The 69,435-nt window shown below is 37.1% G+C and overlaps 9 protein-coding genes across 18 annotated transcripts in view; 2 read left to right on the top strand and 7 right to left on the bottom strand.

Annotated features, from left to right (window-relative positions):
- The window catches only part of LOC122299882 (probable serine/threonine-protein kinase At1g54610), a 3,380-nt gene extending 57 nt beyond the window's left edge, over positions 1-3,323 (bottom strand). The window contains exons 1-5 of the mRNA XM_043110361.1: positions 3,213-3,323; positions 2,921-3,139; positions 2,477-2,571; positions 1,585-1,690; positions 1-552 (exon numbers count right to left, since the gene is read on the bottom strand). The exon at positions 1-552 is cut by the window's left edge and continues 57 nt beyond it. Of these exons, the coding sequence (XP_042966295.1) occupies positions 154-552; positions 1,585-1,690; positions 2,477-2,571; positions 2,921-3,139; positions 3,213-3,230 (837 nt within the window). The 5' untranslated portion in view covers positions 3,231-3,323 and the 3' untranslated portion in view covers positions 1-153. The remainder of the gene's footprint in view (positions 553-1,584; positions 1,691-2,476; positions 2,572-2,920; positions 3,140-3,212) is intronic.
- Positions 3,324-20,927: 17,604 nt separating this feature from the next.
- On the bottom strand, positions 20,928-22,488 carry LOC122299581 (probable serine/threonine-protein kinase At1g54610). The gene is made up of 2 exons (XM_043109960.1): positions 22,057-22,488; positions 20,928-21,515 (listed from the first exon to the last, which is right to left on the bottom strand). Exons 1-2 carry the CDS (start codon positions 22,486-22,488, stop codon positions 20,928-20,930), a joined length of 1,020 nt encoding a protein of 339 aa, XP_042965894.1.
- Positions 22,489-23,224: 736 nt separating this feature from the next.
- LOC122299851 lies at positions 23,225-25,158 on the top strand. The gene is made up of 2 exons (XM_043110314.1): positions 23,225-23,436; positions 24,744-25,158. Exons 1-2 carry the CDS (start codon positions 23,231-23,233, stop codon positions 25,003-25,005), a joined length of 468 nt encoding a protein of 155 aa, XP_042966248.1. The 5' UTR covers positions 23,225-23,230; the 3' UTR covers positions 25,006-25,158.
- A 1,620-nt stretch (positions 25,159-26,778) lies between these two features.
- Positions 26,779-28,903, bottom strand: LOC122299849 (light-harvesting complex-like protein OHP2, chloroplastic). The gene is made up of 2 exons (XM_043110313.1): positions 28,312-28,903; positions 26,779-27,094 (listed from the first exon to the last, which is right to left on the bottom strand). The coding sequence occupies exons 1-2, from the start codon at positions 28,749-28,751 to the stop codon at positions 26,980-26,982; spliced, it is 555 nt and encodes a 184-aa protein (XP_042966247.1). The 5' UTR covers positions 28,752-28,903; the 3' UTR covers positions 26,779-26,979.
- Positions 28,904-29,785: 882 nt separating this feature from the next.
- On the bottom strand, positions 29,786-33,618 carry LOC122299537. Of its 5 annotated transcripts, none has more exons than XM_043109899.1 (3): positions 33,397-33,618; positions 31,531-32,137; positions 29,786-30,233 (listed from the first exon to the last, which is right to left on the bottom strand). In XM_043109899.1, exons 2-3 carry the CDS (start codon positions 32,055-32,057, stop codon positions 30,164-30,166), a joined length of 597 nt encoding a protein of 198 aa, XP_042965833.1. In that variant the 5' UTR covers positions 32,058-32,137; positions 33,397-33,618; the 3' UTR covers positions 29,786-30,163. The 5 variants fall into 5 exon arrangements, with proteins under 5 accessions (XP_042965833.1, XP_042965832.1, XP_042965831.1 ...); XM_043109898.1 differs by having other exon boundaries at positions 31,531-32,131; XM_043109897.1 differs by having other exon boundaries at positions 31,531-32,128; positions 33,397-33,617.
- A 4,498-nt stretch (positions 33,619-38,116) lies between these two features.
- LOC122299436 lies at positions 38,117-42,647 on the bottom strand. Of its 2 annotated transcripts, XM_043109722.1 has the most exons (4): positions 42,342-42,478; positions 40,409-40,469; positions 39,677-39,757; positions 38,117-38,825 (listed from the first exon to the last, which is right to left on the bottom strand). In XM_043109722.1, the coding sequence occupies exons 1-4, from the start codon at positions 42,347-42,349 to the stop codon at positions 38,424-38,426; spliced, it is 552 nt and encodes a 183-aa protein (XP_042965656.1). In that variant the 5' UTR covers positions 42,350-42,478; the 3' UTR covers positions 38,117-38,423. The 2 variants fall into 2 exon arrangements, with proteins under 2 accessions (XP_042965656.1, XP_042965655.1); XM_043109721.1 differs by lacking the exon at positions 40,409-40,469 and having other exon boundaries at positions 42,342-42,647.
- Positions 42,648-44,582: 1,935 nt separating this feature from the next.
- On the top strand, positions 44,583-48,841 carry LOC122299466 (UDP-rhamnose/UDP-galactose transporter 6). 2 transcript variants are annotated; one of them, XM_043109792.1, is made up of 6 exons: positions 44,583-44,898; positions 45,522-45,726; positions 46,467-46,651; positions 46,735-46,935; positions 47,318-47,479; positions 48,176-48,841. In XM_043109792.1, exons 2-6 carry the CDS (start codon positions 45,597-45,599, stop codon positions 48,503-48,505), a joined length of 1,008 nt encoding a protein of 335 aa, XP_042965726.1. In that variant the 5' UTR covers positions 44,583-44,898; positions 45,522-45,596; the 3' UTR covers positions 48,506-48,841. The 2 variants fall into 2 exon arrangements, with proteins under 2 accessions (XP_042965726.1, XP_042965727.1); XM_043109793.1 differs by having other exon boundaries at positions 45,502-45,726.
- A 585-nt stretch (positions 48,842-49,426) lies between these two features.
- On the bottom strand, positions 49,427-51,316 carry LOC122299467 (40S ribosomal protein S18). Its single transcript, XM_043109794.1, has 4 exons — positions 51,155-51,316; positions 50,884-51,044; positions 50,303-50,491; positions 49,427-49,876 (listed from the first exon to the last, which is right to left on the bottom strand). The coding sequence occupies exons 1-4, from the start codon at positions 51,155-51,157 to the stop codon at positions 49,771-49,773; spliced, it is 459 nt and encodes a 152-aa protein (XP_042965728.1). The 5' UTR covers positions 51,158-51,316; the 3' UTR covers positions 49,427-49,770.
- Positions 51,317-52,650: 1,334 nt separating this feature from the next.
- LOC122299465 (protein GIGANTEA-like) lies at positions 52,651-62,799 on the bottom strand. Of its 4 annotated transcripts, none has more exons than XM_043109787.1 (15): positions 62,601-62,799; positions 62,034-62,249; positions 60,415-60,486; positions 60,182-60,236; positions 59,920-60,062; positions 59,435-59,709; positions 58,469-58,524; positions 57,500-57,740; positions 57,214-57,364; positions 56,445-56,654; positions 54,708-56,246; positions 54,195-54,263; positions 53,708-53,926; positions 53,427-53,519; positions 52,651-53,161 (listed from the first exon to the last, which is right to left on the bottom strand). In XM_043109787.1, exons 2-15 carry the CDS (start codon positions 62,118-62,120, stop codon positions 52,862-52,864), a joined length of 3,510 nt encoding a protein of 1,169 aa, XP_042965721.1. In that variant the 5' UTR covers positions 62,121-62,249; positions 62,601-62,799; the 3' UTR covers positions 52,651-52,861. The 4 variants fall into 4 exon arrangements, with proteins under 4 accessions (XP_042965721.1, XP_042965722.1, XP_042965723.1 ...); XM_043109788.1 differs by having other exon boundaries at positions 62,034-62,138; XM_043109789.1 differs by lacking the exon at positions 62,601-62,799 and having other exon boundaries at positions 60,163-60,236; positions 62,034-62,105.
- Between the last annotated feature and the right edge of the window lie 6,636 nt (positions 62,800-69,435).

Here is a 69,435-nt window from a genome sequence, read left to right as displayed (position 1 = left end):
GACCACTTGTTGCATAATGTCTTCTGACTAACAACATGTTTATTCGTTTTCGCCCAAAAAGGAGAAAAAAAAAATGGTTATGAAACTCACAGATAGTCTGTAATAACTTGAGAAAAAATACTTGTCTGAACTACATATAATCACTCAAGTGTCCTAATCATCAATTGCATAGACATGATCAAAATGATTCCTTAGACCTGTTTTTCTGAAATCTCTTGTGGATGCAGACCTATGGACAGGCTTAAACCTGAACATATTATTATCTTTCACTGCAGAGATGGGCAGTGGAGGCAGGTTCCTGGTGTTCTTGCTAGAATTAGGATGAGCCTCATGTGTCTTCGGTAACATTCTTGGATTGAAAGAAACATCTGGGGAGAACGAGAAATGCGGGCTCGCTGTTTGGCTGGAGGGCTTTACACCAGACGAGGTACTACTTGTAGTTAAAATTGGGCTTTCTGTACGGCTTGCTGGCTTTACACCAGAGGAAGCACTGCTGGCAGTGCTATCCGGCTCTTGGAATTGTACATCTGGCTCTGCAGTCTTCTGCTGCTCCTGGAACAACAAATTTTAGACAAGACACATTAATTCTAACATATTTTAATTGCAATTACAACCTGAAATCAACAATGATTTATGCATAATAGCATTGTACAAAAGCAGTGGCAAAGGGAAGGGGAGATGGGATTTGATCTATCTTTTCTCCAAAATCTAGAGATGGCCCCCTTGATTGTTTTCGTGTCCCTTTCGTTGATAAATACTAGATGAGCCTCTGTTGAAACATAGTGCACACTCGGGATATATGCATTAAATATGATTTGTAATTTTGTGAGATGTGTTATCTTTCCACTCGATTGTTGAGTGGTACCAACAAACATCCTTGATCCACCCACGTCCCTTTCCCTTTCAAAAAAATAGAACCGCACTAAGAAAAAGTTTGATGGCTTAAAAAACACTAAGATCACCTTTGCACCCTGTCCCTATCCTCACAAAATTTAGTTGCTCGCTCTTGTGGATTAGGTGTTGACAGAATGCGTTTTTTCATTAACTTTGATGATCTTGATTAATTGGCTGTTATTGGATTTGCACACGACTGGTCCAACATGATCGAAAAAAACAGATTGAAATAGGCACACACTTAATTAAGGAGGAACTGCCTGAAGGCATTATCTGTAAACCTTACGGGAAGACTGGAGAACAGCTTGCAGACATCTTGACTTTCATTATTTTCTTGGCTCTCATTTTTATGTTTTGATTTTCTGGTGTTTGTATAAACAACGGAATACATATTGGGATGTTTTTCTTACATTTTGAGTATTCTGAGCGTAGGATGTTTTTCTTCCTTTGGGATGTGCTGGAGAAGTGAAAGAATATCCAAATGAGCATCAAACAGAATGTTCCTAGGTGCTGTTGACAGTGGGGAAGGATGTATTGTTTTTTCCATCTTTAGACTAGTTTTGTATAGAGGTGTAGCTCCCACCCTAATGTGAGCTGACATATGATAGCTCTACTTTTCTTCATGTGTGTGTGTGTGTTGGGAAGCTGGAAAGGAGGAGAGCGGTTCTGGTTCCAAGGCTTATTTTTTACCTTTGGAGGATATTCTTTATCTTCCTTAGGCTTTTCAGTGACTAGATCTTTTCTCCTGCGCTCACGAACTGTCCTGGACCGATGTTTCATTCGAGAATTCCTGTACCTGAAAAATTAAGCAATTGGATTTCAATTCTGATCACTAGAGCCTGCACTGGTTTATCTTTATGGAGAATTCAGAAGTACTGCATGATAAAGCTACATGAAAGCAACAGCAAGTGCTGATTAATAGGTTGCAGTTGTTACAAGGGGAAGAAGCATAAACTTTCCTGAGGACGGGTGCCTGGTGCCAGCATGCAACTGATTCGAATGCCAAGTTGATTTTGAATTTTGATTGGCAACGTTAACATAATTATAAAATGGTTACTGCTATGTAGTTAGGTCCGTCCGAATACTTTCATGGCCCAAGACTCCCAGATTTTGGGTATCTTTCCATCTAGATATATCAAATCACAGGTTATTGAATTTGTGTTCATAGAAGGATCATCAGTGAGTATGTGTGTGTGGGTTCATGCCTTCCTGAAAATCCACATCAAACAGATTCAAAGTTTACCAACATATAAAACGACAAAGTCTGCTGCTAACTCTCAAACATTTAAGTTTTGAAACAAAAGGGGTGGATAAGCGTTTACAGGGAAGTTCTCTTGGTTACAAACAGCAACGTCCATGCATCTAATCCTTTATTTGATCAAATTGGCATGTGGTAGTTCACTGTTTATTAAAATGCATATAAGTTTACTGTTAGAAAACCGTGAACTTCAGCATAAAATATTCATTGTTGTCACAAATAATAACACAGAGACCTTGACCAATATACAGATACCGTGATGTTAGAAAAGTTTGTTACTCAACAGAAAAGGCACTTTGTTTGGTAAGTAGGAAAGGCACTCACTTTCTCTCTTCATTGGCATCCTTCAGTTCATTATCTTCGCTGTAGATTACAGGCAGATCTGAAAGGTCGCATGCCAATGGACTTGTGTAAAAGAACTGCAAAAGCAGGATGTACTTCCAGTCAGAATGGACTTCTTAATTAGCTTGACATTTCCAGAAATGATCTCTGCATAGTACTTCCTTACAATAAAAATTAACACTGCTCTGAAATCTAGTATGCGGCCTTTTGGGATCCTCAATATTAAAAACTTCAGCAAAATTCTGATAATAAAGTCAAACCGTGCAAGACGGTCAAGAGTTTTTTGGTAGAACTCTTATTGCCAAGCATGTTACTTGTCACAAGAAGAAGCAAATTAAAATCATTAAGCATTAAAAAGGGCTCAGTTAAACATATTTACTTTTAACAAGTTTATATAAAGCAGAAATCTTGTACTTTAGTACTTACTTCATTTTGGAGAGCTAAGGATGCACAGCCCCTATATGCTGGGTCCAGAGCAAGAAAAGTGTTCAACAGACCCAAAGAAGATGCTGGGAACTCGCTGAAAGTCTCTGTAAGGCTAGGTCTGAACGGTGGAATTTTGAATTTCGAAGATAGTTTCAACTTTTTCCAATACTCATCTGAAGGTGTGCCACATAGCTTGAAAATCCGGTGAATTTGCTCGACCTAAAATGCACAGAAAAAACATGATGGTCTGAAAAACTAGCAACCCATGAGTATGATTGGACTGGAATATTACCTCTGTTCTAGCCGGCATTATTGGGCTCCCAGAAAACACTATTGTGCCTTCCGACCTGTTCAAAAATCACACAAAATAATTTTAAAGTGGTTCAACAAATTGCCTACGTCCACTGGAGTCTCTTTTATAGAATTTGAATGAGATTTACAAATAAATCTACAAAATTCTATCTCTCTCTCACGTCCCTCTTTCTCTTTCTTTTTTCATCTCCCCACTGCCTTTCTTCTGCCCACCGCCCCAAATTCTACAACTGAGCTCTCTCCTATTTATAGGAGAGAGCAGCCTACAACTTACAATTTCGGTTGAGGGATTTACGGAAGAAATGGAGGCGTCACCTGCTGCAGACACTGTGGGTGTCCGTGGGAGGCGCCTAATATGCCAAGGGAGAGAACGGTGCTTCTCTCTGTTTTCACACTGCATGTGGTTTTTCAAGAATCACCCCCTCTACCCAAATGTGTCATATTAGGTTGCTTGCAAACTGATTCATTCTTCAAATGAATGCACCTTTTTCTTTGACATGAGAGATTTCTGCTACCAAATGCATCTGTAGGTACGTCTTCAAATGGATATCCAGATGTCTCTCCAAATGCATCTTCAAATGCATTAGCATCGTCTACATCCACGGAACTTGCAAGGGATTTTCTTTAGAGGAGATTTACAAGTACTTTACTGCATAATCTCAACTCTTTAGGATTCTTCTTTCGCTCGAGTCCATGAGTCCGCACTCATGTACATCTTGAGCAAACTGAGCTTCGCTCGAGCCACAACTGAGCGAACAATCTACCTGGTGCCTTTACAACTTTCAAACCAGGCTCCATAATCCTACAATCACACCAATCTCCAACTTGGAGACTGGTTCTCAACATGCTAGCCTCTATCTCCAGCATGATCCCTTATCATCTTTACAATTTTACAGCTCATGTCTTCAAGTCAGAAGACTAATTAAAGTGATGCATAACCTTAGTTCATAACGTACAGTGCCTTTAATCAACACATCTATACAGGGCAACACATCTCTCACTGCATTGGGAATTAATGGTCTCGCATGGACCTTGACACATATCAGAGAACCTGTTGCTGAGGTCTCCATCTCTGATCTGGGTGACTGACCCCTCATCCTGCTGCTAACATATCCTATCTTCAGTCGATATGCCTGTGATGACCCGCTTTTAAGTGTATTTTCGCTGAAATAATTGTTTTTATTTTAATTAATATATTAGTTATTTATTTTAATTTATTTGCGTTTTAAAATTGGTTTTTAATCTAATTTAATTTATTTGATGTTGTGTTTTATTTCTTTAAGTTGTTTTGTGGTTTTTAATCTTTTTGGCGGTTTAGTTTTATTTTCCGGATGAGGATTAGATCTCCTCTTTTCCCTACACTTCTTTTCTTTTTTCTTTTCTTTTTCTTTTTCCTCTTTCTTTTTCCTTCTTCTTTTCTTTTTCCTTTCTTTTTCTTTTTTTTTTCTTTTTTCTTTTCTCTCTTCTCTCTCCCCGCGTTCGGACCCCCCCGAGCTCTCACTCTCTCCTCCCTCTCCCTCACGCCGGTGTCCCCTTCATCAGCTCAGACCGCCGCCGTCCGGTCACCGTTCGGCCCCCCACCGGTCCCATTATTTTCCCCTCCCTCCGGTGAACCACCCCACCCAAGCTCACCCTCAACCAGCCGGCCATTTGGCCGGAAAAAGCCCAACAAAGCCGCACGGTTTTGGTTCCGATCCGCCGCCGTCGCTCCACCTCCGGCCACCACTTCTTCACCACTTCATCACCGACTCTTTGCCATCCTAACCCACCCATTTCCGGCTTCCAACGACCACCGGAACAGCTCCTACGAGCTAGCTTTCCGTTTTGGGTAACCCGGCCATTTTCCGGCGATTCCGCCGCCACCCATGGCCAACCACCACTTCCAATAGCTTCACAACCATCCCTAGACCATTCCCTATCAATTTCGTGTCCTAGTTTGTCCCCGTTCAAAAGTGGGTTTTTCAAACCCACGGCCACAGTGAATTTTCACTGTGACGTTACTGTTTTTCCGCCGTTTGCAACGCCGCTTGTTTTCTAAAATTTCCATATAGCGCTGTAAGTATTTTCCAAACCCTATTTTCAGATTTTGATATATATTGCTCATTCAATTATTTACTGTTGTTGGTTGTTGATTCCGGACTGAGTCCGAGGAGTTTCGGGGGTCGGATGGATGGAGGACGGAGTTTCCTGTTTATTTGATTTATGATTGTTGGATTATTTTATTATGCATTGTTATGGCATTACATGGTGCATGCACGTGTGTTTGAGGATTTATGTGGAAAGCCTGTGTTTTGGCGTAAGTGTATTGCGGGTGCGTGTGTATCACGAGCCCAAGCCGGGATGGGTTATTATCTCGGTGGAGCTCCTCTGGTCACTCGGGAGCGGAATAAACTGAGTGATGTCCACTGAGTTGTCGAGAGCGATGACGGGAGCGGGGCTAGGGGATGCTTGGCTACGAACGCGCCGGGCGCGGAACCGGGCATCGCCCTACTCACCGACTCCGTGGCCCTTCGCTGGCAAGGGCTAGAGGATGCTTGGCTACGCACGCGCGGGGCGCGGAACTGGGCATCGCTCATTAGGTGTCACATGCGTGGTGGTACTCTACGGTGTGACACTGGAGCCAGGGTGTGCGGATGACCCTAGGGGAGGTCATGATGCATACGGTTAAAATTGGATAATGGTTTATGAGGCCGAATGAGACTTTTGGCGTGGGCCAGATGGACTTCTGGCGAGATATTGGGCCAGATGGACTTCTGGTGAGATATTGGGCCAAATGGACTTTTGGCGGCCAAATGTGACTTTTGGCGTGTTTTTCGGAAAGGATGTGTTTTTGGGCCAAAAGGGTTTTTGGCGTGTGTGGAAAACTGGTGTTTTTGGGCTTTGTGCATTGGGCATGGTTCATGCATCTTGTTTGAGTTTTATGTGTTTTTATCTGGTAGTGTTTGGGTTTTACTTACCTGCGGTACCATTCGTGGTTCCGTAGCTTTTGGTGCAGAGTTAGAGGACGATGAGGAGGAGGCTGAGCCCGAGGATGCGGCTCCGCCGGGTTGCTGATGCTATCTTTTATATTTGTTAAAACTGTATTTGTGTTTTGTAATATTTTATCTATGTACGTTTTAAACAGCTTGTATTACGTTAAGAAAAATTCTGGTACTTAGTTATGACTTTCGTTATCCGCTGCGTGTTTCTCTGTACACATCTGTTGCCTTGCACACACTCGGCACCCGTCGATGGGATGGTGACTCGGGTTGTCACCATCCGGACGTCTCAATTTCCCCGTGTTCGGGCGTGGGGATTTGGGGGCGTCACAGGTGGTATCAGAGCGGTTTGGCTCTGGGTAAAACCACATGTCCCGTAGGTAGTACCAGAATATTTTTAAAGTTGTGTTTTGAAAATTATGTTGAGTATAGTTGTTTTATTTGTGTGAGCTTGTTTGTTTGTTTTTATTTATTTAGTTATGTTTTGGCATGCTGGTTTCTTTTGTTTCTTACTGTGTAGTGCTGTTTTTGTTTTTGTTGGTTTTATGATGGTTTTATTTGTTTTCGTAAAGGAGGGTCAAGAGTGGTGTTGTGGCAAGAGTATGGGGAGACCAAGGAGACCAAGGAAAAATACTCAGGAACCACAGGACAATACCTCCAGGGATGACTCCATAGCCGAAGCAATTCGGCAGATGACGGAGTTTATGCAACAGAGTGCGAGGTCTCAACAGGCAGGGCCTTGGCCACCACAAGGACCTTGGCCACCACAAGGGGGTCCTTGGCCACCATCAGGAGGGCTTTATCCACCGTCAGGAGAGCCTTGTCCGCAACAAAGAGGGTATTGGCCACAACCAGGAGGTCCCTGGCCATATCAGGGAGGGCCTTGGATGTATCCAGGAGGGTCCAGTAGCATGGTGCAAGCCGGATGCACTTATGAGCGCTTCCTAGCGCATCGGACTCCACACTTCACTGGAAATGAGGATCCACTTCAGGCTGGGAAATGGATCAAAGATCTGGAGAAGACTTTTGAGGTGTGTGGGTGCACTGAGGCACAGCAAGTACTTTACGCCAGCTACCTCTTGCAAGGTACCGCTTCTGATTGGTGAGATACCAAGAGGGTGCTGTTGGAATCTGAACTGGGATCTTTCGCTGCGGTGACCTGGAAGCGTTTCAAGAAGGAGTTCAATGACCGCTTCTTTCCTGCATCGGTAAGGAAGCAAAAGGCAAGAGAGTTCTCCAATCTGGTCCAAGGGAGCGCGACAGTGGAGCTGTACGCCCGGAGGTTCATAGAACTTGAGCGGTTTGCTCCTCACCTTGTCGCCACTGAGGAGATGCGAGCAGATCGTTTCCAGGAGGGGCTGCGTCATGACATACGCCGTATGGTGGTCAGCCATCGGATATCCACTTTTCAGCAGTTAGTGGATGTGGCCACCCTTATAGAGCGGGAGAATAATCTGAGTATGGGCTCCCCTCCAGGGCAAAAGAGGCGGAGTTTTTCTGGTGAAGGAAGCAGCTCGGGTTCGCCTCAGAAATTTGTTCAGCGGACCGGAACTCGACCTCAAGCATCCTCAAGTGTTCGCATGGGAGGACGTATGCCTGTTTGTGGAGCTTGTAATAGAGCTCATGAGGGCGAGTGTCGGACGAGTAGCGGACCCCAGTGTTATCGGTGCGGCCAAGTGGGACATATTGCTCGGGATTGCCCCATCAGAGTTCAAGGAAGCCGTGGAGGTAGACACGGTGGAAGAACCAACCCGAAACAAGCAGTGTAAGCCCGGGTTTATGCTGTCACACCCGGAGAGGTGGATGATGAGGCACCAGCGACCCATGATGCTGGAGTAATCACAGGTATGGATTAATTTAATTTTTTTTAAGTTGGATTTATTTTTGGTGCATTTGGTTTCTTCGTTGTTTTTTTTTGGATTTCATGGGTTGTGTGTTTGGTTCAGGAAGAGTCCGTTTGTATGAGTTTTATGCTTGTACTTTGTTTGATTCCGGTGCTTCACGATCGTTTGTGTCTTCCACGTTTGCTCGGGTGTGTACTTTGGTCACGGAACCGTTACCGAAGGCTATGGTAGTGGCTCTACCCGATGGCGAGATGGTGTGGTGTTCCAAGGTTGCTTTGGGATGCCCGTTAAATTTTGAGGAAAGATTCTTGGATGCGGATTTGGTGGTGTTCAAGCTGTTGGGTTTTGATATTATCCTCGGAATGGATTGGCTATACCGATATTCTGCGAGTATTAATTGCAGAAGTCGGATAATTAGCTTTCAGCTTCCAGATGGTGATTGTCTGGAATTTGTGGGGAGTAGATTAAAAGAGAAACCGATAATTATATCGGCGATTCAGGCAAGACGAGAGATTGCATGGGGAGCGGATGCATTCTTGGTGCAGATGGTGTCCACGCCGTCTGAGAAGAAGTCTTTGGCAGACATTCCAGTTGTGGAAGAGTTCCCCGATGTATTTGTGGATGACTTGCCCGGACTACCTCCTGTTCGGGAGATGGAGTTTGTTATAGACTTGGAACCTGTAGCGGCTCCTATGCATAAAGCTCCTTATCGCATGGCACCGGCTGAATTGAAAGAGTTGAAGACTCAGTTGCAAGAACTGGTAGAGAAGGGATTTATTCAACCTAGTACGTCGTCGTGGGGTGCACCAGTTTTATTTGTTAAGAAGAAAGATGGAACCCTCCGTATGTGCATTGACTATCGGGAATTGAATAAGGTGACCATCAAAAATAAATACCCTCTCCCGCGGATTGATGATTTGTTTGACCAGCTTCAAGGAGCAGTCGTGTTCTCTAAGATTGATATGAGGTCGGGATACTACCAGCTGAGAATCAGAGACCAGGATGTGCCTAAAACTGCTTTCAGGTCGAGGTATGGGCATTATGAATTTAAGGTGATGCCGTTTGGGTTAGCTAATGCCCCTGCAGCGTTCATGGATTTGATGAATAGGGTGTTTCAACCTTACCTGGATTCCTTTGTGGTAGTATTTATTGATGATATACTGATTTATTCTCGAGATGTTGAAGAGCATGTGTATCATCTTAGTCTGGTACTTGAGAGATTGAGAGAACACCAGCTATACGCCAAGCTCAGCAAGTGTGAGTTCTGGTTGGAAGAAGTTAAATTTCTTGGGCATGTAATTTCCCGGGCGGAGTGGCAGTTGATCCTAGTAAGGTAGAAGTCATTTTGTCATGGCCACGCCCAACTACAGTACGTGGGATCAGGAGTTTCTTGGGGCTCGCCGGATACTACCGAAGGTTTGTAGAGGGTTTTGCTTGCCTATACGGACCTCTCACAGCTTTGACTCGGAAGAATACAGAATTTGTTTGGTCAGAGAAATGTGAGAGAAGCTTCCAGGAATTGAAGAACAGGTTGACAACGGCACCAGTGTTAGCACTCCCAGAACCGCATAAGCCATTCGTAATCTTCAGTGATGCGTCTAAGTTTGGTTTGGGTTGTGTCCTTATGCAGGAAGGACGGGTTGTAGCCTATGCATCTCGTCAGCTTAAGGACCATGAGAAGAATTATCCGACGCATGATCTAGAATTGGCCGCGATTGTCTTTGCCCTTAAGATCTGGCGGCACTTCTTGTATGGGGAAGCTTGCGAGGTATTTACCGATCACAAGAGCTTGAAGCATTTGTTTTCCCAGAAAAATCTGAATATGAGGCAGAGGCGTTGGCTGGAGCTAATCAGTGACTATCAGTGTGAGATCAAGTACCACCCGGGGAAGGCTAATATAGTTGCTGATGCTTTGAGCCGGAAGTCTCATTTGGAAGATGAAGCCGAGCCGTCAGAATTGGAATCGTTGCTTTGTGGGATGAGAAGGCTCCTTATAGAGAGTTCGCAGCAAGTAGAGATTTTGTCTTCAGTTCTTGATATTCGGGTAACTGATTTTGAAGAATTGAAAGCTCTCCAAAGAAAGGATCCGAAGCTGCTGAACATCAGGAAAAGAGTCCAAAAATCTCGAGGGCCGTTGCACTATAGCATGGATAGTGATGGGGTACTTCGGTTCCGAGATCGCAGAGTGGTCCCAAAGGACTCAGATTTCAAAGAACGGATCATGGCGGAAGCTCATGCGGCCCCGTATTCAGTTCATCCCGGCAGTACAAAGATGTATCGAGACTTGAAGAAAACTTACTGGTGGGATGGAATGAAGAAGGACGTTGCCTTATATGTGGAGAAATGCCACACGTGCCGTCAGGTGAAGGCCGAGCATCAGAGACCTGCAGGTATACTCCAACCCCTCCCTATTCCTGAGTGGAAATGGGATGATATCACGATGGACTTCGTAGTGGGTTTGCCGAGAACACCTAGTGGGAAGAATTTTGTTTGGGTGATTGTGGATCGGTTAACGAAGAGCGCTCATTTTCTGCCTGTTAATAACACCGACTCTTTGGGTAAGTTGACCCGTTTGTATGTCAAGGAGATAGTGCGGCTACATGGCATACCAAAGAGTATAGTGTCGGATCGAGACCCGAGGTTCACATCGCAGTTCTGGAAGAGTTTGCAGGCAGCCTTGGGTACTAAGTTGAAGTTCAGTACTGCTTATCACCCGCAGACAGACGGCCAGTCAGAGCGCACCATACAGACCCTGGAAGACATGTTGCGAGCATGTGTCCTGGAATTCCAAGGGAGTTGGGAAAATCATTTGCCGCTCATTGAGTTTGCCTACAATAACAGCTTCCATGCGACCATTCAGATGGCTCCCTATGAAGCTCTTTATGGGAGAAAGTGTAGGTCGCCCTTGTGTTGGGATGAAGTTGGGGAGAGTAGGGTAATTGGACCCGAAATAATTCAAGAAATGCAAAGCCAAGTCCGGATCATTAGAGATAAAATGGCGGCAGCTCAGAGTCGCCAGAAAAGCTACGCTGATACCAGGAGGAGAGAATTGTCATTTGAAGTTGGTGACTGGGTTTATCTTAAAGTGTGACACCCCCAAATTCCGTTTGGGATCGGACGGACATTTGAAGCGTCGAGACATGCAACACAAGGTTACCTGCCCCCGTTCATGACATATAAGATGCAATAATCCTAACATGCATCTAACATTATGCAATATTCGCAGCGGATAATTTTTTTCTTTAGCAATACTATGCACCAAACTGAAAATATCCCAATACTTAAAACATACTTCATACATAAAGATCCATTGAATAACTAAGATCACAACACTATTCCAAAATAGTTATGATCCAAAAGTACTGGAGATGCAACTCCATCGTACAAGTAGTAATTTAACTACTATATTAACATTAACGACGCACCGTCGTTCAGTCGACTGTGTCTAGTTGGTCAGCTCCTGATCCTCCTTCAGGTCCTGTAACAAGATCTACCATTCGGGAGGAATGGTAGTTGGGACTACCACAGTGAGATTTGATTACAAATCTCAGCAAGTTAACAAAAAACTTCCACACAGACTAATGATGCATGGATGACAGTAAAAGTATAAATGCATAATCAAATTCATAAGTAATTAAAGAATAACTTAGCGTACAACATAGCATAATTGACATAACTTAAATTGAAACATGAACTGAACTTGACTTGACATGAATTTGATCTGAAACTTGACTTAGCATGAACTTGCTCTGAAACTTGAATTAACATGAAAAATACATACTCCACAGTTGTTGTGGCCCCATGTATTATACGTGTAAATACATACTCCACAGTTGTTGTGGCCCCATGTATTCTACACAAACTTGACTTAACATTAAAAATACATACTCCACAGTTGTTGTGGCCCCATGTATTCGACATAAACTTGACTTAACATGAAAAATACATACTCCACAGTTGTTGTGGCCCCATGTATTCTACGTGTAAATACATACTCCACAGTTGTTGTGGCCCCATGTATTCTACACAAACTTGACTTAACATGAAAAATACATACTCCACAGTTGTTGTGGCCCCATGTATTTTACGTGTAAATACATACTCCACAGTTGTTGTGGCCCCATGTATTCTACACAAACTTGACTTAACATGAAAAATACATACTCCACAGTTGTTGTGGCCCCATGTATTCTACGTGTAAATACATACTCCACAGTTGTTGTGGCCCCATGTATTCTACACAAACTTGACTTAACATTAAAAATACATACTCCATAGTTGTTGTGGCCCCATGTATTCTACACAAACTTGACTTAACATGAAAAATACATACTCCACAGTTGTTGTGGCCCCATGTATTTTACGCATCACAATTGTAGTTAAATACATACTCCACAGTTGTTGTGGCCCCATGTATTCTACACATCATAATGTACTCAAGATGAAATGTGACTGGAATACGAAAGGACTGAAGTCCTGACGTAACATAACGTGACTTGAACATAACTTAGAATACATGACCAACTTGAGATAGAAACATTTCGTAACATGGCATAACATATAATAGACAACATATTTAACATGACATACTTGCAACAGTGAATATTACATGACTTGACTTACATGTAATAGATGACATACTTAGCATGACGTACTTGTAATGTACAGTAATACATAACAGAATATATTATGTAACAGATAAAAATTTATGACAGAATAAATTCTGTATAATAGACAATTACATGATAACTTGACATGGCATGACACATACATACATACACTGTAATTCTTTTACTTAGCACACATACACAGTAGACTGCTAGTAAGTTAAAAGCTAACTTACCTTGATCTTCGCGTTTCTTATAAAACTTCAAGTGCGATCACGAGGAACTGTAATTAGTGATTCTAAAAATTAGAACTAAATCACTAATAATTTGAAATATGAAAAATACTAACTTAAAGAGTAAAAGTTTCATTTTACTCTCTACATGTGGGAAAATGACCGTTTTACTCATAACTTAAGGATTTTGCATACTAACTCCAAAAGTTTTCAAAATTTACATTCCTCATGTAAATTTTGTCCTAAACTTAAATATCAACTCAGAAAAATTTAAAACAAAACACAACTATGAAGAACACACTATGGCCGAAACATCCATAGGCCATTTCCCTTGATTTTTGTTGCAATTCCTTCCAATTTCAAAACTCATGCTTAAACCAAAATTTTGCAACAAATATCTTCCAATCCTAAGTTCAAAACCATACTTAAAACATCCATTTAGAAAAAACTAATAATTAACACCAAACTTTTTTGTAAAAAGATCCAAGCACTTGAATCACAAGTTTTGACCTTAAATCAAAACATCTCCAAGAGTTTTAAAAGTCAAATCTTACTTCTAACATATTCATAATATCATCCTAACATCAACCATGCTTTAAATCATCAAACCAAAGTCACCAAAATCACAAAATAACATTTGGAGTTTTTGGTTTTACACTTAGTCCAAAAACAGAAACTTTTTTCTCAACTAGTTTTGATAAATCTCTTGATCTATGACTTATAAATATATGATCTTCAAACCAAACCATCACATGGTTTAAAAAGATGTCCTAAAACATATATAAGCTTCTAATTCAAGATCACATGGTTAGAAATTAACCAAAACATAAATTTAGCCAAGAATATCCACACTTTGGCTTATTTGAATATCTCTTTGCATAAAATTTCATATCTTTGAAACTAACATCAAATATCTTCAAAATAATAATATAACATGTATATAATATGTTTAGGATCCTCCAATAAAATTATCAAAGTCATTAGAATAGGTTTAGACCACCAAAGAGTTAAACTTTCTCAAAACAGAAACTGTTTTTCCTCTTCCAGTTTCTAAGTTTCTAAATCTAAGAAAATCTTTCATCAAAACCTTTAATCATGCAAAAATCCGCAACCAATAGTCATATATACATGTTAACAATACTCCATAAAAATTTCGGACCAATATCTATCCATTAGCTTGGTCAAAAACTCCAAACTATAACATATTCTCCAGTTTATCTCCCAGAATGATCTTTCTATAGTTTACACAATATTTGACTAACCAAATGATCTTCAAATGGGGTAAATAAGATATACATGTAAACTAGACTCAAAAAGTAACAACTTATATGAATGAGACTTTATGATAAAATACTTACAAAAGCTTCGAAATGGGTGTACAAATGACCTCCTAAAAGCTGTCCGAGAGAGAGTGTTTGATATTCTTTTAATGGAAAGTGTAAATGAAGATAATTTCGTGGGGAGAGGTGGCTAGAGATACTTATGGATGACATATGGAAGAGATGAGGCTGGACTTGAGAGTTGAGTGTAGTTTTCTCCTACCCAAAAAAAATCTATAAATGATTATCTTATAATATTCTATCCAATAATATCTAAAAAAAAAATCAACTTAAGATATTTTTATCTAATAATATCTATGAAAATTACCTCAAGATATTTCTTTTTATCCAATAATATCTACAGTTTTAAACAGACGTTTTGACCGAAAATATGAAAAAATGTTATTGCGCCATAAGACTTTAAATAACCCTCCGAGTCTAATGGCACAAACCATAATACATTTTGTCACTTCTAACTATCTCCAATAATCAAAAACACACTTCTGATACCATAGTAAATAATAACACTAACTATGTAGTTAGACAAAAACCTATATGATTAATGGATTCGTGAAAACTTATGGGGTTTTCACGAGGTTCTTAAAGTTAATAGAAATTTCACAATTGAATTTCTAGCGGGCTGTTACATAAAGTCTCTCCCATGAGAGGTGTTAAGCGTTTTGGTAAGAAGAGGAAACTAGATCCGAGGTACGTCGGCCCTTTTCAGATTCTGGAGAGAGTAGGGTCCGTCGCCTATAGAGTTGCTTTGCCAGATTATTTTGGAGATGTTCATGATGTCTTCCACGTATCATCCCTGAAGAAGAGCTTTGGACAGCAAGAGCCACGTTTCGTCGACCCAGCAGGTATTCAGTTGCAACCGGATCTCACTTACGAAGTTGTTCCGTCGCAGATTTTGGATTGGAAGGAGCAACAGTTGAGGTCCAAGACGATACATTTAGTTAAAGTGGCTTGGGAAGATCCGTTAGCTCAAGACTTCTCTTGGGAGCGAGCAGCGGACATGAGGGAGCAATACCCATATTTGTTCGAATGATGAAGGTATGTATTTTAATCTTGATCTCAGTTGGTTTATGAGCGTTTATGTGGCTTGCTTTAAGTTGGTGGTTGATTTGCAATTTCGAGGATGAAATTGTTTTTAAGGAGGGGAGGATGTGATGACCCGCTTTTAAGTGTATTTTCGCTGAAATAATTGTTTTTATTTTAATTAATATATTAGTTATTTATTTTAATTTATTTGCGTTTTAAAATTGGTTTTTAATCTAATTTAATTTATTTGATGTTGTGTTTTATTTCTTTAAGTTGTTTTGTGGTTTTTAATCTTTTTGGCGGTTTAGTTTTGTTTTCCGGATGAGGATTAGATCTCCTCTTTTCCCTACACTTCTTTTCTTTTTTCTTTTCTTTTTCTTTTTCCTCTTTCTTTTTCCTTCTTCTTTTCTTTTTCCTTTCTTTTTCTTTTTTTTTTCTTTTTTCTTTTCTCTCTTCTCTCTCCCCGCGTTCGGACCCCCCCGAGCTCTCTCTCTCTCCTCCCTCTCCCTCACGCCGGCGTCCCCTTCATCAGCTCAGACCGCCGCCGTCCGGCCACCGTTCGGCCCCCCACCGGTCCCATTCTTTTCCCCTCCCTCCGGTGCACCACCCCACCCAAGCTCACCCCCAACCGGCCGGCCATTTGGCCGGAAAAAGCCCAACAAAGCCGCACGGTTTTGGCTTCGATCCGCCGCCGTCGCTCCACCTCCGGCCACCACTTCTTCACCACTTCATCACCGACTCTTTGCCGTCCTAACCCACCCATTTCCGGCCTCCAACGACCACTGGAACAGCTCCTACGAGCTAGCTTTCCGTTTTGGGTAACCCGGCCATTTTCCGGCGATTCCGCCGCCACCCACGGCCAACCACCACTTCCAATAGCTTCACAACCATCCCTAGACCATTCCCTATCAATTTCGTGTCCTAGTTTGTCCCCGTTCAAAAGTGGGTTTTTCAAACCCACGGCCACAGTGAATTTTCACTGTGACGTTGCTGTTTTTCCGCCGTTTGCAACGCCGCTTGTTTTCTAAAATTGCCATATAGCGCTGTAAGTATTTTCCAAACCCTATTTTCAGATTTTGATATATATTGCTCATTCAATTATTTACTGTTGTTGGTTGTTGATTCCGGACTGAGTCCGAGGAGTTTCGGGGGTCGAATGGATGGAAGATGGAGTTGCCTGTTTATTTGATTTATGATTGTTGGATTATTTTATTATGCATTGTTATGGCATTACATGGTGCATGCACGTGTGTTTGAGGATTTATGTGGAAAGCCTATGTTTTGGCGTAAGTGTATTGCGGGTGTGTGTGTATCACGAGCCCAAGCTGGAATGGGTTATTATCTCGGTGGAGCTCTTCTGGTCACTCGGGAGCGGAATAAACTGAGTGATGTCCCCTGAGTTGTCGAGAGCGATGACGGGAGCGGGGCTAGGGGATGCTTGGCTACGAACGTGCCGGGCGCGGAACCGGGCATCGCCCTACTCACCGACTCCGTGGCCCTTCGCTGGCGAGGGCTAGAGGATGCTTGGCTACGCACGCGCGGGGCGCGGAATTGGGCATCGCTCGTTAGGTGTCACATGCGTGGTGGTACTCTACGGTGTGACACTGGAGCCAGGGTGTGCGGATGACCCTAGGGGAGGTCATGATGCATACGGTTAAAATTGGATAATGGTTTATGAGGCCGAATGAGACTTTTGGCGTGGGCCAGATGGACTTCTGGCGAGATATTGGGCCAGATGGACTTCTGGTGAGATATTGGGCCAAATGGACTTTTGGCGGCCAAATGTGACTTTTGGCGTGTTTTTCGGAAAGGATGTGTTTTTTGGCCAAAAGGGTTTTTGGCGTGTGTGGAAAACTGGTGTTTTTGGGCTTTGTGCATTGGGCATGGTTCATGCATCTTGTTTGAGTTTTATGTGTTTTTATCTGGTAGTGTTTGGGTTTTACTTACCTGCGGTACCATTCGTGGTTTCGTAGCTTTTGGTGCAGAGTTAGAGGACGATGAGGAGGAGGCTGAGCCCGAGGATGCGGCTCTGCCGGGTTGCTGATGCTATCTTTTATATTTGTTAAAACTGTATTTGTGTTTTGTAATATTTTATCTATGTACGTTTTAAACAGCTTGTATTACGTTAAGAAAAAATTCTGGTACTTAGTTATGACTTTCGTTATCCGTTGCGTGTTTCTCTGTACACATCTGTTGCCTTGCACACACTCGGCACCCGTCGATGGGATGGTGACCAGGGTTGTCACCATCCGGACGTCTCAATTTCCCCGTGTTCGGGCGTGGGGATTTGGGGGCGTCACAATGCCCATCTTATGTGCAGTCTTTGCTAACTTCGACTTGCATAATCTCCACTGTTGCAAGACTTTCTTCATACCGTAGTTCACTACCTTCATTCAGCAGGATATAGTTTAAGGTAGTAACCACCATGGAGGTCTGATCGTCTTGGCAGTTATGCGATCATCAACTTTAGGTGTAGATATCCCTGGAACATCTGACGTTTTGTTCTCATCTCTCACACCTGTACTTCATATCGTGGTCTAGTGAGATTTCTTTAAATGAGGAAAAGTAAAACTGAGTTCCTTTTACTTCCTCATCTAATTCACACGACTATTATCACGAACCAAGACCAATAAATCATTCGTGACCTTCTATGTCTTTTTGATAAAATACTACTGAATGACTACTATCTTCAACCTGTCTTTAACAGCATTGTGCATTGCAAGAAATGCAACGCCATGTATTTCTTCAGTCACTATATTCACAGTATCATTCTCAATTTTCTCCTTATTTTAGCAGTCTCTTGTGGCCTGTCTTGCCACAATTTCTAGTGAGTCATCTGTTGTCCAGATCTTGACTTGCCTCTGTCCTTACTATCAACATTCAGGACCAACAACTCGAGATCTTGTCAGAATCTCTTTTGCGCACCTCATCATCTAGGATAAGATCTCTTACATTAAGAAACTTCAACTTCGACTTCTTTGCAGAATTACTCATAGCCATTCTCATGACCTCCTAACTTTTTGACTACAACGCCAAATACTATTGGGCAACAATAGTACCTTCTGCCTTTTCTGAAATTGAACTGTTTCTTCATCTGCACTTTATTATTTGCAACTGGCTTTTCAAAGAAAGCCAGAATGAGATCCGTTGCGGTTCTCCTCTTAATAACATTATGCTCCATGAGTTGTATGACTGCTAAAACCTGCTGATATAACAAGTTAATCAGCATCGTCCAATGATCTGAAGTTTAATTCTCAAACTTCATGATCCGAACTGGCTTAAATCAAGCGCAAACGAACTGAGCCCGGTAACATTCAATTCCAACTGGCTGACATCAAGCCCAAAACCAATGAGTCTGGCACGACTCCAACTGGTTGCGATCAAGCCAAAAACAATTGAGTCCGCCACGATTCCAACTTGCTACGATCAAGCCCAAAACAAATGAGTCCTTCACGACTCCAACTGACTACGATCAAGCCCACAACTGATTTGCAACTATGAACGGTTCATATCGAAAGTACCGATGGTGAATCTCAACATTCTCACCGTACCGATGAGTTTGGAATGATCCAAATAGTTTGTCATCACTATTTGATTATCGCAATGGAACTCCAACTGGCATGGATCTAGCCCAAAATGATCTGCAACACATGGATGGTTCAGATTGAATGTACCGATGGCGAATCTCAACATTCCCACCGTACAGATGAGTCCGGAATGATCCAAATAGTTTGTCAGCATAATTGTGGCCTGTCTTGCCACAATTTCTAGTGAGTCATCTGTTGTCCAGATCTTGACTTGCCTCTGTCCTTACTATCAACATTCAGGACCAACAACTCGAGATCTTGTCAGAATCTCTTTTGCGCACCTCATCATCTAGGATAAGATCTCTTACATTAAGAAACTTCAACTTCGACTTCTTTGCAGAATTACTCATAGCCATTCTCATGACCTCCTAACTTTTTGACTACAACGCCAAATACTATTGGGCAACAATAGTACCTTCTGCCTTTTCTGAAATTGAACTGTTTCTTCATCTGCACTTTATTATTTGCAACTGGCTTTTCAAAGAAAGCCAGAATGAGATCCGTTGCGGTTCTCCTCTTAATAACATTATGCTCCATGAGTTGTATGACTGCTAAAACCTGCTGATATAACAAGTTAATCAGCATCGTCCAATGATCTGAAGTTTAATTCTCAAACTTCATGATCCGAACTGGCTTAAATCAAGCGCAAACGAACTGAGCCCGGTAACATTCAATTCCAACTGGCTGACATCAAGCCCAAAACCAATGAGTCTGGCACGACTCCAACTGGTTGCGATCAAGCCAAAAACAATTGAGTCCGCCACGATTCCAACTTGCTACGATCAAGCCCAAAACAAATGAGTCCTTCACGACTCCAACTGACTACGATCAAGCCCACAACTGATCTGCAACTATGAACGGTTCATATCGAAAGTACCGATGGTGAATCTCAACATTCTCACCGTACCGATGAGTTTGGAATGATCCAAATAGTTTGTCATCACTATTTGATTATCGCAATGGAACTCCAACTGGCATGGATCTAGCCCAAAATGATCTGCAACACATGGATGGTTCAGATTGAATGTACCGATGGCGAATCTCAACATTCCCACCGTACAGATGAGTCCGGAATGATCCAAATAGTTTGTCAGCACTATTTGATCGTTGCAATCGGACTCCGAATGGCTTAGATCTAGCCCAACATGATCTGTAACTCATGGACGGTTCAGATCGAAAGTACCGGTGGCGAATCTCAATATTCCTACCGTACGGATGAGTCTGAAATGATCCAAATAGTTAGAAAGCACTATTTGATCATTGAAATAGGACTCCAAATGGCTTAAATCAAGCCCAAAATCGATATGAAAAATGGACGGTTCTGATCTGTCTGGCGCGTGGGATGCACGCGCTGGGTAGGGCGTCTGGGGGCGCGTGGGAGCATGGATCACACGCGCTTCAGCAGCTGTGTGCGCGTGGGGAGCGCGTGAGGTGCATGTATAACACATGCTGAACCTCTGTAGGGCGCGTGGCGGGGCGTTTGAGCATGTCCGTCACGCGTCTTCCTCCTCTGGAGTGCGTGGAAGCGCGTGGGTTGCAGCAGATGCACATGCCGATCTTCTAGGGGCGTGTGTGGGCTCTTCCGACCTCCGTTTTCGATTCCGTTTGCGGCAACGGATTCGTCTCAACGCGAGGAACACCTTGGAGTTGTCAAAAATTAATTTTGATCAACTTGAATTTTCAAACAGCTCGAACCACGACTCTGATACCAATTGTTGTGCCTTTCGGCCTGTCCAAAAATTACACAAAATAATTTTAAAGTGGTTCAGCAAATTACTTACGTCCACTGAAACCTCTTTTATAGAATTTGTACGAGATTTACAAATAAATCTACAAAATTCTATCTCTCTCTCACGTCTCTCTTTCTCTTTCTTTTCTCGTCTCCCCACTACCTTTCTTCTGCCCACCGCCCCAAATTCCGCAACTGAGCTCTCTTCTATTTATAGGATAGAGCAGCCTACAACTTACAATTTCGGTGGAGGGATTTACGGAAGAAATTGAGGCGTCACCTACTGCAGACACTGTGGGTGTCTGTGGGAGGCGCCTAATATGTCAAGGGAGAGAACGGTGCTTCTCTCTATTTTCACACTGCAGTTGATTTTTCAACAAACATTTCTGCCAAGAGGCATCCAGCACCCCAAAGACCAATACCAACACCATAATCAGTAGCTCCTAATAACAGCTCAGGGGCTCTGTACCAAAGTGTCACAACTCGGTTTGTGAGACGACGATTTCGAGTGTAATAATTTGCAAGCCCGAAATCTGCAATCTTTAGCATCCCATTTTTATCTATCAATAAATTTGCTCCCTTTATGTCTCGATGCGAAATTCCATTATCGTGGCAGTGCTGCAGCCCTGAGAGCAGTTGATGCATATAGCATTTGACCTGCGCTTCAGTAAGCTTTCCTTCAGGACGAGAGATGATTGTTGCCAAATCTGTCTGCATGAAATCGAAGACCAAATACAGACTGTATTGCAGTCTTGAAGTAGCCAATCCTTCTAGCTTTATTATGTTGGGGTGATCCAGCTGCTGCAATATCCTTATCTCTCGTGCCATGAATTTAACACTCTCAGGTTCAGACGTGTCAAAACGGACTTTCTTTAGAGCAACAATCTTGTTGGTGTCTCTATCTCGGGCTTTATACACATTGCTGTAAGTTCCCTGTCCCACCTATAATACCAAAATTTGCGAAAAATCAACCCTTCTTCCAGGTCAAGTGAAACCAACAGTTTTGGTGCAGTTTGGTTGCGATGGATATTAAGGAAGACAAGAGAAAACCAAAACTTAAGATCGTTTGCTTTTGAAAGTGAGGTGTAGTTTCTTTCTTTTTGCTTCCAATGATTCTTTCATCATTCAGGCATGGCTACTTCTCGATACAGATCAGAAATTTCTGAGGAAAAAATAGACTATCTAGAACTAAAAGGCATATCCGACCTTTCAAGTTCTTTGGAATTGTTCACTTAACAAAAAGCTACAGACATGGTGCCGCATCCATCTATGCTAACAACAACAACTAGAGATTTAACACAGACAGGGAACCCGATTATCAGTAACCAAGAATAAAATACATAATTCAGTTCACATTGCATCATTACTTATGATTTTTAGCAAAGAGACCATTCATAATGTATACCAGCAATCAGTCTAACCATATGCGTTTGGAACAATAGAAAATAATACTGAAATCGAACACATGCACGTGCACACATACCTTAGTAAGCATAACATAGGAGTCGGCACTCCTTGGAACCAAACCAGTCAGAACCTGTCTTGGAATATTATCGGTGAGCCATTTTGGCCATCCATCCACCACCTCAATCTCTTCGATTGGCTTCAACCACGATATTCTCTGTGACATACTTCCACCATTACCACCACTCTCTCTGTCTCTTTCTCTACCAATCAGCTTCCCTTCTCCTCCAACATCTCCTACACCCCCATTTTTATTACCATAAGAAGGATGTTGCTTCTTGGACTCGGCCCTAATGTACTCCTTTCCAGAGCCCCCATGCATGTCCCTTTGACCCGTTGATCGTCGATGACCCACAAATCCACCTCTTCCGATGTAGCCATTTTCTTGTTTCAACTTGCCTAAGCCTCTGGATTCTGAGCTCTCTGGAGGCTTGGCCTGAACGCAGCCCATGCCTTTCAGGTTCTAGTCCGCGTAGTACTACTCTTCGTTGCTGACAATTTAAGATAGTATAGGAGAAACATAACATCATGAAGGAAAAGAAAAAGGAGAGGAAAAAGAGAAGCACGACATCTGGGGATACTCTGAGAGGGAGAGTATCAAGGAGGTTGGCCGTCCTGGCCGGCTTTTTTGGAATCTTTCTACGTGGAAGAAGCAGAAGACCTTTTTTTGATCTTTATAGCTTTCTCCGCTTGAGTGCAAAGAAGACTTTCCAAATAAAGAACTCGGTTCCCCAGATTAATAAACTTCATAAGAAACAGTATCGAATCATAAATTATACGTATAAAAGCATTTTTCATATGCCACAAGCTGGAAAATTCTACATATCGGAAAATGGAAATAAAAACATATGAAAGGGCTAGTAATATTATATACAGTTAAATAATATATAAATATTATATAATTATTTCAAAAAGAATTAATTTACGATTAAAAAATTATTTTTTTATATAAATCTCGTATTAATTTTTTTTTTAAAAAAACTACGCGATAATCACTATTGTCAATATTTGAAAAAATGTTAAACAGTTATTATTACAGCCAACTGGTACGAAACACGTCAGTGGCTAAGTCACGTGCGTTTTCACGTGCATCGGAAACAGGTGGCCTAATAGGACGACCAGAAAGCCTCCAAACACTTGACACTTCAGCATCTGGGTCCCATGACAGTGTGTGTCTGATCTGGTGTGGAGGGATGTGGGCAATGGCAGTGCAGCACTGTAGAGAAGGATATTCATTTCACTCCGTCTCGGCTGCTTCAATTCAGGTGAAAAGTTCTCTCTTTACTTTTCGATTTGGCGTTGCCAGAAACCTTGAAACATTGAGAAAAGTTTGGGACGTCAGGGCCTCGGGATTTCGTGGAGAAAGAAAATCTGGGTTCGGTCTTTTTGGGTGTCAAAGGTGTGTCCTTTAGTTTTCTTTCTCTCTCTCTCTCTCTCTCTCTCTCTCTCTCTCTCTCTCTCTCTTTTTTTTTGGGTTCTGAGATTAGAATGAACTGGCATATATTTGCTTTGCTAGCCTTACTTAGGCTTTGTTCGGTTGCTGCGAAAGCCTTGGAAAATTTCACTTGGTAGGAGTTTGGTTTTTTTTTTCTTTTTTTAAGCAACCTCAAAAAAAAAAAAAAAAAATGCAAGACAAGTGTTCTTTTTACTGAAACTATTTTCAGAGTCCATTATCGTTGATGCCTTTTTTTTGTTTGAGATCACTTTGCGTGTGATTACCTGAATTTTAAAGTACAAAGTACAGACGGCATGAACTGCCTACATATCTTGAATTTCTTTGCTGAGCACCAGCCATTTTACCTGAAATTATTTCCATATTTTCTGCGTCTTTGGTCTAATTAGTCAGAGATTATGTCTGCCTGCTTCAAATAGCTACTAACTCACACGCTAATAAAATTTCGGCTTGACACAGAGAATGGAAAAGGTGGAAAATACAATTAAAAAAATCAACTCCAGTAATATGAAAAAGAAAAAAGCTATTGCTACTATGGTTTTGTGCAAGCTTTGATCTAGTTTGGGAGTGTGGACAAGTGGAGAGAGAGAGAGAGAGAGAGAGAGAGAGAGAGAGAGAGAGAGAGAGAGATGTTCAAAGTTCTAACATGAAAGGAAATGATGAAGATACCAGTGCAAAGCTTGACTCTTTGCAGACTTTCCCCGCGATTGAATAGGATTCTGAATCTCTGATCAAAATGTTAATCCAATTCAGTTTAGAATTTTCTGTGTAGTCCTGTCAGATTAGAAGAGTGGCTTGGTTAGCTCTTTGTGGGCGATGTACTCTTATGAGGATCTTTTAGCGTGCGGAACATTATCATTTGACTATTTATGATCAAAGAAGTATAAGCAAGGGACGCTATGGAAAATATATTAGTAATGTGAGATGCTCGTGGAATATATCGTGGCTATGAAGTACATATGTAGCACTTGAGCTAAAATTCTTGGCATTTATACATTTAATACCCAAATTTGTTTTACCTATCGAAAAAAACCCCAATTGAGTAGCATTCATTTGAATTACTACCTGGTATTATGGCATAATAAACCATCATCCAATTCATAACAATCAAACAGCTATTGGCGAAACTAAATATACGTTGTGAAGGATATGAAGCCGAGTTGGGTTACATACTAGTTAAAGCTTAGGGTTAGATTAACTATAAAATGGGCTTTTTGAGACATCTCAATTGTAAAAATTGATTGTTATTACAGCAAGCCATCAATTGAAATGTGCCACTATCAACCATGGGAAGATGCTCCACACCAAGGTGAAGATTTTCCACAAAGAACGGGAAATGGCATAGAGCATATGGAGGCAAGGTGGGAAACCCGGATGGCAATGTTAGAGGCACGAATAGCAAGAGTCGAGGCTCGGGTGGAAAAACTTGAGGCAACAATGCTGCAAATGCGAAGGGGGATGCGTGTTGTATGCGTAATGTTTTTGGTTGCTGTCGTGTATTCTATATGCAAATAGATACCATTGATGATTGCACTTATTATTAATTACTGTATTTCTTCTATATGAGATGTATAATAGGTATTTGATGCATATATAGACTGAAGAATCTTCATGTAAGAATGCCTATACAAAAAAAAATCTTTATGTAAAGATGTATGTTCAGAAAAATGGTCTTGTTTCCCTTAATGCACTTGGAGCTGCTGCTAGATTTAGCAATATGGAAAAGTCATCCCATTTATGCATGTCACGAAATGTAGGTCTCCAAGTATGAAAATTCAACCATCATGGTTTATCAGTCATGACTTTTGCGATTGAAAATGCTTGATTATATGTAGATATTTTTGGCCAAAGAGGATCGAGCAACAAGAGTTGTGTACATTTATATCAAATACAAAATTAATCATATTCTAAATTGTGCACACAATCAACATTGACTACCATTGTCTGCAACTTGTTAAGCTGCTTCTAGCCCTGAAGGCAAATGTGAACATTACTTGAACCATGAAATGGAGATCGAATATCTTCTCGAGTAAGAAATAAGGGGTTTTTCCAGCGCAAGAACTTCTTCAGGGGACAAAGCTGTCAAGTCATGCCATTCTCCTTCCCAGGGTAGGAGAAGATGCCAACTGACGATTTTTGTAGACTCCAGCTCAATTCACATAACTCTCCCATAATATCCCATTTGAGCTAAAAGAAGCTCAAGCTTGATTGCAAGTTCTACCCCTAACTGTTATAACAGATTTTAGCTTTGTAAACCGCGGGCAACATAACGCAGTCTGTCATCACGAAGATTGCTCATGAGACTATGCATACTTATTATTCAAAATTGATATCGTGGTGCAAGCAAAATTGACAATAGCGAAGGTATAATCTTCAAGGTCTCCTAGAATTCTTCCTAGGAGAAGAATCACCATTATACAGGTCTCACAAACGTATATTACTGAGGTCATGGGTAAAAATAAATGTTGGAAGACTCGTACATTTTGTCTATTTCGTTTTCAATTTAGGTCCTAAAGTTTGGACAAGGATCTCAATCCGAGTTTCAAGTATCAATAAGCATGGCTGATGGTGTTAAGTTACACAAGTTTGCACCTTCATAGACAAAAATATTAGAGTCAGGCAATGATCAAGTCACTTTTGTTCACCCCAACTCAAGAAACTGCTTACATGTGACGCAAAACGGATCATTAACCCGAGCATTTGAAAGTGAAATTTCGTTACTCTGCGTAGTTAGTTGCACGAGATTGATAATGAGGAATGAGTTAATGGAAGCTCCTGCAGTATAGGTGCCATCTTTAAATCTCACTGCAAAACGGGCAAATTAAAAGTGCTTCTCTCTTGAAATAACAGCTGCAGGAGAGAGAGAGGCCCCAAAACAAGTTTTCATATGCAGAAATAGCTTCCGTTTCAATTTTCGTTTCACCCGGGTTCCTCTGCTGATATGGAAGGAACCACGGTTTTCCATGAGTGTAGTAGTAACAACACATGCAAATTTTTATACCCATAGATTAACAGGAGTTAACATCCTATATAACCAAAGAATACACAACGGGACAAAAAAATATATGTAACAGCATATTCTGTAATCCTATTTCTGATATTTTATGCACTTTGCCCTTGATAGAAAGAATGAATGTGAAATGGGCTCATCCAACTGCCCAGAGATAGTAAAATTGGATCACTTTGGCCATTCAGTTGTCTTGGGTTGTCTTTCCCACTTGCAGTCCCAAAACAACTAACAATAAGTAAATTTTCTCTGTGACATAGGCGTCACTGGTCTATTGAAAATGTGAAGCAAAAAAGTAACTAACTTGTATTGATGAGATTCTGGTAAGTACGTGTAGTGAAGATACAGCTTGATGGGAAGAGATTGAAATTAAACAAATAACTCAACAGGGTCGCAGATCAAGCAATGGATGTGACTGCAGCTATTACAACAACAATCAGAAACTATCGATGGCATTGATGCCATTGAACATCAAGAAAGTGTCATTCCAGATCTACTATCCCGAAATTGGAGAGAAGGATCTTTACTTGGTCAACAAAGTCCGATCCCGTTGCATACTCGGTTAGCATCCCAATGGCAAAACCAAACATTGCCCATCTGTTTGACCAAAATCCCAGATACAGAAAAACAACTACCCAGATCAAAAGTCATGTAAGTTAAATATATAAAAAAATAAAAAAAAATAAAAAAAATCTAAAAGAACTATATAGACCAAAACGATTAAAGTAGGTAACATAACTGAAATGAGTGGGGCTCATTCATGCACTCATATAAGAACTGAATCATTTTGGATATGCATATCACTATAGCCATCAGATTTAATGTATAATTACCACATACCACGAAAGCCTTGCTGTCATTTTGCAATGCAGAGGCGTTGTTACAAAGAAGAAAAAACTAGACAACACATGCATACAAGGAAAAGTATTTTTGCTAACTTAATTAATTAATGGTTCTGCTTCATAAGATTGATTCAACGGGGCAAGGCATATGGAGAGGCATAATGAATGAGTTTTCTGTTGAACAAGCCTGGCACTGTTTGAAGAGTGCAGGAAACAAAGACAACTCTCTTGCTTAAGGGGTTTTTTATAAGTCTCTTGAGGAATTTTCTGTTGAATGGTGCATTGCTATTGCATTGCCTAAGGAGTTTTACTTCTGTATTATAAAACTGAGTTGCGTACAGCTGTTTACATCAACCTATTTATACAAGAGAAGCTGAATGTAACTAACTAACTAACTATTACATCAGGCCAATAACATTGAGCTACATCATCACTATCTTAGAATGAAAAGTAAATCATGTATTCTAAGAGATACCTTACTTACAAAAAAAAAAATGTATTCTAAGAGATACCTCTGCCGACTTGATATGACGGACACCGTTGGTACAATATATTCACAATCTAGAGAGATTCACTCACTGAATGTCCATTTAGCTATCTCATCTTTCACGAATCCAATCCCCTTCTGACAGTAAAAGAAGACGTGGGTCTTTCTAGAAGTATGTTATTATTTATATTACTACTTTCAACTGTCAAGATTTAGAGATGCCATCTATTTGCTTTAGGACGTTATGGAAATTGGAGTGCCTAACTACAGATACCTTCGAAGTTATTTTGTTGTAATAATCTCTTCTTTCGGTACCTGAACTATATTCTCTAAAAGCAATCTACTTGAATCTCATATAGGTCTAACCTCCCGTGAATATTCACCATGAACAGGACTAAAATATGAAAGCTCTACCTTCCGTTGGTAATCACATTGAAAGAGGATCATAATTTGCATAAACCCAGAATAGAAAACGAAAGCTTTACCTTCCGTTGGCAATCTCATTCTTCCCAATGAACCCAAAGAACGGACCTTGATCTGCATCCTCAAGCTTCTTCTGCTTAAAGTAATCCTGAAGCTCCTTAGCCTTCTGTCTCTGAAACTCCAAAGTTATCACATTCCTATCATCCCGAACAAGCACCGAAGCCGGCTTCTGCGGCGGAGCTACCGTAGACGACGGAGCAGGAGAAGAAGGGGTGGGTTTGAGAGGAGGAGGGGGAGAGGGTTCTCTGACAGAAGGAGCCACAGGTCTTCTCAAAGGTCCATCGGTTTGAGAATTCCTAATGGTGAATACACGAGGCTTTGTTGAATAGAATCTAAAAGGGAAAGAAGAAGAGCTGGAAAAAGAAGATAGAGATGAAGACGAAGATGGTGAGGGAGAGGGAGTTTTGATTTTGATGCATGGGATTGAGGATGTCACTGACATTTTCCCTCTTTACAGTTTTGGGTTTCGGATTATGAGTTTGGTTTTGTTTGGTGGTGGGTGATCAGAATCGGAATCGGAATCACATTCCGATATAGAAGTAGAAGGAGTGTTGAAAAGCCGTACACGTGGATAAGGTATGGCCAAGTTTCAACAGCAACATGGTGAGAAGAGTTTTGCTACGTATAAATACAGTCGTGTATTAATTTGTGTATTAATAATAATTTATTTATATTTAAAATTTGAATTAATATTATTTTTAATAAAATATATTTTTTAACCAATCACATTATGTTATTACACAGATTAATATATAATTATAATTATAACTATATTTTTCCGAGAGGAGAATTCACAATCGCTGACAAAGTTCAAAAAATAGTACCTCTTCCATTTTTATTTTTGTTAACACTGGGTGTGCGAGAAACAGCACCGACTCTCAACAAGGTCACTACGTCACACCATTTTATGGTGATTTTTCGTATTTAAATGCATATTTTTTGTTCTTCTATATCTCTCACTAGGTCACACGATTTCTTTTTTCTTTTTTATTCATTTGGAGGGGGAGGATTTTGAATTCTAAACCTCCCTTTTAGATTTAAAATACATTTTATCTCATCACATTATTATAATTTTCTTAAATTACTACATAAAATATAATAAATAATTTAATTTTTTTAAATCTCAATTCAACTTTTTCAAATTCTAAAATAATAATAATAATAATTTATTCAACTTTTTTTCTTTTATATAAAATTATCTCATCTCTAAATCTAAATCAATTAATTTAAAATAAATATTTAGGAAAAATTTAAGATTTTTAGTAGAAAAATTATATTCTATTTGGAAGGAAAAAGAAATGATGTTATAACTCCACGGCATCTTTAATTTATAAATAAAAATTCTATACACCATACGATCATTCCATTAAATAAGATGACACATTTATCACCATTAAATAATAATTTATTACATGCTTCTTTATCATCAAATGATAGTAAATGCATCACATCATATATAGTGAAATGTAAATGTGATGGTGGTGAAATGTATAACATTACTCATTTATAAAACAAGATAAATTGGATCCAATAAAATAAGGATGAAAAAGAATTACACATTAATTTAGGACGAAACAATTGACAATGGAAGTCACACCCAAAATAAGAAAACGAAGAAGAAACTGAAACCAGGAGCAATCTAATATAGACACAAAATTAACATTCTGGACTTGCGTGGCCAGAGATGAAACTCCTCTTCTGTAGGATTTGCTCATACGGCTCAAACACTTGCATTTTTCTTTCTCCCAGAAAAAAATTTGAGCAAAAGGAGGAAACAAGAAGCTTTGCTAGCAATTGCATCGTTACATTTAACCTGAAGTTGAGCCAACAGCAGCATCTTTGGGTAAAGCCACGCTACATAATTGTGCACGAACAATTTCTTTCATTCTCATTGTCAAATTCGTCATCTGACCCATCCACTTCACTGCAATTGGTTCAATTTTCAATGTCAGCAAAACTGTGTCATTTAGGGGATCAAAGGGAAACAAACCAGAAATGTAGGGGAAAACAAATGGAGGCCAGGGGATCTCCTTCTACTCCTTGTATATGGTACACGCATCAAGTACTCCATTGCATAAAGAACAAGCGTAAAGGATGAAGCAAAGGATACAACCAAATATTAACATTCAATTGGAAACAATTAATATTAACTGGTTTTAAGCACATATTTCCCTTTAGAAAAATTCTAATTATCATCCATTTCACCATCATCTTTTCAACATCCCATTATGTGGTATCAAATGATTGGCCCATAAGTGGACATAACAAATAGTCTACACTCATTTAATACCACATGATGGGATGGTGGGAGGATGATGATAAAAGGGATGGTGGGTAGCATTACTCTTCCCATTAATGATGTCTAAACCTCATAATTTAAATATTACAAAAACTACCGAGTTTTGATCCATCCAACTAACGAGCTATTTTATCATGTGTCTCCTCAATTTGCAACTATCTCACATGAAGGTTTTCATTACTTCTACCACTGCTGCTTTCTGTTTCATAACTGTCTCTTTCTCTATATGTCTCAGATCTTCTACTATTTTCTCCCTACTTATTTGCCTCTCAAATTTGCTGTCCTTGATCTTTTAAACTTATTTTCCAATCTCCAGATTACTTTATCTCCTATATTTCCAGCATCCCTTCACCTCCTCCTCTTGTTTTATTTCCCTGCATGTTTTTATCTCAACAATAACTTATGGCATTCGTGAGAAACCCCCAATGCATAAGCTAAAAAGTAGTGGACTTGGCTCCCATTTGTAGTAAATAGAACTCTAAACTGAGTAGTAATTTTAAGAATATAGGGAGCCCAGATCCCACATCCAAGTACCTCATTAGGACCAACAGAAAAAGTGAGCAATGTTATGTATTGAGGAATGATCACCAGAGCTTTTGATAAACAAAGGCCAAGAACTAGCTCAGAGAACTAATGGTGATTGCTATAATCTGAGAAGTCCTAGACACAACTTATTAGTGTAGCACCAATGGCATGGATTTTTTTTTTTATAAGAATAATCTTTATTGAATAAAAAGAAACTAGGCAATGCCAAGTGGCATGGATATTTACATATCAGGACTTGACTTGTCTAGTTGGCATGCACTACCACAGACATCATTTTGGGGTGGGAAGGACAAAACTGCTACCATTACTTACAACACAAATAAATTAAGAATTACTCACATTTCTTTGAAAAGAAGAAGAGAAACAATTTCCATACCTGGGCTCAAATTCCCTAATCTGAACGAGCTCACTCCCACGTGCATCTGTCCACTGCACTTTCCTCCTTTCCATATAACCACGGATATCATCACGTTCATTTGCATTCTCAAAAGAAATAGGAGGTTTGTCTGATGGCTTCTTCAAGCTACTTCTAAGATCAACCTTTCTAGTATCATTATCATAACCTGGATCAGTACCATCCTTTCTCTCGTCAGAAGTAGGAGACTCTGGCAAGACATCTTGCTGTTGGGCAGGGCCCACTTTAAGAGGAGATGGGGTGTCAAGCCCTGCGGAAGTGCGACCAAAGCATACAAAGGAAGCGCACCCGCGGGGACTCCAGTTCTTTGTGGAAGCCAGCTGGAGGTTAGGATTGGATTCTTGGTCCACCAACTGGTAGTGATTCCACGGCGAAACTCTCATGGGTTTATCTTCGTTCTTATGACCCAAGAGAAGGAGGGCCAGGCCCTTGCTATACCCAGAAGCTGAAGAAGAGAAGAACCCTCCACCTTCTACTGCCAATAACATGAGTTCTGCACATCGGGGCACCCAAAAGGAATTTCTTTACAGCTTCCTCCCCTTAGAAGGACCAAATTAACCTGCTATAGCTATCAAAAGTATCAGCATTGGCATGTTGAAAGAATGCTCAAAACAAACACAGTTCTCAAATTTTCTCCCTTCCTGATCTTTTCTTGCACAGATGTTCAGCCAAACCATTGTTAATCTTTCTAAACATAGATAATGGTAATTACAAAACTCATGTTATAGTACAGGTATAAATTCCAAAATCCTAGAAACACTAAAACTGGTGTAAATAAGAGAGGAGATTCTCATAAGCTTTGAACCAATTAGTTAAAAAATCCCGAATTTCATAAAGTTTCTGACTAGAATAATTATTGTAAAAAATTATCTGGGGAAGCTGATCATTATGGGAAAATTAATTAGATGCTTTTGCAAGGACTAGTTTCAGAACATATCCGCAATAATTGAAAGAAGAAAGAGGGGAAAATAGCAAGATTGGGGGAGAGAAGGGGGGAAGGAGGCGGGTCAATTAAGCTAGCAAGTAACGGATAAGAGGAAAGAGGATTTAAAAACAAAACAAAAACAAAAAACAAAAAACAGAAAAGAACGAAAATTTTACCCTAATGTAGATATAAATTAATTATCGTTTATTTTCCACATCAATCATAATCAGATTTATCAAATTTTAACTAAGACTATCACGTAAACACCACAGCAGTTCTATAGAGGATTTTCTACATCGATCCATAGTTGGGGGAAAAAAGAATCAACAGAAACTAAAAAAACAAAATCAGTTAAAAGGAAAAACTTAGCTATGTCACGACGATAGTTAACAAAAATCCATATTTTATAAAGTTACCAAAAAAATAAAAGGCAGGGCGTATTTCAAGATATCCTTACTTCAATTCAATAACAGTAAAAAGAAAATAAATTACACTTCGTTACCAACTCACCAGCAAAGTTCCATTACAAAATACTAGTTTATTTACCATTCCAAGAACTACTTCTGCACAAACCATTACATGAACTAGGATTTGCAGGAAAAAAGCCTATAATCTACTTAACTAACAAAGAAAAGAAAAAAAAAATAGAGGTAAATGTTAGCACTTCAACTATCTCTGTTTGTTAGCAGAAAAAATGCAGGAAAAGAGACCAAATTCAGATCTTAAATCTTGCTTATTCTTTTTTATTCTATGATCGAACTGGTTGAACAAAAAAAGCCACCAATTCATGATGCTTGGTTAAACTATTTGATTCATAGAACTGAATCCTCACGTTTTTTAGACTAAAAAAGAACAAAGAAAAAAAATGCATCAGCAAGCATGAAATTGAGAAATTTTCTTACTCGGTTTCTCGAGTACAAATCGAGAAGCCGGATCAAACCAGAAGGAAACGTTACACTTAACCGGCGAGTAAAATCCGAGTAAGACCCCCGTCGATTAAATCTGCGGCTGCGAGTGGTCAAATCGGCGGCTGCGGAGTCTCCGATCGCGGGTTGTACGAAAAAGTACCCGGGGCGTTGAGTGAGGGAAAAAAATTAATTAAATAAGTAAAAGATTTTTGCAAACATCTGGACACAGTTACTTAAAAAGGAGGACAGGGATGGTGACTCCCCATTTCTCAAGGCGTATGATAGCGATGGGTCCCCTATTTAATTCAATTTTTAGTTTTACATCCTTTCAAAACTTTGAATTAAAAAATGGTAGTTTTTTTTCTAGAAGATATTTGGAAGTAGTCATATTTGGCAGTTTGACTGGTTTTTTCGCAACTCTTCTTAATTTATTTTATTTAATTATTATAATTTTTATATAAAATATAATAAATAATTTAATTTTTAAAATTTTTAAAATAAAAATAATATTAAAAAATATATTCTAAATTAAAATAATATTTTATTTAATTTCCCGGATTGATTACATAAAACCAAAAAACTCATCTCATCTCATCTCAACTCATCATTACAATTTTTTCAAATTTCCATACAAAATATAATAAACAATTTTATTTTTTCAAATCTCAATATAAAATTAATATTACAAAATTATATTATAACAATATTTTATTCATTATTATTTAAAACATCTCATATCATCTCATCTGTGTAACCAAATGGGACCTTAATATTCATCCCAATTTATCTCAATTGTAAAAACAAACAAATGTGATTGAATATGTATAATTTGCTTTAGTTAACATATTATAGAGTAATGTTATATATAGTTGTGAAGTATACAAATGTCGCGTAATCATTTTAAAAAATAGTAGAGTTTACGATTAAAAAGTTAATTTTTTTTCATATGGATCCTGTATTAATTCACTTCTTTTAGAGAGACTGTACTCCAAAATTTCTCTTATAATATTTCTCTTATAAAATAATTTAATTTTAAGTTTATCTTAGATATCATACTCCAAAATTCATGCAATATCATGTGTTAATTGAAAAAAGAAAATTTTTAATAGATAGCATGCGGACTGCGGAGCATGAAGCTAGCGTGCTTAGATTGATGATTGAGGTCCATCATTTTGATGGCTTTCATTTATGAGATCTAAAGCACAGATTGCATGATTTCAATATTTATTCACGACAACTTTCTTTCTTCAATCTTTGGTCAATTTCCAAACTTTTTTGTTGTTTTTTTCTAAGGAAAAGGTGTTGAAAACTAGTTCAGGTACATGATATGTTAATTTTTTTCTCTTCTAAAAAGAAAATAATAATTGCTATTGCTTGAGACACCAAATGGCCGATTAATTTTCTAACTAAAGTGAAAAACATGTTGCCAATTTTTTATTTACAATCTATTGATGCTCTAAAAATCGCATAACAAGTCGAAAGGAGAGGAATCTTTACCGGTCGGCTAAGGCAATTTGGGGCCTCTATCAATGTGATTTGGTGCCCCCAGTGGTGATCCGACGTGGTCATACGCCATTGGCGCGTACACCCATAATTGTGAAAGGAAAGCAAGTGAAGAGAAATCAAATAAATGAATGCATAGATTTACGTAGTTCTGTATAATGTCTATGTCTATGGACGTTTGAGGATGACAGAATTTATTATAATATTGTTGTTTACAATCTCTCATGACTTCTCATCTCTCACTGTACAATGATGATCTCAGGTGTATTTATTGGAGATGAACATCTACACTAGAGTCCTCTATCCAGAGGTTGAAGGAGGAGTTGGAGAAGAAAAAGTCGAAGCTGAAGAAGAGGATTCCCGAAAGTTGTCCAGACCCCTTTATTTATCTGTTTGCTTTATCCACATGCCCCCTTGCATTGGTGAGTCAGGTCTGTTGCACGTGCCTAACAACCCACTCTACTTCCTAACCCTCTGCCTCCTGCCCCCTCTTGTCCTTTAGTGACTTGGTGGGCTAGGCTTTGGCCCAACTATTTTTACCCCCCAATACAACCTTATACCAAAAGTTTATCTCTCTCTCTCTTTCCTTCTGAAACCCTCTCTCTTTCACTCTAGAAAAAAAAAAACAAAAATAAAAATAATAAAAAAACCCTCTAGATTTGATTTTTGCCAGAGGAGGCCTCATCCTTCTCCCTCTTCCTCCTCTTTCTCCCTCTCATTTTCTCATTTCTTAGTTTATTTTTCTTCCTTCAAGATTGAAAAAGTCAAATCTATAATTTTCTGGCAACTCTAGAGACACAAGCAACACAAGAAGACTCTTAAATTACAAATCGTTTGGAGGATAGTGATAATTTTGTAAAAATCACCACTTATGTTCCTCACGTGCCACTCACAACTGCTCTTAGTCCTCAAGTGCCAACCCTTTTGGCAGCTCTTCTAACCACACGTACTAGATCATCGAAATTGCTACCACCAGATCTTTTATATCTGATTTTTGTGGTTAAAAAGAAACAAGCTTATTGCCTTCACGCACTGTCAAAGTCTACCAGAGTTGGTTCAAACTATAATCCATCATTTTCCATTCTTGTTTTCCTTATTGTATAGTAAAAATAAAAAAGTAGTTCGTCTCTTGGACTGTTGTGTTCATAAAGGTTGAGTCATTCCTTTCTATGAATGATCAGGTCAAGTCTCTATTTAAACACTATATTGTCTCTTGAATGTTTGTCTATAGAGAGTATCAACAACAGTGAAGTCCAGATCAGTCTAATAGTGTACTGGTGGATCTCCAAATAATTGATATGAGGATATCTCTGCATGTATCTAATCATGTATATAAGTTTCTCTTGAGTAATTATTAAATACATTATACTCTCACCTTATTCAATAATATCACATGAGAAATAGTTTAGCCACAAAGAAATGTTATAAAAGCAAATTCACAAATTGACGTGACCTAATGTAGTATGTTAGATTATAAAGCTACTTTTTATTGTGAAATATATATAAGATAATTTATAAAATCATATCAGTTTGTGACTTTATTTTTATAAAATCATTTTGTAGTTAAGCATTTCTCATATCATATCATTTGATATCCAATACTAAAAAGACCTAATAATTTTAACTTCATTCCAGTTTTTTCAAGGGTTTTCTTGACGAACCAGAAATATTTGAAGGTTTAATGAAATCACGTAATTTTCTGAATTCTTCGTTTTTATAGAATAAAATAAGTTGCATTGAAACCAAGTAGCCATCAAGTAATGTCCCTCAAAAGTGGGAACCTCACTCTTTCAGAAGCTTTTCTTTTTTGGGATGTTTGGACCATAATTTGCAGCCAAACTAAAAGTTGCAGACAAAGAAAAATAACACAAAAGATGAATTATAAAACTTCCGCGAATTGCCTTACTTTTGAGACAGATAAATAATGTAGTGCAGAAAGAGTAAACTCCAACCAACCATGGTCACTGAACATTGAAAAGGAACAACCGAAACAACTATATGTCAACATTTATGGCAAAGACTGGCCTTAGATGGATGATCACAACAAAAATAACAGGTTTAGATATTGAGTTGAGATTAGATGAGATAAATGAAAGTTAAAAATTAAATAAAATATTATTATAATAATATTATTTTTAATTAAAAAATTTAAATTGTTTATTGTAAATTGTATTTTGTTTAGAAATTTGAGAAAATTATAATAATTTTTTTATATTTTTTTCATGATGGGATCTACTTTTTTTTTTACAAAAGAACTGCATGAGTCTTGTATATTTGGGACTTATACAAATCATTACTCTTAATATTATCCGTCTAGGACTTTTTGACAGAATAAGTCTTTTATATAAACATTTGATATTGTGTATACTTTTCTACATTAGACTATTGAATTCGATTGGCTCTACAAGTTCAATGTATGGTTGATGATGGGTCAAGGAGGCTTCATTTGAACACTGACAACTTTGATTCAAATTTGTTTGAGCTTATCCCACCAACCAAAAGGCTAAAAACTTGTTTATATAATAAAGGGTGGGGGGACAAAGTCACAAAGGTTTGAACACATTTCTCATTTAGTTACACAGCTCAACGAGATGAGATATTTTGTTAAAAATTAAATAAAATATTATTATAATTTAATTTTTTAATATTAATTTTATTTTGAAATTTAAAATTTGAATTTTTTATTATATTTTATTTGAAAATTTAGAAAAATTGAGATAATTAGATAAAATGAGATAAAATAATTTAATTTTGTATAACTAAGCTAGCTGAATTAGTTTTCATGTGCTACACAAAAAATCATGCATGTTTGGTTAATGAAATTTTGACAATCTCTTAGATTCTTTTCTAGAAATTTTGAGAAGTGTTTTTTTTTTTTTTTTTTTGTCAATCGAGTTTTGTATAGAGAGGTGGAAGAAATGTACGTTTGAAATGAAAAATAATATTTACAACCGTAAAATATACAACTACCACGTAATCACGTTAAAAAAATGAATAAAATATAAGATTTACATAAAAAAATTTAATTTTTTAATAATAAATCCTACTTTTTTTTACAGCGATTACATGACGTTCATGTTATGTATTGAGATTTATGAAAGTTGAGATTTATGAAAGTGAAGGAGAAGAGTTGAGAATTTATTTAAATAGAATAATTTTCTTAAGATAGTGAAATCTAGACCAATAGAATAATAAATATACAAAGAGAGCATTGAATTTAAATAAGATTTCCTAATAAAAAGCATAAACATGTTTAAAGAAAACAGAAACAACCAAAAACCAAGACGACAAAACCATAGGAGCCAACTTAAATGTTGCAGATACATTCAACACAAAGGCTTTACAGAAGATACAATAATAGACCCAAACTTGACACAAGTAAGATATAAGGTTATAGCATCAGTTCCCTCCTGTGCTTTCTGTCATTAATGGAAATGTAGGAAAGAGCCTTGTAATCACCATAGTTCTTCCAAGCTTTTGACAACTCCATGGCAAGAGACGAAGTAAGATGGGAAATTTCAGTAAGTGGATTCATGAGCAGGACTATCTGCATGCATGTCCATGGCAGAATCGTTGGAACTGAGAGCACTAGAATCCCTGCTTTGGTTATGAAGAAACGTGGGTTCAGTGTTCCTATTTGGAGAGTAACCTCCCCGAGTAATATGATAGTGTTGAAGACTCTGGCGGAGAGGGCTTGATAAAGCATTTGAGAAGACTGAATTCTTGGATTGATGATCACAGTGCTCGGAGCGAATTCCCTGCCCAGCGGTTGTCGCTGCTCCCTGGCCAGCAGCTGTTAGGCCAGTTGAGACTGAAGAGGCTTGGAAACCCTGCATTGCAGGTTGAGACTGCTGATGATGCTGTTGCACTGGAGCTCTAGGGGACATTGATGGCTCCTCCCCGCTGTAGTCCAGCTCATTCTACACACAGGTCATAACGGTTCCAATTCTTAAATATACCCAAAACAAATCAAACTGCAAACAGATGTTAAAATTCTCAATGCAAAAGAAGAAAACACCTTCCGTCTATATTTTAATGTGGCGATACCTTTATATAGTCTATATATATGTATCTCTCTCTCTCTCTCTCTCTCTCTCTCTCTCTCTCTCTATATATATATATATATAGAGAGAGAGAGAGAGAGAGAGAGAGAGGGAGAGGTACACCCATGCAGATATGGATTTGACTATGTGCTGTGATGGCGTTTAAATTCAGTAAAAGGATCCACCGACTTCATGTGTGAAAAAAATTAAAAAAATATAATCTCTAATTATTTACTTTCACGTTCCTAGTGGATAAAGGGCCGTGAATAGACAAAAGCTGGGGTAGCGCTTTCAATCCAGGCTATTACGTTATCGGTTGATTGAAATGTAGTAGGCATTCTTGTAGAAGAGCTATTATGATTTAAGGACTATCTATTCTCGATGGGAGAGTATCTCGCATGTCTTAAAACCAAGGTATTAAAGTCATGAGAATTAGGTACGCAAGCACAGTGAATGCAAGAGACACATGAAAGAGCTATGACACAATGTTAATGAGGTCAAATCGTGAAAATGTGCAAAGAAAAAATGTCACACTCGATCAGAGATGTCAAGTACTGAGGCTGTTTCTTGGTGGCCTCTTAACTAAGTTAAACTCATATCGCATTGCCTAATATCGAAATACATTTTGTCAATTCAGACGGCACATATGTTAACTATGTTATAGAAGTATGCTTACAATCACAACAGAAGGTCAAAAAAATTCAGGCAGGATGAATGCTTAACAATACCTGAAGGTAATTGATAATATCAACTGTTAAAACCCTAGAACCTTCCTCTTGTTGCCTCCGGATCCATTGATAGAGTTTTTCCTGAGAACAAAACCACCAGGCTACCTCAACAAAATGGGTCAAGGCCATAAAGGCCAAAGACTTAACCGAAACAATATATGTAATATTACAGCTAAAAGCTTCAGAGCCTGTGGCGGCTACCGCTGGTACAAGAAAATTCAAATAAGGATTAAACACCAAATATGAGTAAACCTAACAAAATACAAATGCAAAGAACATATAAATATGAAAGACACATATAGATTGAAAAAATAAAAATAGTGAGGAAGATTTGTGGCAAAATTATATCTTTAAACTACAAACAAAACATAACCTCTCAACTCTCTTATTATGTTTCAACAGCCAGAAACCAATTAATCCATCTCAATTTTAACACATGGTTGACAACAATAAATATGCCTCAGTGACAAGTATTTTTATCAAGATAAGAGAAATTTTCTATTCTAAGTTTAATTCCAAACAACCTGATAATGCTTAAGAAGGTAATAGTGCCTGTTTACTTGTGATATTTAAGCCACTAGTAAACACAAGTAAAAATAGTAAACACAAAGATGAAGCACCTGCAAAGGGCTTTGTTATTGAGACCCATATATATATATATATATATATAAATTTCAGACATTTAAGTGCCAATATGCAACAGAATTAAAGGGTAAGGAAGGGAAGAAGCACCTGTAAAGCACTCTGTCTGTATACATTTTTCACAAAAAGATGACCATCAAGTAGATAAGTCCTAAAAATGGACAAGAAAGTGATTCCGGGCTTCTATTGAATAACTGATGATCATATAGAAAACAGCTACCAAAAACTTCATTACGAAGCAAAAGAGAAAGATGAAGAAGCACTATACTTATGGGTTACAGAAGTTGCACTACTGAAAATTTCATTACGAAGTAAAAGAGAAAGGTGAAGTAGCAGTAATACTGAAAGTTTACAGAAGTTTCACATTCTAAGCTTGGTTCAAGAAACATAACAACAACCAGAAGGGGTGGAGTTTATTTCAACTTCAAAAATGTTTTGTTCTTTCTCTTTCTTTCTTTGTTAAGAGAAAAGATTAATTTATCTTGTTCCCATAACGTGCTTAACACCCCATTACTCAGCTTATTGCTTGATCCTTGAAAAGCACCTATAAGTAAGAGACATGGAGGAAATAGATATATACAAATGGTCTACATCATGTGATAAACACTTTATATTCATTATACTTCTAAAAACTCCAACTTGTAACTTATTAATAAAGCTAAGAACTTCTAACTAGAAAGGAATTCCTTGTCAAAAAAAATATTTACTTATAGGCACAAGAACATAACCATTGTTCAAGAAACTAAATCCTCTAGAAACCGCATAACTCTTAAAATAGAGCTATTTCCTAACCCAAATGCTGACAAAAATTTGCATCTGACTACAATAATTTTGTGAGAAACTCGGTCTTTGATCCAAAGCTTCTAAAGCCATGTCTCAAGCATCTTCAATAATTTTATTGCAATGGAAGGAGAAGATGTAATGGCCATAAGTGGTAACTTCCTCAAGAAAATGAAAATTCAGGTTCAACCAGTCACCGAAATTCTCAATATTTACTTTTGGGAACCTGTACTTTTTCTTTTGATTAAATTAAAGGCCCACTTCTTTGTTTCTTCAACTTCCAAGACATCTTCTTGCTCTTTCAACATTTATGAGTCACCATCCAAGTCATCTAATAAATACCTATTAGCACAAAGTTTTAACACCAGGAGCAGAGTTAAAATTCTACATACCATGAATAATGCTCTTGATATCTCATATCATCAAATACTCTTAAAGATTTTTTCCTTTAAATTCCTGATGTGCCCAATGCATGTAGCCACAATTTAAAAGGGAAAAGAAAGCTGTAGCCACAATGCCAAATCACTAGCTGATCCTTTGAGAACTTCAAAACTAATCCTTAGATAAAGGCACTTAAATTAGAACTCTTTCCCCAATTTTACATTTAGCATTCAGAGATCACCTTGGTATTTTCATACAGCTAAGCGTATTTCGGTTCCAATCACTACTGCCTGTATAATCAAAAGGTCACGCGTCAATTACAAGAAATTCCAAACGAGGGCCACATGGTGTGCCCAAAAAAATCGCTTGTCCACACTCTTGAGATTAACAATTTATGCTTGTCCAGATTTTGACAAAAATGGCCATTGATTCTTGCTTAATTAGTATTCTAACACACCTCTAGTATCTCATACTCCTATAATAATACCATTATTGAAAAAATCGGAGCTTTTCTAAATCCGATGCTCTCTCAACCGCTCTCTCACCTGAAGTACAATTCACCCAAGTATAATCAAAACTTCAAGAGAAAAAAAAATGACAATCGAATAGATAAGATATACTCCGTTAATTAAATTAACTCAATCCAATTAATAATCCAAATATCAACGAGACAATCCAAAACCAAAAATCAGAACAAATTTTCACATATCTATATTTACTTTTTTTCGTCCGCCGAACATAGAGAAACCACAATCGCAACGCCGAACATAGAGAAACCACAATCGCAAAGCCAAAACACATCGGACGTCATCGAAACCAGAATAAGACGTGAAAAATCAAAGAAAGGAAGAGTGATACATACAAGGCCATGGCGTTCGCCGGCTTGGAAGGAGAACTTTTGGTGGTTCATGGCGTGGGTATAGAGCTGGGAGAGGGAGTTGGCCGCGCTACAAAACGACGCGTACATGGTCCGATCCACCTCGTCGAGGCTGGTCGCTATGGACTTCCTCTTCTTCGCCATCGCCGTGTATATGATTTCGATTCGACTGGGCGATCAGAGTTTTGTGAAACCGGAGGCTTTCGGAATCAGATGAGAGAAGGCCAACGCGACAGAGAGGTAGAAGGGGGGCCTTTTTTTGTAGTCTTGGGGGCAATAGTTGCAGGGGACGGAAGGGACACATGGTAGATATCGTGGCAATACTTCCCACGTGACAATTGCTTCCATACGTTACTGTACAAGGCCCATGGATTGGGTGGGTAGTAATACCATACCACTTTTTTTTTTTTTTTTTTTTTTTTTTTTTTTTTTTCAATTTCCCGAATAATTACCCCAATAAGATGAGATAAAAAAAATTTAAATAATAAAAAAATAAATATTAAATAATAATAAAATTTTGAATTAAGATGTTTTATAAAGTTTTGAGAAATAATAAATAAAAATTTGAATAAAAATATTATTATAATTTTATTTTTTATTTTATAATTAAGTTGAATTGTATTTTTTATTTAAAAAAATTGTAATGATTATATTAAAAAATTAAAAATTAAAAATTAAAAACTGTTTGTGTTTAAATGATATTTAGATATTGAAAAGAGATAAGATGGGTTGAACTTAAGCCTATTTGTGAAACCAAACAAGACATGAGGATTAGCCATGATCCAACCTGAAAGGTCGGACAGGATTTATAAGAAAAATATAAAATGCTAAAGAGATTAATGAGTTACACCAATTGTATATTTATGTTGTTTTTTACTTTAAATATTAATAAAAACAACAACAACAAATACACTATCGATACATTTCATCGATTCAACCCTTCGGTCTGTGTAGAAGGACCCAAGAAAAACACTATATAGTGTTAGGAAATGAACTCGGATCACCTCTTATGTCTATCAATCTTGATTTTTACTTGACTTGCCCCTGTTATGAGATCTTCTCACCTCTTCTCTAAACATGCTCTTTCTATCTACCTCTCCTTCATTTGGCTTGACAACATTGAAAGTTTAATGCTAATGATGTTTAACTTCTTCTATCCTAACATCAATAGTAAGTGTGGAGATCTCATACTCTCAATGCTAGATTTTATGATGTGGTGTACCACATTGCTCATTTATTGAGCATTTGACAATTTATGCAAGTGGTTATAGATTATTAATGTAAAAACTATTAGTTTGATTTATTTTTTAATTTTAACTTTTAATTGATCACTCGTCAAATTGTAAAGTCGTTGCTGCGAAGTCAAAAATAGTAACAAATCTCAATCTATGACCTTGATGTTAGGGGTAGTCTCTACAACATAAATTCTCTGTGATTTTTTTTTCTATATAATTTTTTTTTTTTATTTTCTTGCAACATTTTGTATATAATCCCACAAAGAGTAAGTGCATATTTAAAATTGCGGTGAAAAATATAACTTATAATTTATAGCTTATAATTTAAGTAATAAGTTTTACTATTAAAAAGTTATTTACAATTTGGTAATTATATATTTAAAACACTTTCAAACATGTTACGTTTGTTTGGAACAAATTAAAAATATATATATATTTTTTGAGGTAGAAATGACGATTATTTAAATTTTTAAAAATTATGATCATATTTTTAAAATTTTAAAAGTTGTAATTATCTTAAAGTTGTATAGATATTTTCGTCTATTGACAATCTTTTAAAATTCGAATTACGTTCTGCATTATCTAGAAAAACACGTTTGAGAAAAATGATGCTTTTCCTCAAATGTACTTTTTAACTTATTTGAGATTAAAAGTATTTTAATATGTAATACCTAAACGACTTAATCTTTTCATTAAAGAGTTTTTAAAAATATTTAAGCACTTTTTAAGACTCCTACTACAATCTCAAACAGGCCCTAAATTTATAAATTGTGATTTCATGTAATTTGTCGTTAAATCTACTTTATAATAAAAATAATTTTATAATTTAATTTAATAGATCAAACCATGTCAGTTTATAAATTTATATCTGAAGAATTTCTTTTTAGTTAAAGTATTTTTCATATAATTTTATAAGAGCAAATTTGGTGTGATATGATCAAATAATAATAATACTAAATATGTGTTATAACACTAAATTGGCTGGCGGCAACATAATTCCACAAGCTCTTCATTTCCTAACAGAATCTCTCTCTCTCTCTCTCTCTCTCATCTGAATCTGGAGGATGCATCCGAGAGAAGCAAGAAAAGAAGCAACAGAAACTCAGAGAGGAAGAACAAATAGTTGAAAAGAACTTCCTTACTCCCAGAGTTATCTCTCTCTCTCTCTCTCTCTCTCTCTCTCTCTCTCTCTCTCTCTCTCCATCCATTTCCAAAGCTCTTGTAACTGGCCCGGTTGTCGCCACAACCCCTCGTCCTTCTCTATCTCGGGGCCTGCTCGTTCTCGTTCAGCTCGGTCCGTTTAGCCGGTACGTACCGTACATTTACTCGTTCCGGAACCGTGGATTCGGGTTCATTGTATCTTCAAAAAACGTGATTCGTAGATATTGGTAGTTTTTTTTTTTTTTTGTCCTTTTTGTGTTAGATCTGTTTTTTTACGGTAGCTGAATTGGCTCCAATTGTGAAATGCTTGGGATCCAATTGCCATTTTTTGTGTCTAAATTATGGATCTGATTTTCGTATTGGTTTGATTTCGCAAAGATTTGGAATATGTGCGATTGATCTGAAGCATTTTTGGATCTGCTTGTGATTGATGAAGATTTTCTGCTTTTGGATCTGTGTACTAGTGTAGGTACTGTCGCACTGATCTTTGTAAATAGGCTTTTAGACTTGTTGGCGCTGAACTAACAGTCTATGAGTCATCAAAGCATTCTTTTTCTGAGTTTTTTGGTTACCAGACGATGATTTTCAATTATGTTAGTTTATCGAAAATCAATAACTAAAAAAGAGAATAGTTTCATCAAATGCTGCAACAACTCCTCTGCGATTGTGATTTTTATTTTCAGTCGAGCAAGTTTTCTTTATTTTTTTCCGACGTAAACTTTCTAGAAGAATTTGTTGCTGAGTGGCAGGAACTTTGGACTTATTGCAGATGTGGATGGATTTCTTTATGGAAGCTGAGGGATAAGGACTTTGCGGTCGTCACTTCTCAGAATACAACATAATTATGGCTCCGACTAGCAAGGCAGATGAGAAGGCTACAGCAGATGCGGCCGCATGGATGTTCAATGTTGTCACTTCTGTTGGGATTATCATTGTCAATAAAGCTTTGATGGCTACATATGGCTTCAGTTTTGGTAAGTTCCTCTTTAATTTTGTATGGGGATTTTTCTTTCTAAGTTTCTTTCTCTTAATTTAACGGTGCCTTTTAAATTTATGTGTTTAGTTATTAAGTGAATGCTTTGTGCACTTGAACGTTATAAAGCTCTATTATTAGTTCTTTTTTTTTACTGGTAGGTTAGTAACTTTTTATCCTTAAAATAGTTTGCTGCAAGTAATTTTGTTGGAGTTTGGATCCATCCGCTCCTCTTTGACCTCAGGCTTTCACCCCCATAAGAATTCAATGGAAGGTGAGGTCATTATTCTCGAACCATTCAATGCATATGTGACTTGCCAATCAGGATAAATAAAAAGATAAACAAGGAGCATGATTTAGAACTAAGTAGTAGGTTTCATTTTGCAAAGGATTTGAGTGTATTGGTAGGAGTATAAAGGATCGTCGGGTACTCGTTTGCTGAATAATTTCTAATAACCCCACTAATTGATTATATAAGGAATACTTGGGTATGAGCATGGTTTATTTTCAGTATAAGCATAATGCAACTGCAGTTGACCTATGGATAGTTGAATAAGGCTTGGATGGTGGTGGTGGTGATGGTGGTTGGTGTCTGCTGATGGTGATGGTGTTTTCTTTAATGACCTTTAGCTTATAAATCACTGATCCTATTGGTATTTGTAAGCATTTTATAAACGTTATAGCTATAGGCATGCTTCTCATCATCCATCTGTTCACACTAGTATTTGTTATCTTTTGCAGCTACTACATTAACTGGTTTGCATTTTGTGACAACCACTCTGATGACGGTTGTTTTAAGGTGGCTAGGATATGTCCAAACATCGCATCTACCATTCCCAGAGCTTCTAAAATTTGTTATCTTTGCTAACTTCTCTATTGTTGGAATGAATGTTAGTCTGATGTGGAATTCTGTTGGATTCTATCAGGTAAGTTTTCTGTGACCTGGGTTTGGGATTCATTCTGGTGATCTATTGCAATGAATGTTATTTATTATCCACTTTATATGCAGATAGCTAAGTTGAGCATGATCCCTGTGTCCTGCCTTTTGGAAGTTATGTTGGATAAAATTCGATACTCTAGAGATACGAAACTAAGCATAGCAGTTGTTCTATTGGGTGTTGGTGTTTGCACTGTCACTGATGTGAGTGTTAATGCCAGAGGCTTCATTGCAGCCTTCATTGCAGTATGGAGTACCTCTATGCAACAATATGTAAGCTGCTCATTCCTCTAGACATGCACACATAATTATCAGTACTTCTCCATGTATATATTTACACATATTAGGGCACGCCGGATTTAAACAGACATTATATGCTCATTTGTGCATACGCATATTTACGAGAATCATATGGTGTTAATTGGAATTTTAAAAATCCAAATTTTCATTATCTTGAAACTCTATTTCGTTAAACTCATAAATATAATTGTCTAGAACTCTCTCTTCCTATAATCTATCTTTACTGTTTGAAAAGTCTTGGTTATTTTTTTTTTAAATCTATCATGCAGAATGTTCAAAAGATTTATTGTTTTTTTCAAATCTATGCATGTGGTATTTTCAAAAGGCTTATTTTGTCTCAAATCTATGTGTGCAGTATGTTCATTTTCTTCAACGGAAGTATTCACTTAGCTCTTTCAACCTGTTGGGACACACAGCTCCAGCGCAAGCTGCTTCATTACTGTTATTAGGTCCCTTTCTAGATTATTGGTTGACAAACAAAAGAGTTGACAGTTACAACTATAGCATGGTTTCTGTGGTAAGTGCAACGGCCATTTATGGTTTTTCTTTTATGATTCTTATGCAAAGTTATGCTAGTTTATCTTTCCTATCAAAAAAAAGAAAAAAAAAAATATTCTTTTTATGAAAGTTGTATGAACAGTTTCAAATTATCCGCTTGTAGACAAAACATTATTGGACATGGGCATATAGTGTCATTTGATTTTATGCAATTAAAAAAGGTATTCAGATTTCCTCACACACTTTCCACGGAAATGGAAGGAACTTAAAAATATTACTGTTCATGGCATCCAAATGAAATCCCAATCCAAACCAAAATCTTCTCTCTGGATCTTGATTATTTCATGCCAAATGATCTATGAATTTACTTTCTAATATATTTTCTGTGTAGTAATTTTTAGAGGACTCCTACTGAGGTGTCTGTAATGTATATGTCTTGTTTAAATTGATGATTACTTATTAAAAAAAAGTGATTTTTAATTGAACCTTTATCGAAATTTGTTTGAACCAGTTATTGTGTAGAATGACTATGGTGGCTCCTATGGTGTCCTTTACGGTATCTCAAAGTGGTGCTAGTAGTCTACATGATTATGTTCACCCCACTTAATTCTTGTTACTTGCATGAAGGGGTGAATGTATTCTGGATTCTGTCTTCTTGTTTTTAATTTTAATCGAATGGTAACTCACAATTTTACCCGTGACTTCATCTTCACAGATGTTTATAATTCTTTCATGCACTATCGCCGTGGGGACCAACCTCAGCCAATTCATCTGCATCGGCAGATTTACAGCTGTCTCTTTTCAAGTACTTGGTCATATGAAGACAATCCTTGTATTGATGATGGGATTCTTTTTCTTTGGGAAGGAGGGTCTCAATCTGCATGTAGTTTTGGGAATGGTCATAGCTGTAGTTGGAATGATTTGGTATGGAAACGCTTCAGCTAAGCCTGGGGGAAAGGAGCGTCGGAGCCACTCACTCCCTACTACCAGGCAACAAAAACAAAGCAGTTTACTAGAATCCACTGAGGTTGATGGAAAAGTGTAAGCGCTTCATTCAGAAAAATCGAGAATACAAAAGAAAGAAATATCTGATACCAGGAAGGATTTTGCTTAATTGAGATTAGAAAACCACCCATTTGGTCCTATTTATTTTCCAAACTTTCTATAATTCCTAGTTTCATTCATTTGTTTTGAAGTTCCTATCAGGGGGAATGGACACTTCTGGGTAGGTTTAGATTCAGAACTTTTCTGTTTCTTGATTATAAATTTATAGTAACCTTTTTTTGCGTTATTTATTTTTTGGATATTGAGATTTTGATGGACAGAACATTTTTGTAACAATAACTTAATGAGAAGATTGGCGTTGGCTGCTTAAGAAATACTAGTTTGACCAGTTGCAATAGCAATTTTTCCCCTATTTGCATTATAATTTATCCCATTCATTTGCTTTTATTGGCCTTATATTTTGACAAGTGTTTTAAACAGTATATAAGATCACCGGATCTAACCGAATTAAAAACTAAAAAGGCAAACTGAACAAATATAAATAAATAAATAAATAAAATTGAAATGTTTTTGAGTCTCTTGTAAGTGAGTTCCTGCAGTGTGTGCACTGCTTTCTTTTTTGTCAAGAAGACAAACACTGGGACAGATCGATCATTCTTTCGAGTTCCATTAGTTCCAACCCAGCAGCTTTGTCGCCTAAAGACTTGGATTTCATGATCCTATAGTTACGATTATGATTCAAACATGGAATGGTCGTGCAAACAATCATTCAGAACCAGAGTCCGGTAAAAAGTTATCGATTTAACCAATTCCATATAAAAAACTTCCAAAAGTGCGGGGCACAGGACCTGAGTTTTCCTTTACAGGGGTGAGTCCATGATCCTGTCTTGGAGAAATTTTGTGACATAAATATTTTTAAAAAAGAAAAAAAAAAGAAGAAGAAGATTATGATTCAAACATGGGTCCAGAACATACCTTGGCATCACTAAGAGAATAATAAGACTTCCAATGCAAGTTTAGAAACCAATTTAGTGTGGCTTTCATACAGATAGCTAGAAGGTTTCCTTTTCTACTAAGAAAATCAGTCGTGTACCACACCAGGTGGAGTCCCACTAGATATGATCATTGAAAAGACAAAATTGAGCTAATAAGATAAATAGGGTTACAGGGCTAAAAAAACCAAGAATAGTGTACTACCCAACCACGACCACAGTAGAAAAACGTCTGATCCAACATGCTAAATTCACAAAATTCATCGGATGCCCAATTATATATTAACTGATGAAAATAAAGAGAAAAAAATACTCAGCGCTTCTTAGAGACACCAACAGTCTTCCCCCTCCGACCAGTAGTCTTGGTGTGCTGACCGCGAACGCGAAGGCCCCAGTAGTGTCTCAGACCTCGATGGTTCCTACATAACAGTTTCAGTTTCAGCTCAATTTTATGTTTCACAGCCGAAAATACAGAAACGGCTGAATTACAACCTCGATACAATTGTGAGCCAGTAAGTGGAATGACTAAAAGCGGATCAATTGTGTGTAACTTGAGCAAACTGACTTTGGGTGCTCATGAGTAATGCTATATAACATACTCTCATCTAACTTTTATCCCACTATATAAGATGTGGCACATTTATTATTATTGGATGATAAAGAATCATCTAATAAAAGATTATCTAATAAGGATCATCTAATAAGGATCATCTAATAGTAATAAATATGTCACATATTAATGAAAGTAAGATGGTGGTGTGGTATATAAAATTTTCCTTCAATAACTAATAGTATGAAAACAAAAAGTTGACACGGATTGGAGTGTTAATAGTGTTAAAAGTCACCTGATCTTCTTCAATCGTTCCAAATCATCTCTCAACTTCATGTCAAGTGCATTGGAAACCACCTGAGAGTATTTGCCATCCTTGTAATCCTTCTTCCTATTCAAAAACCAGTCTGGGATTTTGAACTGGCGAGGGTTGGCAACAATAACCATGAGATTGTCCAGCTCAGCGGCACTTAATTCACCAGCTCTGAAAACAACATTATCATAACGAATCAACATAGGTTGTTTAATTTTAGTTCACTGGATCTTAGAATAAAGTCATATTGGACACAAGTAAAGTTATAAATGGACTAATTAGCAATCTCAGAGATATACCACAAAACACACAGCTTCAATTGAAAAAAAAAAGGGTAAATTGATCACAAGTCGATACATGTCTTAGTCACTCTACACCCATCAGCTGCTAAACATGAATTGGAATGTTGATCCAAAGTGTTTTGCCAATTCCACTAAGTTTTCCTCATGAATTTGGAACTTCCTAAAATTGGATCCTTTCGGTTTCTATGTCGGAAATATACTATTTTGACACAGGAAAAAAAAAAAGGAAATATAGAGAGCACGTAGAACGAGGACACGAACCTCTTGTTCATGTCGACATCGGCCTTCTTGCAGACGATGTTGGCCAAGCGGCGACCAATACCTTTAATGGAGGTAAGAGCGAACATAATCTTTTGCTTCCCATCGACGTTGGTGTTCAGCACACGCAATATGTGCTGGAACTCCTCGTTCGCCACCAGCGACTGCGTGCACAATATTCACACAGATTCATAACCATCCAAACTCACACGCACACTGATACGAAAGCAAAAACGAAAAGACGAAAAATTGAATCTTAGAACAAAGCCGTTACCATTTTGGAATCTCCGAGAGAGAGAGAAGGATAGAGATTATTCGGAGGTAGGAAAGAAGAGGTGCCGAAGTCGGAAGCTGCGAGGTGTGATTACTGTTAGGTTTTTTGCGCTGCTATCTTGCAATGCCATATATACTGATTGGGTTTCGTTGCCAGGGTAGCTAGGGTTTTTCGGACTTTCATACCGTTTGGACGGTTTTGCCCTCCATTTTATTTCACCAGCGTTGAGTTTGGGCTCTTGGGCCGTCCGAAAACATATCCTGGGCCCAAATCATATTGTTGGAGGTGAACCTTAATTCATTCAATGAGATTGTTCCAAGTAAAAAGAAACTATAAACTCCAAAATGTATTTTATAAAATAAACAAACACAAGAAGAACCCCCAAATAAGAGATGTTATACATCAGTCACTATTTATCCCACCCTCCATCTAATATGGCTTTTTCTTTTTCTAAAGTCAAACCCATCACATCTATCTGATTTCAATCTCTTTAAACGTTTTTATTGAACCCATCTCTTATCGACTTCTCTCTTCTCAAGCTCTCTCTCTTTGACCTGCTCTCTCCTTAGGCGCTCTCTCATCGAAACCCCTCTCTCTCTCTCTCTCACCTATAAACATTGCCACCATGTACCGTTCCAAAAAGCACCTATAAAAAAGCCCTTTTTGCTTTGGGAGGATAGGCTTTCTTTATAGGGAAACCATTATCCATCACAAACCCAAGATCTCTCAAGGAAGCAAAAAGATTAAATAAGATCCATAAAATGGATTTGCCCTAAGGGAGAAAAACATAGCTTAATCTCCCACTTAGGATGTCACAAACATCGCTGCACATCGAGACCTTTTAAAGTTCTTTTCGTGTGGCGTCAAACTTGAAATCACCTCGAACAATATCAAACTTATCATTCTCCTGAAAATCAAGTGGACGTTTAGGGCAGAACAAGTTCACTTATTAGTAAACCTGATTTACCACATAAGGTATGAGATGAAAAACCAGCTGAAATGTAGAGTTTTCTCTCATATAATTGTCATGTTTTTAAAATGACAAATTTACTTGACTCTGGTGAACTTATCCAACTCATGTCGTCGGCCAACGGTCAGTGGAGAGTGAGTGTGTGGGCTAGAAGGATGAGGTTTGAAATTTGTTCAAGTCGTTAATGTATTATTCAATGCCATTGTCTAACCTTATACCATTTTAAGGCGGATATGTATTTTTTTTTTTTTTTTCCTTCGCTTAAGTCATATAAAAGAAGAAAAGCAAAACGACAGTTTGATTAGACTGTAGTTGAGTACACGACACAATTACCCAACCTAAAACATTGTTGCTCTGTTTAAGAATGGCAACCGGTTTTTGCTTTTCCACCCTGAGGAATAACCCTTTTTTTCCCCTACTCAGAGGAAAACCAAATTTCATGATCGGTTTAACATACAAAAGAAAGCAACATGAATTGAACAAATGTTAAAAACACAACATAAGAGCCTAATTGGGGCACTGTAAGTAAGTAACGTGCAGTCATTCTTGCAAAAGGATTTTAATGTCTGGCCAATGATTATATCTACAACAACAGAATGCATAATTACTTGCCCGCAAACCCATGTTCTCCATGGCAAGAAATAGAGTCTGTTTCTATGTGTAAGTCTCTCTAGAAATAAGGAAGAAAAAGTACTCGTAAACCTATAAAAAAAAAGGATGGCAAAAGCTAATTGATGTCATAAGGAAATAGTGCAGCCTAATTCCTTGGCGGCAGTATCAAGATATTGGATAGGCATTCCGGTTGCTAGTCTGCTGTGAGCTTCCCATGCTAAGCACTTCTCGATGTCAGCTTGCCAGTCAATAACGTCTAAACTAAAGTACTGATAAGAGGGACCACAGACGCCATTTATGTTCACCGGTTTTGAATTTGATTTGATTGAACCAGTGTGCAGGATATCGCGGAGAACTGATGTGCTTAGAGCACGGACATGAGCACTCGGATGAGAAAGGCATCGGATGGTAGCCGGTAGGCGACACTGCAACATTTAGACCATGCAACTGCTTAAGTAGAGGTTTTCATGGGCATAAAAATGATAATAATGATGTCACTTTTTGTTTTGCAGTGATTTGTTATGTCCTTAATGAGTAGTAATATGAGAACATTTTTATAATAATGATGTCACTTTTTGTTTTGCAGTGATTTGTTATGTCCTTAATGAGTAGTAATATGAGAGATGTTCATACAAAGTTTTACATTCAGCCTGAAATCCAACTCAATGGAGTGTATCAATGAGTGTTTACCTTTAAGAGGTTTGAAAGGCCATCTGCAACTGCCACCCCAGATTCTCCACACTCCAGCACCGGCTGAACTGCTCTAGCTGTTGCTTCCAGCAGCTGACAATGCATATTTATTTTTAATGTTTCAAGTCATTAATTAATCCAAACAGTAAACGTTAATGATAAAAGACAGAAACGCCTATTGCAATAGGATAAGAAGGTTGAAGAATACAGGCTCCAAAATCAAACATAGTCACAAACCACATGGAACTGCAAACACACGAATTAAGGTTATGGTATGTTACCTCCAGCTGTGGTAAAGTGCAAGCTTCTCCATCAACGAGCATCCCATCTGTTGCACGCAGAAGTAGATCTGATGCACTTGCCAAAATTACTAATGATTCGGGCCGATCGTGATTCCTCATGAGCTCCACGACCAATTTTACAATCCGTTGGTTCACTCTCCACATCTTCTGTCCGCAATCATCATCTTTTGCAATCCAAGGCTGCAATTCCTTCTCCGCCTGACAAGCACACAAAGACCAGAAAGTGAAGAAACAGACAAAATAATTACAATGCACCGGTTAACAAGGCCAGTGAAACACCTCATTACCACATTGATTAAAATTTGAGAATTTTTTCAATGTAAGCTACGTTTTAGTAAAATATCACTAAGTAGTTCTGAAATTTATCGCCTTTGGAAAAAAAAACATGTGGTCTCAAGACAGTGGCCAAAAGCAAATGTAAAACATAAATACAGTGACAATTTACTAGTTGAACAGAAGTTTGGACCTGAAGAACAACAGCTGTAGATGCTTTTGTTGGTGATGCTGATACAACATTGCATAGCGCATCAACAACCTAAATACATCAAAATATGTCAGTTAAATACCCTTTCCATTGATAATGGAAAACAATAATCAAACGAACTGAAGCAGAAGAATAGTAAAAAATACTGCTCTAATAAGGTATGCGGAAACTCATTTACTCAAGGCGAGAATATTTTGTTCATAGTTGACCCTTTAACAGAAAATACATGTTTTATCAGTTCTTATTTTCATATAAAAAAATATAAATATAAGTAGCAGGAGTATATCCTTTAAATGTCATCGTTCCTTTTACATGACTAAAAATAACTTCCTGCATAGTGACAAGTTACATTAAAACTTGTATTATATTAAAATAATTGTGACAGAATATAAAATCACACGATTCCTTATAACTGGAAAGTTATATTGCCTCTATTCAGGAGCTCATACTATGAAAGACTGAAAATAAAGGTGCTGCAATATGAGAAAAGATTACCTGCCTCCAACCTTGTTGGGCAGAAGTGCTTTCTGCACTTGGTTGGGTTTCAGGAGCTGCAATCAACTTGTGCCACAGCAATGACACAACAGAGAAACATAACTCTTGTTTCTCTGCCATCACCGATTTAATAAGAACTTGTGTGCAGCAATTAAATCCTATATGCCTGTCCATCGTGAGGAAGTTAGCTAAATCTGATGCATCTAATGGGAAATTTGCAACGCCTTTACCCAAGGTATTTCCTGAGCCTTCATTTGAATTTGATGCTCTCTGAGACATAGATTTAGTATCTGAATGAGATGAATCCAAAAACTGAGTGGTAGATTGCTGCCCTTGACCAAAGCAAGCACCATTTTCACATGTTTTTTGTTTTTTGCCATCAGAACCCACAAGGGAATCTTTCTGCACTGGCGCATGTATTAAGTGCGCTTCCAATGGTTCAACCTTGTTGACAATGGATGCAACAGCTTTGCCATGAATATCAATGAGGTTGTACAGTGATGATGCCCTGGTGTAAATTTCATTGTCCCACTTGCATCGCATCAAGACTGAGAGAGCATGCATGCAAGCTTTTGACCGCCTAAATAACTCAGAAACATGTGCAGCAACCATGGCTGCCGCAATTATCTCATTTGAACTGTAACTCCATGAGGTTCCAATAGAAGATGGCTTCAGCGAAAAAAGTGCCTCTAAAATTGCCAAGATTCTGTGGGTATGACGAATAGCTGAGTCAATACTATTTTGAAACTCATCATTAGATCCACTTATTTTCATAGGCTTGGCCACATGTGATTTTGACTTTGAGTGATTACTCACCCTCGGAATCAGAGAAAATAACTGAAGCTCACAGGCAAGAGCACAAACAGCAGCTAGAACATATGAATCAAATGCTGCTACAGGCCCTGGCCTTTTCAACTTCCTAGTTTTCTTCTGTTTTTGCGTTTCAGATATTGCTTGCAAGTCCTCAATGATTTCATTAGGTGGACAAGTTTCTACACCACTCGGCTTCTTGCTCCCACTGGATTGAGCTTCATGACTAACACATACAGTTAACACAACAAAAAGCAGGCGTGAAGAGAGCTCTACAGAGGCACAAGATTCTAGGAAAAGCGAATGGACCATAGTACGAAGCTCTGCCACAGCAAGGTTTTTGGAGGCAGACCCAATGCCAGAAAGGTATCTTGTTTTTCTGGATTGTTCTCTGGAGGACTCAGGTGGAAATGTTCTCTGGAGAATCGCTTCAACAGTAGCAACAAATATCTTCACAAGACATGCTTCTGAAGGACTACCACGAGGAAGATATTCCAGAACCTTTAGGAGAGGTATGTACAGATTCCAACATAACATGGGTGGTTGCAACGGAGTTGCAACTATGATTTCAGGGAGGTCAACTACGGACGAACTTAATGGAATCAGGCCATAGGCAGCTTCCCATATGGTACATATTCTCCATTCAACCTCAGGACCATGGGCACAAAGCATAGAAGCAATTCCTTGGGCAGTAGCTTCAATAGTTGCTTCAGCCGCTGGCACTTCAATCTGATCATAAGTAATATTTGAGACCATATTTATGTTGTATGCATAAACAGAAAAAAATAAAAATAAAAATAAAAATAAAAAAAAGAGGAGGAGAAAAATAAAAATTCAAACTCAACTATAACAAAGTGTTTTTCTGCATCTGGTGGCACAAAACTAGAGAGAGATTAGGAAAGACATGCCAACAATTGTAACTTGTACCTGCTTTTTATAGCATGAGATGTAACCTCCTAAAGGTTCGTGTTGAACTTCGATTCCTTCAACTTGCCGTATTGGTGGAAAAAGCAATGCTGGCTGTGAGAGTACACGGAAAAGTAAAGCTGCTGCAGCATCAGCTGCTATGCCTGCTCTCATAGACATTGCAGTCCCAATTGCACGCAAGAAATGCAAATGCATCCAGTTCCTAGGAAGCTACATCAACAAACCAAAAAGGAATTAATACCAGAATAGGAAATGATATATGCATTTAGATCACTCAGTTCTGAAAGCTAGAACAAATTTGAACATTTGTCAGGAGAAAGAATTTAAAAGTACTAGAATAAGCCAACCCTCAGTAAATAACTCTACAGAAAGGAACATAAACTCTTTATACTAGATTACTTTGTTTCTGAAAATATGCAAGAAAAAAATCATGGTATAAAATATCTGATACTGCATATAGATTGTTTCCTTTCTTCAAGATACGTTTATTTAGAGCTTGTCGTGAAGGAATAGAGAACGAAAATAAGTCATACACAGACATGAACAAAATAGTGTCCATAATTTAGCGTTTCTGACTTCTTCCGTTCCATACCCAATATGAGATGCAGTTCTGGAGATATATTTACCATAAATGTGTCACTTTTCTTGCACACTATTGCTTTTCTGCCCACTTTCTTACCCTTCTTGCTAGGACCATGAAATATGCACTTCACCCCACGGTACATGTTACAGCATATATAAAGTTAGTAACCTGGTGTATCCAGCTTACCCTAATTCCAGATACATAGTCTTCAGCAGCCCGAAGGAGCTCCACAAGTTGGACAGCAGCATCAAGTGCATCTGGAGCCCATGATGGCGGCGCTTCTAGAAGTCCAAGAAGAAGTCTCTGGGTGGCACTGGGAGTAGCAATGGCATAATACCTAAAAGAGGAAAGTGACATTTAACTAACGAATTTAGTAATAACCCGAGGTGTACACCGGAAGATTCAGTTTCTTTTCTTCTCCTTTTTTTTCCTACTTTTTGCTAGAAAAATGATGTAAACTCCGGATATTAACCTATGAAATAAGCGTGCATATGGCTCAAGAGCAGGCAGCCCAGCAACGAGGTGTTCATCTAGAGCTGTTGTTGGAGGAGGAAGCAGAAGTGCAGGGACGGCAACTGCTGTTAAAGTAGCAGTTTCGTATCGAGCAACCTCCTCATCACAAACGCTTAGTATGACACCTGCACCATTAGCAACAGCCCACCTTGGAGTCGATGGCATGAGCTGAGGATGCTTTCCAGATCCACGAGAAGAAGCTGACCCAAAAAAAAAAAACAAAAAAAAGTTCATTGGGATTTGGTTCTTGTCTCCAGGCATGAAATTTCTCATTCAATATTATATTTAAGGAAATTGGAAGAGACTATATATGTAGGAGAGGATAGAGTGAAACTGCATGATATAGAGAAACAGCCTACAGAAACCAACCACTCTAGGGGTGAGATATCCCCTACTTTTCTTATCTGCTGTCTCAAACCATTAACACCACATGTTATCCTGGTTAATCTAATAACGCATGTTTATCTAAGCCTCGACCTTAGTCCAGATCATCAATATTCTTCTTTCTTTTATTGTTCTTTTCCTATTTCTTCTTTTTTTTTTGTTTACCTCACCCTAACTGCTTGAAAAGCCCAGGACCCAAAACAGTTAAAGCATAATGCTGGAAAAACCCAAACAAGTAAAAGCATACAGAAGAGAAAAATCCAAGAATTTCACCAGCTTTTATATTTTGTTTTGGAGTACATCAATATGTTTGCCCAGTTATTTCACCAAAAATTATATGCATAAATTTTATGAACTTATTCTATAACATACATCAGAAAAGGATCAGATACCACAACATGTGTAGCAAAATTAAGACTGTTCAAAATTACAACTGAAAACAAAATCAAATTACATAGTTTTTGGCCTTATCTTGCAGGTAAATCGAAATAATATTAAGGATTACAGGATGCAAAGTCATATTCTTTAACCTAAAGTTACTGACCAAGTGTAGGTGGCTTGAGCTCTCCAGCACCATATTTACCCATGACACCACTGCACCTGTAAATGCATAGAAACATTTATGAACTTAGATAAGGCCCTAAGGGCATATAAAAAGATTAAATGTCTTCTATGTCAACTGACTCTGAAAACTACCACGACTGGACACCTATAACCAATTAATTTCTAGCTTATTCTTGGAATTGTTGACCATCAAGAAAGTCTGCATGCCATTGAAAGTTGAAATCAGATGTGCCTATTATGAAATGTTAATGAGAGCATGATAAATGGACCAGCAATAGAAATTGCTGAACTCCTCAAGGTTGACCTCAATACCATTGGCATAGACCAAATTTACAAGCCACCAAAATTTGCCCTAGAGTCAGTGTAATCTTGCATTTTCAACTGGTCAAGAATATATTGATGGTGATACAAACATTAAGATCAAAATCATGAATTATAAATCAACTAGTTTATGATAGAAAACAAGCAACTTGCCAAATACGGCAACAAATATTGAACTGCAATTTAGGGAGTGTTACAAAATGAAGGTAACTGCAGTCCCAAAACCAGGTTGTAGAAATCAAAAACTTATCAAATCTTTGCCACGCAGAAATAGAACATGCAATCTACTAAACAACAAACAGCCACGCCAGTTGAGGGGGAGAAAGAAAGGCACACTGTTGTAAATGTTGAATTCTAGTTTCACAAGTATATTCAATTTATGAAGGCAGTTTGGAACCACCGAATACCAGCTTGATTGTTCAAGAATAAACTCGATTAGACCAAAGCAAATTTGTGCTGGTTTACTTCTTTCACAATAATGGGATCAGATACCAATTTGCTTTTTTCACCCAGAATGACTTATAATCATCATCATAATGTTGACGAGTATAAAAACACCATTATATGTTTGAGGACTTCCCAACTAAAATGGAAGCAATATGCCACATTTAAATGATGCACTCACCACCGGAAGTAGTCACTCCTGATAGCGGGAGGCGCTACTAGCAATATATCCATTATCCAGGGAGACAAAGGCCTCAAAGGTTTCCTCTCTTGTTGTACCGAAGGAATACAGCTGGATTGTTTGTCAATAGAGTGACTTGTGGAAGCATCACAGCCACTACTGCTTCTTTCGGTATCACTATTTGGTTGTTCCATCTTGTATATTGGGCGATTGTAATGAGTTAAAACTCGCAAAATCTCCCCACATGCCAGAATCCACTGTTCTGAGTACTCATTCTGCAAAAAGGGGGTAAAATGATGTTAATATGAATTTCCACCGTAGTTTGTAGAGCACATTGCAGGCTCTGTTGAAAAACAGGTAAATAAAAGAGAAATATAAGCTTGGGAAAAATAAGGCAGAAAATACATTTCATCAAGTAAAGAAAATCTTCAGTGCAAAATGAATGACATTTGGATATAGTGATATTTATATGCTTAGGGTCATACCTCATTGCTTGGGTAGACTAAGGATATGAAAGAAGCAAATGGAGAACTGGTCCTATCATACACCAAAGTACCATCAATGATACATGAAATAATTGGAAGGACAACTGCATGCCCGTGCTCTGGATGATGCAGGACAAATGTAGCTGGAAATATGTTTACATGCACAAAGCAGTCACTATACAGCTATAAGAAAAAAACTTAAAATGATAGAGAATAAATTTTAGCAATTATTGCCAAACTAACATGGGGAAAGTGTCAATACCCAATACATCATCAAAAAGACGCTTTTCCTTTGATGGATAACGGTTACAGATCAACTGTCAAAAGACCATATATCAGTCTCTGAGTAAGCATGTTATAAACACCCAATACTTCAAGTCTCCACATAATCAGCATTTCTTTCATACTAGATATAAATTGTATTAGTTCATTCTGTTTCTCAATGCTGTGCTTCAGGATAAAAAAAAAGTTATTTCATATATGAGAATGCAGTACCTCGGCAATATCCTCTGGAAATTGTTCTGATGTAAATTGACCAAAGTAATCAACATAGGCTTTAATTTGAGCCTGGGGAAAAGGAAGGAAAGAAAGAAGCATGCATGTCTCAAACATTGTGGGAAATGGACTTAAAAGAGGTAAAATTAAATAACCATTAAAATGAAGTAGGAAACATAAAAAATATAGAGAAGATATACAAACAACTGTCCAAAGCAATGAATCATTTTCAAAGCCTTTGTTGTCTACATACAAAAAGTTCCTTTTTTTTCCTTCTCACTTTTTGGACAGGCAAGATAGAGCAACTTATCAATAACTTTCAGCACGAACAAGATGTTCTGGAAATAAAATAACTAAGAACGTAGCACTGCACAATACATCCCCATCTGCTGCAGCTATGTGTTCCTCACTGTTATTCTGCAGATCTTGTTTCTCCTTTTCATTCTTTTTTTCCTACTAGAATTAACCACCTCTCATGCTGAGGAATGTAGTACTGAAGTCAGCAACCCTTCCTACCGGTGCTACCTCCCATGGGGACAACGTTGACTACAATATTGCTAATTTGAACACAAGTTTTACATTCTCACAGATGTTCAGGTCTTTATGTTCATCGCAGGTCTGAGACTGAGTTTTATGAATTCTCTTGTTGGTATGAAATTTCTGTCCTCATTAGTTCTATAAATCCAATCTCGTAGAACCTATCTTAAGAACTGAAATATAAACCAACAAGGTTACTCCATCTCTTAGAACTTTTCCCTTGCAAATTTTGAGAGTTGGGACGAAAGACGAAAGCCCTTCACAATAATAATAAGAACTGCATGTAAAAAGCCTTTGACGACTTCACCTTTCAATAGTGAGCCAGGTTTTCAGATCTTTCAGCGTTGCTCTCCGCTTCCTTTCTTCTAAGGATACAGTTTTCAAATAGACCCCACTCACAGATCCAGGATGGAAACCTGGCTCTGAAACTCTTTGTTTATACTTGGCCATTTTCTTTTCTTATCAAAAGAGGTACAGTTTTCAAATAATTCTTGTTTGACCTTCACGCATGGTTCTGTTAAATGTTCTATTCCTATTTCCTAAGCATCCCCAGTGTTGTGGAAGCATATTGAAAAAGCTATTAACAATGATTTTTTCTTTTCATATAATCTATTTGACAAATGGAGTCAAAGAAATATTTGGCTGAAGGAATGTGGGATACCACTATTCTGCTTTAATACAAAGAATAACCTCAAGAATTTCTCACATTTCAATGAAATCACAGCAACCAACTTTGGTCGATGAAAACATGATTTTAAACGCTTTATTCAGCAGAAACCTTTGCAGTACTTCGTGTAAAACATAGTTAAACTTCATACTAAAACAAAAAAACAAAAAAATCTAGCATATTTCAAACTAAAATTAAAAAACAGTTCTCTGCAAGCAACTTCCGGCACTGACACTACCACATCACCCTCGTTGTGAGCCACTCAAGAGTCACGGGAAATAAATCATCTTCCAACCATGCACTCATATCAAAAGGAAAAATCAAATGAAAAAAAGGCGACCAAAGTTGAACAAATAAAACTAATAAATTGGCTAACAATTTCTTTAAAAAAATATAAGAAATAAATATACAGCACCTTTCGTTGCTGCGCATCCTGCGGCGGAGGCCAGAACAATGAGGAGAATTGAAGACCATCAATCCACCTCTCACATGAACCCGCCATAGAAGAGAATTATCCTTCCTACAAATAAAAATTGTTTTAAACGTAGCCGTAGCCGTAGCCGTAACCGCAAAACCGCTACCAATCAAGAATCAAAATTTCGTAATTCAACATTCCGCCCTTAACGTTTCCCTGAGATCCATTAGCAACCAAGATCTGAGCTCGATGATTAGGAATTTAGAAATTAATTCGAGAAACAGAATTAAATCTCTGCCTCTGAAAAGCTTCAGACCTCCAAATCTCGCTAATTTTAATATAGAGAAAACTCATACAATCTGGTTCTGGTGAGAACGGAGCAAGAATAACAGATTTTTTCATATATCCTAAAAAATTACATAAATCCCAACTCGAAATCTCAGACTCTAATCAATGCAAAATTACATACTGACATCACTAAAACCAACTATTATCACACACACACACACACACACATATATATATATGAAAATGATGATAAATCAACAAGAAAACGAAACTAAGTACCTGCTAGAGTTCTCTGCAAGCCGATTTCTGAACAAAACCCTTCCGATATTTCACTCACTGTAATTTTAGATTTTTTTCTTCTCCCCTTTTTTTCCTTCTTTTTCAGAAATATTTGAGAGGTTGAACTCGAAGTTTATGGGTGGTCAGAGAGAGAGGGAATATCTTTAGGAGCTCTGTCGTGCGAAGCTTAGATTTGAGTGCGTACGTGGCAATGATATTTTCCGCTCGCCTAAGAGGCTGGCTGTCACGTCATGTTAGGCTTTACCATCCCCATTCCCATACATACCCCATCATGGATGCATGCATCCATCCATACATCCATCCTCCATAGCAATGGACTTGGACTAAATACTGCTACATCAGCCACGACGCGAGAGAGACACTTGGACAAGCACTTTGTAAAATGACATAAATGACCCTACGTTTTAAGGATTATTACGTGGCGAATTATTAATAATAGAATAAAAAAGTTCGGTCGAAGTGGCCGGTGCTAGTTGCTAGATATTTTTGGGCTGGAGTTTGACTTGCTGTCACGCTCATGTGTATGTCTTCCTCATGTTTGTGCCGTCCGATTAATCTAGATGATTAAAATGAAAATCCAACGGTGAGAATTATTGCAATATTTCATAAGAGAACTCATCTATTTATTTCAAAAGAATATCATTTATAAATATGAGTACCCTTAGATACAATTTTAAAATATATAAATCATACGCATTTATTTTAAAAAATAAGATCAGTCATTAAAAAGTTAGTTTTTTTGTGTAAATTTTGAAATTTTACTATTTTTAAAATAAAATACGCAAAAATTATATATTTTATAACTGTATAAATCATTTTTTTATAAATAAAAACAATAAAAATTATGTTAATATATCTTTAATTAAGCATGCAATGTAGCAGATTATGACATACACTACATTAATAATGCGTACTGAGTAAGCCCAAATTTTAATATTATAAAACACAATGGGTAGGCAGGGAATGGTATTTTAATGGGGCATAGGCACACATATTCAAACATGTGTTAGCTTTATTTATTAATTTAACTTCCACTCAACGACCTCAACTATTGGTCTTTTTAGGTGTAGTTTAGATAATGAATTAAAATACGATAGATAAAAATTAAAAATTAAATAAAATATTATTATAATATTAATTTTTAATAATATTAGTATTTTAAAATTAAAAATATTGAATTATTTTATTATATTTTATGTAAAAATTTAAAAAATTTGTAATAATGAGAAAAAATATAATACTTTTACTGTCCAAATAAGGCCTAATTTTGTCATTTTTTAACCAAAATATTTTGATTAAGATCTCTATTAATCTATGTAAAGAAACTGCAGCTAGTGATCTCGTTCTTATGATGGCACTTTGTATCGGAATTATTGTACTTTTAAATACTAAAAAAGACATCATTTTAGCTAAATGTCTTCATCATTATTTCATATAAAACTTTTCAAAAAATAATATTTCCTTCTATATTTTATCTATATATCCTATAAAATACTCTACACTTAACACAAACCAAATTACTAAACTAATATACTCTCATTAATTTCATATTTTTAGAACAATTGATGATTTTAACTATTGCTTTACTTATTTGCACCATATTTTTTGCATGTAAATAATGGTAATGTGTTTATATCATTGAAACGACAACTTTCTCTTGCTGATGATCAATCAACAAGTGAAGGATTGCGCATATTAATTGGTAGTGCATATGGTATGAAATTTTTGCTCATGCATGTTCATGCGCATGCACTTCAAGTGCCGCTTACTTAGCCTTCTTACCTTTTAGTACATATTACCATTTTGAACAAGTAAAGGAACGGTCTAAAATCTCGAGTACTACAAAAATTATATCATCATTGAGCATTGTACATGTAAAAAATGGGCACTCCTTGTTATTCATATGCCAGCCAGTTATGTTTGCTGGTTTTCTTTTAGAGAGATTTGATATAATACTCTCATTTTTTTTTATAATTGTACTCGATGGTCACACAATTTATTTATCAATATAAACAAAATTGAGAACATATTAAGATATGCAAATATGGGGTCTTGCCCACTATGTGTGAGTAGGAAATATAAGAAATGGGCATTCATAGTGGACAACCAATTTTCTTCTCTTAGGGGCGATGAAGTCACTTTATGAGTCTTGATGGCAATGGTCAGTCACGAGTTACACTTAGAGGGGCTATTTACATAATCCCCCCCTTTGGACGACAAAAGTGTGGCACAAACATAAAAAATTCCTTTCTAATATAGTTATCTCTAACCATGGCATTTAGGTTATGAAATATATGGTGTTACCCTAATTCTACCACGTAGCACAGTTTATCATTGATAAATGAAGATTTTAGATGAACAACGATGATGAAGAATCCATGGAATAAAGGCACTAGATCTAAGATATTTCCGACGAGGTAATATCGTTTTCGTTGTATACTTTAGTCTAGTATTTCTAACCACTTCCGTTGAAACAAAATGTCTAATATCGCTTCTGTTGTGTACTTTGTTTATATGTGGGCAGAAACAAAATGTGATCCAATAATTATGAGTAGTGTTACTTCTACTAAATGCGTTGAAAATGAAATAAAAATATAGTATACAACATTTTTTCTTCAAATGCTAATGAATATATGGTACATTTTAAGCGACTTTGCCCAGAATCATCCCGGAGTGATGATTCATTCTTTTGACATGTAAGCCAAATTACAATATGAGTCAACTTGATATCCCTTGGACTTATATATATATATATATATATATATATACACACACCGTTGAATTCAACTACTTGTGGAATATAAATTTAGAGTTGACTGATCATGAAACGGTGCCTCTATATGCTTAAGAGATTGTAGTGCTTAGAGAGAGAGAGGGATTTGAATATTCATTGACTTGTTAAGATGAGGAAACGATGTGCCGATGCTGAAATTAGTAAAACAGCTAAACCCCCACTGACTACAAAGTGGGTATAACACGCCATAATTGAGATTGGTACGTAAATTAAAGAAAATTAAGGGACTCAATTAATATTATAATTTATAGGGACGACCACTTTTTGTCAATTCAGAAAAGTATATAATTACATTGCTAGTGCACAAAGTTGACTTCTTTTTTCATTAATGGACACAGCTTTCTGTGCATAAATAATGATAGATAGATAGATTTAAAAGAAAGAAGATAATGTGGGAGAAGAACTTTAGCAACTTGCTTTTGTCTTTTTAGAAGGCTTGCTTGCTTGCTTAAAAGCTAGAGGTATGGCCACTTGAGCATAATAATAATGGGTTTTGTTTTATAGGTGGACTTGTGTTGTGTAAGTGATCGTGATCTTGCTTCCTTATTCTAATTGGGAATCGCATAGATTACCTTTGGATTTTCTATCTTTTGATGCTGTCAATAGTTTCTTTTCTCATCAAACCCCACTTCATATGAGATGTTGGGTCCTAATCGTTTTGAGGATAGACACTGTGAAAAGAAGAATAAAATGATGGTGTGGACATATAAGTTTATAACTAACTTAGTAGATAAAAAACTTTAAGTTTAATTAAAATAATATCGTTAAAAAAAATGATGCTAGACAGTAGACACAGTTTTAGATTGCACAAATTGCTCATATTCAATTTAAAAAAACAAAATATATATTTTTTTAAATAAAGTGCGTGAAACTTGCACATCCAAAAACTGTAAATATTATTCTATGTTTTTTTTTAAATAACTATTAGTAAATTGAGAACAGAAACCATTAGGCAAAATCTTCAGTTTGGTTATAACTTTTCTTTTTATACCCACATTTTATACAACTACTTCAAATGAGAAAACTATTTTTAAAAGTCGGTGTATAGGATAGACAAAGCGTCTGTAAATGACATGTCATTATTTATTTTATAAAAGAATAATTTTAATATTCAGATTTATCATATTATGGATATAGAATGAATTAAAAAGAGTATTACTATATTTACAAATGACTTATATAAAATAATCTTATAAATTAAATGAATATGATTTCATTTGATCTATTAAATCTACTTTATTAATATAAAATAATCTTATAAACTAATGATTCATAAAAAATCATATCAATTTATAGAATTATTTTTATATAATCTGACTATAATATTTTTCAATTAAACATATTTAGATAAAATTTAAATAAATTGCCATATCTTATACCCTCTAATTGAGAGATAATAACATGCAGATGTATGAAGTGAACTCTTTCGTTTTCTTTTTCTCTCTGTACAGTCGCCGAATCTCAAGTGTTTCTAGGATATTCCACCCATCACTGGCGGAGGGGGTTCGTAACCTTGGCTCCAACCACCTCCTCCCCTAGCCACCCCTAGTGGCTATTATGTTCATATGTTCTTCCGTTTGTTTCATTTCTGTTGTTTATCTTTTTATTTTCTCTTTGTACCTTCAACTCTCACCGATCTAATGCTTCCCCGCATCCTCCTTACCGCACACACCGCATCTATAGCCACCGATTTTCATGCTCACAACAGAAAATTGTGATTCTGCTTGATGCGTTTGATGCATGCGCGGCCCCTACTGTGTGCATTTTCTACGCGCAGCCAGGTCTTAGAGTAGCTTCTGTAGTCATGCGTAGCCTTTTTGGCTTCACCGGCCCTTGATCATTTGGATCAACTTGTCAACTCTCCTCCAAAGACACGTGCCACCACTGACAGTGTTGTCCCCTCACCAGCGACTCAGCTTAGATTCCGACTACTACCTTACCCTTTTTTTAAACCGTAATCTTGTAAGATGAATCGAGAACCTTTCTAAAAATCATCTCAAGACAACAAGTGACAATGTACCAGCCATCTCTATCACTTTAAGCGGAGGACCCACCATCTCAGGCAGTGGTTCTATTGTTCACTTTTATGCAAACACATTTTATCCGTCTTTTTATAAGACAACGTCCTTTTGTAGGTGTTGTCCAGATGACTAACACAAGAGAATGGTGAATTGAGTTATATTTAAAAAATTAACAATTATAAATCAAATATTCAATATAAAACATAAATAAAATATAAAGCTGCAGTAAATATAAAAAGTAATGGTAAGAAAGAAATAAACTCAGTATGTTAACGAGATTCGGCCTCACTGCCTACGTCCTCGCCTTAAGTTATTCATTGAAAATCCTCAAATTCATTATTCAACCTCATTCAGGTGGAGATAGAAACCTATTACACCTTTAAAAAACACCGCTATAAATGATCTTTATAGAATACCATTTACACTTGCAATCACTTTACAAGTGGTGATTCAACTATTTCCTATGTAAAACACTTTTTACACGCACAAGGATTATACACATTTTTTTACTGATACAAGAGTTGACAGTGGGTAGGTTATCAGAAAACAATAATCAATGAGTGAAATAAGAACAATACAGCGCAAATTATAACTCTTAAAATGAATAAGGGTTAAGACTCAATGTTTAGAGAAAAGAGAATGAAATCTTTGAATGAATATTATATGCTTTTGGTATTATAAATGTGAAACTCTCAAATGATCTATTTACAGGCATATGAGACTTCATATTTAAATTTAAAAAGATTCACATGTCAAATACAACATCATTCACTTTTCAAAAATTTTAAACCTAATATTTTTACTTTTTGCATATGATAAAATGAGCACACTTTACTTTTTAAAAATTTCAAACCTAATATTTTTACTTCTTACATATAACAAAATGAACACACTTTACTTTTCAAAAATTTTAAACATAATCTTTTTACTTTTTACATATGACAAAAGAAACACACTTTACTTTTCAAAAATTTTAAACCTAATTTTTTTACTTTTTATATATGATAAAAGCAGTACACTTTACTTTTCAAAAATTTCAAACCTAATATTTTTACTTTTTGCATATGACAAAAGGAACACACTTTACTTTTTAAAAATTTCAAACGTAATCTTTTTACTTTTTATATGTGACAAAAGGAACAAATTTTATTTTTCAAAAATTTCAAACCCAATCTTTTTATTTTTTGCATATGATAAAAAGAGCACACTTTACTTTTTAAAATTTTCAAACAAATCATCTATCTTTTGCATAAGTCAAAAAGAACATAAATAACTTTTAAAAATATTCAAATAAAACATGTACATTTGAAAAATGACAATCATTTATTTTTAATATTTTCAAAATTTTCAAACAAAATCATCTACTTTTTACATAAGTAAAAAAAATGTCAATCACTTTTGAAAATACTCAAATAAAGTATGCACATGTAAAAAATGGATAATCAATCATTTATAATATTTTCAAAATTCAAACTTTTAATTATGTTATGCACACGTGAAATATGACAATCAATCATCTTTCATAATTTTTAAATTTAATTTTCAAAATATTCATACACATGTGAAAAATATATTTTAATGTTTTATAATAAAATATTAATTTTGAATCTTAATCCTAATTTCAAATTTTTAAGACATTTACAACATTATTTTATGACTTTAATATGAATTTGTTCCCTTTTTACTCATGCTTGATTTCTTGATGTGTTTGATTCTTTTATTTTTTGAATTTATTTGTTGTCATCAAAATTTATGTGTAAATTTATAATTATACGAAACTTGAAACTTTAGATTCAACAATAAGACATGAATAGAGACTAAGAAATTAGTTCCTAATAAATTTTTTTTTCCACTATTATACACTATTATTTATTATTTTGAAGTATTTATTAGGAACCTTACTCTTTCTTTATATATATCTTTTTAGTATAATGGTATTAAGCTTACTCAGATGAGGAAGAAGGGAAAAAAAAAAGGGGGAAAAATAAATAAATAAATA

Source organism: Carya illinoinensis, chromosome 16 (assembly GCF_018687715.1).
Source record: "Carya illinoinensis cultivar Pawnee chromosome 16, C.illinoinensisPawnee_v1, whole genome shotgun sequence".
NCBI lineage: Eukaryota > Viridiplantae > Streptophyta > Magnoliopsida > Fagales > Juglandaceae > Carya > Carya illinoinensis.
This window is presented reverse-complemented; position numbering and strand designations above follow the sequence as displayed.

Bases quoted from the DNA above. Each gene is read 5' to 3' on its own strand.
- LOC122299581 (XM_043109960.1), bottom strand. From the start codon at position 22,488: ATGGGCTGCGTTCAGGCCAAGCCTCCAGAGAGCTCAGAATCCAGAGGC. The intron at 21,516-22,056 runs GTATGTGTGCAC...TTGGTATTATAG, and splicing joins CCTATGTTATGCTTACTAAG to GTGGGACAGGGAACTTACAG.
- LOC122299467 (XM_043109794.1), bottom strand. The intron at 50,492-50,883 runs GTTCGTGTCCTC...TGTTGTTTTCAG, and splicing joins GATGTCGACATGAACAAGAG to AGCTGGTGAATTAAGTGCCG. The intron at 49,877-50,302 runs GTGACTTTTAAC...ACTGTTATGTAG, and splicing joins GAACGATTGAAGAAGATCAG to GAACCATCGAGGTCTGAGAC.
- LOC122299851 (XM_043110314.1), top strand. From the start codon at position 23,231: ATGTGGGCAATGGCAGTGCAGCACTGTAGAGAAGGATATTCATTTCAC. The intron at 23,437-24,743 runs GTGTGTCCTTTA...TTGTTATTACAG, and splicing joins GGTCTTTTTGGGTGTCAAAG to CAAGCCATCAATTGAAATGT.
- LOC122299436 (XM_043109721.1), bottom strand. From the start codon at position 42,500: ATGGCGAAGAAGAGGAAGTCCATAGCGACCAGCCTCGACGAGGTGGAT. The intron at 39,758-42,341 runs GTATGTATCACT...TTTTGTTCTCAG, and splicing joins CCGGCGAACGCCATGGCCTT to GAAAAACTCTATCAATGGAT. The intron at 38,826-39,676 runs GTATTGTTAAGC...ACCTGTGTGTAG, and splicing joins ATATTATCAATTACCTTCAG to AATGAGCTGGACTACAGCGG.
- LOC122299465 (XM_043109787.1), bottom strand. From the start codon at position 62,120: ATGGCGGGTTCATGTGAGAGGTGGATTGATGGTCTTCAATTCTCCTCA. The intron at 56,247-56,444 runs GTACAAGTTACA...ACTTATGATCAG, and splicing joins TCTCATGCTATAAAAAGCAG to ATTGAAGTGCCAGCGGCTGA. The intron at 53,520-53,707 runs GTAACATACCAT...ATGCATTGTCAG, and splicing joins GCACTTTACCACAGCTGGAG to CTGCTGGAAGCAACAGCTAG.
- LOC122299849 (XM_043110313.1), bottom strand. From the start codon at position 28,751: ATGTCAGTGACATCCTCAATCCCATGCATCAAAATCAAAACTCCCTCT. The intron at 27,095-28,311 runs GTAAAGCTTTCG...TTGGTCAAACAG, and splicing joins AATGAGATTGCCAACGGAAG to ATGGGCAATGTTTGGTTTTG.
- LOC122299537 (XM_043109899.1), bottom strand. From the start codon at position 32,057: ATGTTATTGGCAGTAGAAGGTGGAGGGTTCTTCTCTTCTTCAGCTTCT. The intron at 30,234-31,530 runs GTATGGAAATTG...AACCAATTGCAG, and splicing joins ATTAGGGAATTTGAGCCCAG to TGAAGTGGATGGGTCAGATG.
- LOC122299466 (XM_043109792.1), top strand. From the start codon at position 45,597: ATGGCTCCGACTAGCAAGGCAGATGAGAAGGCTACAGCAGATGCGGCC. The intron at 46,652-46,734 runs GTAAGTTTTCTG...CTTTATATGCAG, and splicing joins ATTCTGTTGGATTCTATCAG to ATAGCTAAGTTGAGCATGAT. The intron at 46,936-47,317 runs GTAAGCTGCTCA...CTATGTGTGCAG, and splicing joins GTACCTCTATGCAACAATAT to TATGTTCATTTTCTTCAACG.